We start from the raw sequence: 57,151 nt of genomic DNA on the forward strand, positions 1-57,151 counted from the left end.
ACTCCTCACGTTGCTATAATCATCCAGGACAGTTGAGCCTGTGGGACCTGGACACATGCAGCGTCCTGTCTGTGCTTTCCCTGGATGCGCACGTCCACTGTATGAAGCTGCTTCACGGGCCTGAGGTCTCCGTCCTGCTCGGCCTCAGCCACAGCCCCAACCTCGTCGCCGTCCGGTCAACGTCTAGGACCGCTGGCTTAGCAGGACAAGCGTCGAAAGATGGAGACCTCTTTGGAGAGTCCAGCAGCAGCGAGGAAGAGGAGGAGGACTCTGAGGGGAGTATTCTGCAGCCAGTCAGACATCAGAGAATCAAATTCTGTAACTAGTAACTAAAAGGTGGAGACAAAACTCTTAAAGTCGGCAAACTAACTTAGCATTAGCAGCAAAGCAGGGAGACTGGTCAGGGTTGATTGAAAGCTAAGTGGAGCAAAGTACAGACTTGATTCCAGAGTGCTCAAGGCCTCAGACTGGGACCAAAGGTTCACCTTGTAGAAGGACAATGACCTTAAGCACACAGTCAAACCAACTCAGGAGTGGGTCAGGGACAACTCTGTGGGTGTCCCTGAGTGGCCGTTCTGTTGAGGGAAAACAGAATCTTATGATTTTAGCAGAAGGCTACAGCAACACTGTTTGCCCAAAGTGTTGGACTGATGACTAACGTTGCTAGCTCAGAGGGATGCTGCTAAGGCGGCTTTAAAAAAAAAAAAACCCCAAAACAAAACAGTATATTAATATTTTGTAAAAAATAAAGTTGGCTAATAGCACGGCAGAGGTATAATTCAACCTGTAGAGAAACCAACTCCACACCGAAGAAACCAGAACTGGTAACTGAATGACAATACTTTGTTTTAATGAATATAAAAAGAAATGTACACAATAGTGATAGTGAACTAATCGAAACGTAAAGTCCACAAACATGACGTTCTATTCCAGTGTCCCAGCAACAATCATCTCCTCAATTAAATATCAGTCTCTAGACGCCATATATTGTATAAAGACAGATGCAGATTTCAAAGAATCGAGTATAATCAAGAAATTTCAAAGAAAGAAAAAACAGCTTGATTGGTCAAAACTGAAGAAATTAATGATCATTCTCAGGAATACCTCTTTTTTTTTTTTCTTTTTTTTATTAGGACCTTGACCAGAATGTAAAAGGGACAGTAAACCAAATGATGCTTTCTTTTTTTTCTTTTTTTCTTTTTTTTTTTTTTGTCATAAGTCAACGTAAAAAAAATAAAAATAAAAGTCCCACGAAAAGCAAAACACTTGAGGATGATGGCAGCTTCAAGCTGATGGTTCCTGCAGCAGCTGGACTCCCTACAGACTACAGTGCCAGTTATAGTCAGTGGGAACAATCAGTGATGTAACAGCACAAGTTCAATCACAATTTGTCCTTGATTAATAATAAGCGCTGCTACTAATGGTGTTCGATTGTGCTCTTACAACATCACGAGTACTGTTATCAACTACGACCCACGGTCCTAACCCTCAGGCTGAAGGCATCTTCAAGATGAAGGTCACTACCTGGACCGGCGGTCTTTTCTGTTCTTTTCTAGGCTTTTGTCCATGGTCTTTTCGTTGTCCCCTCTGCATTTGGGGCAGTACCACTTGCCCTTGGGCTTGTAGGTCAGCCCCACACAGGAGAAGTGGAACCACTCGATGGGGCACTGGTCATTGTCGCAGCCGATCATCTCGCCGTAGGACACCTGCTCACAGAGACAGTAGGTGGGTTCGTTAGGGTCGATGGCGAACTCGACCGGCGAGGCGTCTCGTTCCTGTTTGGACTTGCGCTTCTTCTTCTTTGCAGACTTGGACTTCTTCTCTCGGGGTGGAGGGATGGACAGCTCCTCCGAGGGGTCGTCCACCAGAGAGCCGTTGGCCGACGGGTGGCTGGAGTCGCGGCTCTCGCTGTTGCGTTGGCGGCGCGGGCGCCGCGTGGAAGCACGCTCCGGGGCAGGGGGTTCTTGGATACTGGAACGCCGCTCTGTGGTCAGCCGCTCGGCCTCGTTGGGCTCCTGGAGGCACAGGGAGTGGGAGTCCATCTGGCGGGAGCGGTTCTCCACCAGCTCTGTCATCTGGGTCACCACGTGGATCTTCTCATCACCCAGTTCCTGGCTGATGATGAGCGCCCGCTGCAGCTGGATCTGCAGGCGCTTTCTCTGAGCTGCATCCTGCTCACCTTTGTACTTCTCAAACACTTCATCCACCTCCTTCAGGACCTCTGCAAAGTACAGGATGCATAGACAAATTAATGAAACAGAGCATAAAGTGTGTTGACATGGTTTGCACAAGATTTTGGAAACATCCCTTTTGACGTTCTGGTCCACATTGACCTGATCACATCACATCATTTCTGCAGATCTGTTGGCTTCATGCTGCCAGTCTCCTGTTCTACCACATCCTGAAGGTGGCCTACTGGATTCAGATCTGGTGACTGGGGAGGCCACGGTACATTATTGTACTTAAAGTAGCCATTAGAGGATGATAAACTGTGGCCATAAAGGGACGAACATGGTCAGCAACAATACTTCAAACCATGACTGGCTGGTATTAAAGGGCCAAAGGGAGCCAAGAAACCACCTGGCAGGCTGCTGCTGGTGGTGGTGGTGGTGGTGTTCATGCTGTCTGACGTCTGATGTGGTCCTCTGCTGTTGTAGTCCCATCCGTCTCAAGGTTGGACGTGTTCATTCTTAGATGCTTTTCTGCTCAGCACAGTTGTAAAGAGTGGTCATCTGAGTTACTGCCTCTCTAACTGCATGAATAAGCAGGCGTACAGGTGTTCCTAGTAGAGCGCTGGGTGAGTGCATCTCACTGACAAGTTTTCAGCAGACATTTTAAACTTTTGTTTAAGAGACACTGAAGTTTGACATGTTTAAGAGGAAGAGCCCGGAGGAGGGCTGAGCCGCAGTGAATTCCTGCCTACAGGAAGTGACGCTAGTCAGATGTGGAAGGAGGTTGCCTACAAGAGGAGCTCTCCGTCTCTGCAGCTCACACTCGACGGAGCAGAGCGGTGGATAATGTTTAGATGTGTAATCTGTCTGAAAAAAAAAAATAATTCAAAGCCAATGCGTGTTAAGTCAGTCGATGTATGTCATTATCTATCGATGGTGTCGTGGAAGTTATTGGCAACGGAGGCTGGTTTCCGCCGCTGCTCACCCTGCGTCAACATAAAGCAACAATGAGACTGTTTTCCTGTACTGTAGGCTTTTGCTAACAAACGTCTGTAATGCTAATTAGCTTAACTTTTGGCTCCAGGGTCATTAGTAATTGTTATCGGCTAAATGTAGGACCTATCTCCCAAGGCGAAAATTAACTGTTAACGAACGCTCTTTCGTATGCAGAATGTGACACCAGCTTCCATTAAAAAAACTGCAGTCTATTATACACACGGTCATTAGCCAGAGGTCCATACACCAATGAGCACTATTTACGATCTTCAGCGCACCTTTATTTTACGTTGTGTGCTTCGGCATACATTAAATACACCAAGCAGTATTTATTCCAAATAAACGACCAAGTTTAATCATTGTTTTCCCAGATATTCGCACAGTAACCCTCCGCGGAAACACCGTGATGGGCGGTCAGTGTGTGTGTACCTAAAAGTTGCGATTTTATGATAACATAGTGCTAGTTTTTTGGATTATATTATCGCCGAATTTGCTACTGGGCACGAAGCATTGGTAACAGATATGTACCAGGTCATAATACACATGTACGTATGCCGAGAGAAAGAAATATTAAATTACAGAATTTTCTCAATGAGTTCGGTCTCTCACACACACAAAACGGGACGGGAGTGTTGTATCCGGGCTATGCTAACTGCCGGCTGGCTGATTTGTTTATTTAACATTTAGCTTTCCATTTTAATCATCCACATTTTCACCCGGTCATATTCAGTGTTAATCGAAGTACATATGAACGAGGGGCGCTCGGTTTTTGCAAAATGGGAACACAAGCCTCGCGCCTGCTCCACCATTTCAGCCCATCCTCTCACACTGCCGTTAATGTTTGCCAGTTTTAAATACGCTGCCGTAATTAATGGTTAAAAAAGGTTTAAACACAATACCTTGGTACTTTGCATCAATTTCTCGAAGCAGAGAAACATTTCTTTGTATGTCCAAAGGTAGGGACTCCACACATTCCAGATAATCCTCCACATAGTTGACCAGTTGTTGCGACTTGTCGGTATTTGGATAGTGATGGCCTAACATCGTCTCTACGATGCATAGAGGCACTAAAACACTACGGAGGAAATGTGAAAAAAATAAACAGTTAAAAAAATCAAATGCTTGGCGACTTTGCAGCTTGTAGGGCAGTTCCAGGCAGCAGTTCACTTCAAACAAAACTCAAGCCACTGCGCATGCGGGAGTATTTTCCTTTTATGGCATTGCACAGTTTCCTCTCCTTTGTCGTCACCAAAGGCGGGGCCAGGTGGATTTGCGGCGTCGGGATTGGCAGAGAGTGACCTAATTATCATAACGTTTTCCCGGGAAATTAAACCAATGGGGAAACTGAAAACACAGTGCTGCCACAGTTTTGAAGGAGTGTGACCTTGTGCTTTAATGTTCTGGTTTCAGCAGCAACAGGATTAAATGCGAATTAGTAATTTTTTTGCCATATGAATGGAAACTTTATTAACATATGTAAGTCCTGAAGAGTGAAAATAATGATGCATGCAATCCATGTGTTTTGTGGCCAGTCAGAATATAAACCTTGTTTTACTGTAATGATTTTTAGTTCCAATCCTCTCTGAAGAAATCTCCCTCTCTCTCTTTTTTATTTTGTCTGCATTTGGAACAATAATTAGGCCTTTATAAGCTCAGTAAATTCTCCATTATGTCTTGTATTCTGGCAAATTTGTATGGTCAAAATCAGTGTACTGATTGAACATACCCATTATGATGTCATAATGGACTATTCATTTATTTATTTCTAGTAAAAGACTAGTAAATTGATTTCAACAAGTGAACTTGAGTTTGTAGCAGATGCACAGTACGTTCTGGTTCATCATGGCTTCTGAGATGAATCATAGTCATCTAATTTTATTATCATTATTATTGTTCCTGTTGTTATTATTATTATTGTTAATGTTAGTAATAATAATAATAATAATAATAATAATACAGAACAGAAGAGACAGGGCATGTGTTGTTTGGCTATATTTAAAGCACTTCTACAGCACAAGCTGTGCACTGGGTCACAGGACTGACAACAAGGCCTGACTCTGAAAACAAGCAGGTTCCTCCTTTAGGCTGCATGTGTTCAACAAAGTCATTATTTATCACTGTGAACCACCTGCTTGTGTGTGGGTAACAACCCATTTCCTCTTTCTATGTGACACTAAGTCGGGAAATGCCCTCAGTCTTTTGTTACTGTCATTACTGCAACCGTGGGGCCTATACTGACTGAGACTACTGTTACTACTGTGACACTGCTGGGACTACAACTACAGGCACTACTACCACCCCAACAACTTCTACTATACCTAATACTAGTACTACTATGACCACTGCTACTATAACTTGTACTACTACTACTCTACTACCTCTACAATTATCACCATACCACTACAACTACTGTAACTCCTACATTACTACTATAATTCCCAAATTCCATAGTATTACTACTACTACCTACAGCAGCTACTACTATAACTGAAAAGATTGCTACTACTATTGCAACTCTATTGTTACAACTAGAAATCTAGTTGCCCCAGGACAATGATTTGCTTCTTGGCCCCTACTGACACCAACTATACATGGCAGTTTCATTATTTCCCCAGTCACTCAAAAGCTGACCAGTCCTCAAGACCTGAAACGATAAGAAAATTAATTTAATTTAATTCACAACCTTGATAACTCATTCATTGTTAAAGGCACATTTAACAGTTTTTTCCAACATTTTTAACCGGGACTACAAGCAGATGGAGAATGGAGGACCCTGAGATGTTGTACTTTAAATTTGTGGTTAGGGAAGCTGCGCTAATGCAAATTGCGTGAAGTGAGACTGGGGTTTCTGGGGGCCGCCGAAGGTCTTTTTGCTGTGTGGTCATCATGATAAATGTGGAACTGCATCAAACAGAAAACACGTGAGCAAACAAAGTTTCATTCTAAGGGAAACTAACGTGACATTTTCTTTGTACTTTAGGCCATGCGTCCCCCCCCCCCCGATCTCACTTGGGTTTCGTTTCCTGACTGTTGATGACAGTTGGCAAGTTTTTAAAAAAAGAATTACTAGCACTTAAGAATCGGCGCCGGCGCTTCCGGTTAGCACTTTCAAAATACAAGATCAAAACATGACCCAAGACGCTTTATTCCAGATTATCCTCATACTCTAACTGGTTAGTATTCCCACCTGATCCGGGAGATGTCTTGAACACTAAAAGTCAGATGTAACTTAGAAAAACACCATGCTATATAATATACTACAGTTTGACTTGTAATGTTATTTCGGTCATTTTAAAGTTTTAGCCCTCACAGCCCTTTTACCCATGCAGAACATTCATTACAAACCCTTTAAAATATTAGTCTATGAACGTACCCATATATTCACCACAGATGAATATTTAATAAGAATCCCTTGAAATACTGTATTTAATTTGTATATGAAGCAATTAAAAAAAAAATGACCCAAATGATCATGTTGAGTTCTCAAAATAAAACAAATTTGATTCACTAATATGATGTTAAGTTACATTTATAGAAAGATAGCTTTTTTAATTTAATAATGCATATAGATATAGATATATAGATATATAGATTTTTTTTTTTTTATTAAGAAAATGAAAACTTAATAGGGCAATTTCGGACTCGTTCTACGCTTTCGCTAATAAAGCATCCTTTTATTTTTAAACTGAGCTTTTCCGGTCGCGCTCTGTGTACCTCCGTGAACTTGACGGCGGCTGTTTATTTAGGAATGGAGGCGGCGAGCTCTGCCACATTCACTAAGCGAGTGTCAGAAGCACGGCAGGAAACGGTACCTTCAGTCAGTCAGCACCTGTCATCATGAAGAGGGCTGTTGTGTTCATTTTCGTAGCCTGCTGTGCTGTCTCAGGTAAGACATAAAACCCGAAAACATTGTTTTCACTTGTTTTTCCACCGTTTTTTTTATCACCGGAAGTAGTTTGGAGAAGATCAGATTTGCTCCAGTACGTTGATATAGAATTCTATTGCCTCGCGCAGCGACTTCTGTCAGAACAGGGATCTTTTAAATTCATTTTATGCAGCTCTCGTGTTGTGAGTATGTTATCTTAGGCTATCAGAAAGTCTCAGTATGTTTTCTGGTTTCGGTGTAGAAATTAGAAATGAGACATATGATGATGTCTTTCTTTTTTTTTTTTTTTTTTTTGTAAGACCTCCGTGTGACTTCCTGGATTGTTTAGGGAAGAGAAATTTCCGCAGTCTTTCGAAAGTGGTGCAGGTCAGAGTCACATGCCTGCTGTTTTTTTTTTTTTTTTTTTTTTTTTGTCTGTTGTTTCAGAGAACAGGATGAACTATAGTTGAAAACAACAGCTGATATTAGCATTTAGGTGTTCGCTATTTATTTAGGTATTTGTGTTCACTTTGGTGGTTGTTTACTTAATGTTGGCCAATGGTTTTTTTTTTTTGTTTTTTTTTTAATGTTTCCCTATCTTTTAGATTAACAATGGCTCACCGTACTTTGTGTAATATGAAAGGGTTTACTTGTACTTGTGACCAATCTCTAGTTAATTGTATTTAATTATATTGAGGCGTGGTATATGTATACATATTGAAATGGATTTGTTTCTCGCTCTCTGTCTGTTTGACCGAAGCACTGTCATTGGCGGAAGACGCGAAGGATTCCAAACCCCCTGCCACCGTGTCCCCCGCAGGGCAGTTTAGCCCCTCGACAGCCATCAGCCAGGACACTACAACTGTCACCTCCAATTCTACAACCCAAACAGCCAATGCCACAACCCACGCCCCCAGTACTACAGCCCACGCCCACAATGCTACAACCCATGCCCCCAGTACTACAGCCCACGCCCACAATGCTACAACCCATGCCCCCAACGGTACAACCGCGACCACCAAGATGACAACCACCACAACTACAGCCAAGACTACAGTCCAACCTTCTCCTCAACCAACTCCACCCACCAACTTGACTGTAGGAAACTACAAACTAATGATGAAGGATAAAGTTTGCCTGATGGCTCAGATGGCGCTGCAGATCCGATTGGTTTCACCAAAGGTACATTTCATTAGTCACAAAAGACACAACAAGAGCCCTAGCAGAGGGAGACTAAAGGTCTAGCTCATTTTCTGAGCAAATCCTAATCTTATCTAATTGCATTTAAGGTTTTATTAAGCCATTTAAGGAATCCGTCAGTGTGGGCAGAACTTTCTGCATGAGTCTCTGACTCAGCTTTTAAGAATCCAATTGTCAGCATCCAAGTTTTGGGAATAGAGGAAATATTTTCATGCAAGGTTTAATTTCCTCATTGTGGTGGGCTTGATGACTGCAGGAGGTTAATATCTGGGTCATCACTGAGTCACAAGACAACTGCTAATTCTGCATGACAATACTGCTTCTCTAAAGAAACATGCCATGGTACCTTCTGGATACAAGGTGGCCATCCAAAACTGCCTGATTTCTGTTTGGTTATCTTTCAGGTCAATGGAACCTTCATTGTTCAGCCAAACCTGACCAAAGCAGAGGGAGGTTGTGAGGAAACCAAAGCCAACCTTACCCTTACCTTCAAAGAGGGCTACATCACCTTCCTGTTCAACAAGGTTCTTTGGATTGTCTTAGATTTGTCACAAATACAACATTGTAATGCCAAACACTCGTGATGAGGCCGGGCCCTTGTTTTTGCAATATCTTTGACCTACTCACGCTGATTTTGCGTTGTGATGAATAGCTAATTGTTTGACCCGCAACTTTATGTAGGAACTGGAATCAGAAAGAATTGTTTCAAAAAAGGGAACTGTAGCTGACAGGCCGGTTTTAAGAGCATGTGACATGGGACGAGGAAACTGAATCACACTGCCTCATTCTGCAACGCCTGTTTGACTCATCAAGTGGTTCTCTAAGTGACACTCCAGACGAACAGGTTGGAAATGTTAAAGGTGTCAGTGTATCATTGTTAGACTAAATACACAGCCCAGGTCCAGTTGCATAAACAAATACAGCGTGGTAACTTTTATTTCACACTGATTGTGTTTGCAGATGTTCAGTAACCACAGCCGGTGCGGGAACCGAGTTCCACAAAAGAAAGATTTGTGAATTAAGTTTAGTGATGTATCATGTTTTTCCTGGATGTGAATCCATTCTTAAATCTGCTCTTGGGCTCTAAAAAAAAAAAAAAAAACATAGTTATTGTACAAAATGTCAAAAAATGAAAAGATTAATGGCTTATCAAAACAGTCGGTGGCTGATTTCCTCTAAGCTTGGTGCCAGTAAGAAGTTGGGAACAGTTAGTAGTCCAGACAGACTGACTGGGCGCCCTGATATTACATCCAGTCTTGCCACAGTTCCCCTCGTCATTGTTACTCAGCACGGCCTTTGAGGGTTGCTTTCATTTTCGTTTCTGAAAAAGTGAGGAGTGGTCTGAGTGCTCCACATTAGTATGATGAATTAGTATCAGTAACACAGCATTTGCGGTTGGAATTCAAACCCGTTAACAGCATTAAAGAAGTTTTGATTTGTAACTTTGTAACTAATATCTCGCATTTAATTAGAGTAAGGGTTTTAAAAAGCTGCACCTTGGCTACCGAGTGCATTAACAACCTTTGTGAAAAGCTGTTGTGTTGTCCTTCTGTTTCCTCAGAGCGCCGCTGAAAATACCGTCTACGTTGATGCTCTGTCTTTTAAAATCTCCTACGCCTTCACCAAAGGACGTAAGCTGACAACACCCGTGTTTTTACTCCACTCTCTACCTCTGATTTACTGCAGTTTTATTGATTCAACTTTAGACTCTTCTAATTGGGTCACTGCATGTACACCGATTGTGCAGTTGGTGTTGCGCAAGGTTGGCAAATATTAGGGCTGGACGAGAAGCATTAAAGAGCCAGCTACTTCCCTGTCATGAGTTTATGTTTGTATTGTGCAGATGATCTGTAGAATTACTGTTAAGCATGTGATGCTGGTAACAGCCAACCTTCTTTCAGTGCAATGCAGTCTAACACGTTTGGTTCCATATCAGATCATCAGCATCTGTGGTGGTTGTCATTATGTCCTGAAAGCACCTGAGCCTCGCTTTGTTTGACTGTTGCAGCTACAGAGTCATACACTGCCAGCAACAACACCCTGCATCTGTTCCCTGCAAAGATCGGACACTCCTACTCCTGCAAGAGTGAACCTATCTACACGGGCCATGGACTGTTCCTGGATGTCAATCAAGACAGGATGCAGGCCTTCAATCTGACAAAGGACATAGAATTTGGCTTTCGTAAGTGTCCAGGAGAGCCTGTCATCCATATATGTATCAGTCCATTACACACACAAGTGAGAAGTACACCTGACAGGTGTCATAATATTACATGTATTATGTTTTATAAAGTAATTGTACTTTGATACAAAATAATATTTTACAGGAAAAAAAAGTATGATTATCTTGAGATCTTATTAGTCTCCACAAAACCGGTCACATTAAAGCAATAATATGTTGTTTCATGCTGTATGTGTTGTGTTGTGTTTTCCAGCTGACCACTGTCCCGCTGACCAGCCCAGTTACCGCGTCGCCATTGCGGTGGGAGTGGTGTTGCTGGTGCTCATCGTCATCGTGGTGGTGGCCTACCTGCTGAGCCGCAGGAAGAGGACGGACGGCTACCAGACTCTGTGAGGCGGGCCCCGTCAGAGGTCGGAAAAGAGGTCGACCAGAGGTCACGCCCATCACAAACCACCTCACGGTTTCATTCGTTTTCCGTCCTGCAATTGATTTAACATTTAAAAGACGTCTAAGCATGCGTGTCGCCTAAAAGTTAAACCACAGAGCAGCGAACAGAGAGCTCCGATTGTGCTGCCCACACGTGACCTGGTCTCGGACTTGGAGATTTAACTTTCAGCTGACATGCTGCTTAAACAGTTTTAGGCTGAATTCAAGCACTAAAACACAAAACAAATTGGCGGATACGACAGGCAGAAGTAATTAAATGGAATAACAGAAAGTTTTTTTGTTTTTTTTTTAAATCAAATAATTTTTGTTTTAAAAAAATCAGTTCAATATTTAAAGAGACAACAAGGAAACAGTTATCAGTTATAAAAATTTAAAGACGTTCTTTGACTTTTAGTATGATGTGATTAATCTTTAGCTTTTGTATTGTTCTAATACTTTGCTGCAGTAATATGTTTTTTCTTTTTTTCTTTTTTTTTTTAAACATGCCAGTAGCCAATTTTAAAATTGCCAAGTCGCAAAAGAGCCTGACCCCAGAATATTCTCGTCATCATGGTGGACGAGTCTCTGACACAGAATTGTTTTATTGGCGCACTAAAAATGATGAGACTGATAGTGTGAAACTGATAGTAACACATTTATACAAACTGACATCAAGAATACGGAAGTAAAAACTGACTCATCAATAGTTTTTTTTTTTTTTTTAAATAACAGACATCCAGTGAATTAGTGCTTATTTCTGTGATTTTATATTCAATATCTGATAAAAGACTGATGTTGGCTCCTTTTTATCAGTCTAACCTCACATTCATGATGTGATCTGACTGTACATACATTTGACATGTATAATGTCCTTGTGCGCGTTAGCATTACGTTTAGCTTTTTAGCTAATCAGATCTTGTGTATTCGGTCATCCAGGGATTTTATTTTTAAAAAGAAGGGAAGTTATCCAATCACAAACGTTACAGGTGATTATACTTTTGCATTATTGATCTTTATGAGGGATTGTTTATGCCTTATCAATTGCACTGAACGCTTTTCCAACCGATTACCTTTACCTTTTTAATACTGTAATGTAGATGATGCTGTGTTTTCATAGAAATGCAAGGAAGGTGCATCCACGTGGGACAGTCTGATCCTGATTAGGGATTTTAGTACGTTCATCACATCACAGGAGTCCACCCCCACCCCACCCCACCAAATCTACTCTGATACGCTTCACTACACCAAAAGGGATACTCTGACATTTTGATAAGCTTCGCAGCGTGTTCGCAGCTACTGAACGAACCCTGTGCTGAGGCTGTGTTTGCAGCTGCTGTTTGCGAGGCTAAGAATGAACCTTGAACCTCAGATACTGTGTTGCGTTCAGGTACTAGACCAACAAAGTGGTGCAACAAAGGAAATGAATATGGAACCAAAGGTTCAGTTCAACCAAATTACAGAGACCTGCTGTAATTTGTTAGCTCTGCTGGTATCTATAACATGCATAAAAGCAAAACTATCTGCATGATACCAAAAGAGGGAAAAGAAAGTGTGTGTGAACTGGTTCGTGGTGGCGTAGTGGGGGGAGTGGACTGCCTGGACCGTGTGTGACTGTTTACAGTTATTTCCACAGTCGGTGATTGTTATAGATCACTAACAATCACAGACTGTGCAGATGTTCCTCAGTGACTGTCAGCTTCTGAAAGCCGTTGTAATCTAGTCCCGTTGGAGTCTCATTGAACCTGAAGAAGGATCAGACCTGCTGCTCAAAGCCGCAGTTCCGGATTTTGTCCACCGAGTGGTGCTGTGAAGCAAAGAAGGGAACTGAAATGAGGGACCATGATGCATGTAGACTTATCCATCCACAGTGTATGTGAGCACTTTTACCTGTTGTTAACTTCATGTGCCAATAAAAATAGATATATTCCTAAGTGTGTGTGTGTGTTTTTTTTTTATGTTTTAATGCTTAAATGACGCCCGCACTTTTCCTTTTAATTCTTATGTAACTAAAGTAAATTGTGTTATTCTTCATGTTTTTTTTTAAATAGGTACAGATTCTATCCCCTTCCCACACCCCTGCACCCCAGATTCTTCCCTTATATTATTATAGATTCAGGTTGTGTACTATCACTCTATGTCTTATATGCTGATAGATAAATGGTGATGTGTGAGGGAGAGCTGGATCACAGCGCTGCACAGTGCACACCGTGTCACCCAGTTTCAGCAGCGTGACCCACTAAATGAAGTGTGTGTGACCCATCACTATCCAGCAAGTTATGGCCTCAGATTGTTTCATTTGTAGAATTAAATCATATTCCGATCTCTTGTTATTGATCTTCGGGGAGGACTTGGGGTGTATCCACTCCAAGACAGGGAGCCACTGCTAATTAATATTAATAATAATTATTATTATTGATGATTTTTTCAAGTTTATGTCACCAAGAAGTGGAAATCGTGTAGATTTAATAGAAAACTAACGGTTTTCCTACAGCAACGAAAGTAAACTGAAAGTTAATGCAAACAGTTCCTCCTGGACGCAGAAGTGAAGCTATTGCGCCAGCACTCAGCCAATCACAGTCCCCGTTTCAAGCAGCTGATCCCGTGGACTGGGAGGAAAAGTGCAGCTGGAGTCGTGTTGCAGTGACAGGCTTCTCGGGGGCGGAACTCGATCGCCCAGATCCACCGAGTTTGTTGCAAAACTTCCGATGTGCAGCCTGGGATCGGTCCGCGAAGACGGTTGAAAAAAAGACATCTGTGCGCGAGCGTGCGTTGGATACTGTGCGATCATGGCAGGTAACGAGATGCTTCGTTTGTCGCGCGTGGTTTGTAGTTAACGGCGAGGAAAGTGCGCGTGAAGATCCGTGTTGTTTGTCCAGAGTGATGAAATCCAGATGTTGACTTCTGCCTTAACTGTAACTTCCCCTGCCAAAAAAAAAAAAGTTTTGCAAAGTGTCTGCAGCTTCTTTTCTCTCTTTTTCCACCGCACCGTTTCTAAAATGTAACACATGAAATCAGGATTATTCTTTTTTTTTTGGCTGTTTCAGATGAAGACGCGGTGGTGGAGGAGGGTATCAGCCCAGCTCAGAGCCCGCTGGTCGCAGTCACTTTCCAGAGAAACATCCACAGAAAAGAGAAGTATCTGGAGGCTGAGCCTAAAGCTCTGGGGGTACAGTGTGTGTTGCAAATATATATATTATAAATATCTCTATAAAACTCTGCTTACCTCTTATTTGGTGACTGCAGCCTAAAGTATTCTGTGTGTGTGTGTTGGTTTCAGATCACTCAGATTGGTCTCAGTGCCTTCCAGATCATCGGCGTGAGTGTGCTTCTGGCCAATGGCCCGAGTCATACAGAAACTGACATACCCTTCTTCATTTCATCTCTGCTGGTAAGCTCATGGATTTACTCCTGTATTATACATTATGTCAAATGTATTCAGACCCCAGACTGTGCTCAGGTGCCTCCTGTTTGCTTTTATTACCCTGATAACTTGAATGGAGTCCACCTGTGGCGAATGGAGCTGATTAGACATAGTTTAAGAAACAGACACCTGTGTATATAAGGTCCCACAGTCCACACTGAGTGAACCAGAAATGAGGGAAGGATGAACAGGCCCTTGAAGGAAATTTGTTGAAGAGTGCAGGTGACCTGACACTGCTGCGACCTTTCAGCACGACGCTGACCCGAAGCATACAGCCAGGCCAACGCTGGAGTGGCTCCCTGTCCCTGAGCAACCCGGCCTAATCCCAGACTTAAACCCCATAGAACAGGGCAGAACTATGGGTGGATATAATCATGGCTGACACCAGCGGATGCCAGCCATTACAAACAGCCTTTCATTCACCGTGCATGTCCATATCCAAAACAGGGAAGCTCCCCCAGCGCTTCCTCTTAAAAACTGATGACAGTGCTTTGCATGTAGTAATAGCAGCTCTGTGCTGTTCTCAGTGGACAACACTGAAACACAGTCCACCTCCTTCACAATTTCCTGCCGTCTTGATAATGTGATTTCGTTCTCTTCACAGGTCATAATAGCTGGGAGTGTGGCCGTAGCAGCACAGAACCTCCATCTGCCGACGGTGAGTTAACCGATTGGACAGGAGACGGACAACATGGTAGTATATACAGGAAAGAGACAAAGCTTCACATGTCATTTTAAAGTGTCCTTGTGCTTCTTTCTGTGTCTCAGCTGAGAGCCTGTTTGGGGATGCAGATTGTGGCGTGCGCGGCCTCCCTCTACAACATGATCTGCACTCTGATTAAAATGGATCCTATGATGCCTTACTGCTGGCATTATTACTATGACAACAGCTCTATGGGATATGGTGAAGTCTGCCGTCAGATCGAGGTGATTTATATCTGCATCTTCTTTATAAGAGCAATGTGATCGGAAGCAAAAGTTGATGCACTCTTACCATTTTTTTGCCCATTAGATTTTAGAATTTGAAATGTTGTACTGATAGAAAAAAAAAACAGAAATTACAATAAAAACATATTTAAGGGATTTAATGTTTTATTATATTTATTGACAGTTAATACATTTTGAAATATCAGATAAGGGAAAAGAACTGAAAGCAGTTGAGATGTCAGTTTTCTTTCCTTCTTTGACCCGCCAACAGAACACCCACTCCCACTTTTATGCTGAGGGTGTGCTCATCGAGGCTGTTCTGCTGGCCATCTCAGTCACTCTGGCCGCCTACTGCTGCAAGGTGATCAACTGCTGCGCGCCAGCTCCCAAAATGGTGAGTGTATGCTGACGGTTGCTACGGTCACTGGCTCAGTACAGTAACTTGATTATTTTATTGTAACCTGTCACCAGCACTCCATGGCTTAAATGTCCCTTCCTTTCCTTGTCCCTTTCAGCCGGTGATCACTGTACAAGCTCCCCCTGTCCAACAGTGAGGAGACAGAGCGGGGTAAGAGACGAAGAGTGAAACACTGTCACAAACAAATGCTACAATGTTATAGCTGCACCAATCAATAACTCAATAACTGTGTTAACAATGAATGAAATGAATGTGTGTAATGTGAACCCACAGAGAACTGTCCCCACCTCTGAAGTTACCCTCTGCTCTGTGGAGCCTTTTAACCTTTTTTAAAAACTCTTTACTAACACAAACACTTTTCTAAAGTGATAATATATCAGCGTTGTTTACAGCTTGTTCTGCTGCCCCCAGGTGGTTAAAAAAAAAACTTTTAAGAGACAACTTCAGTATTTTTGTGTATTATCTTGCATCTTGTTCATTAGGTAGGTTTTTGAATGTACTCATTCTCTAATGTGAAGTTTACACAAGAGACAATTACATGGTAATGTTAAATGTGAAAATATAGGTCAGTAACATCAGTTATTCAGTCATAAGGTTGCTAATGTTAGCTACCATAAGCTATTGCACACAGCAGACCTACTAATGCTTGTGGATTCAGCTTTCCAATGTGTTATTTCTTCCTTTAAAACTACACAGCCTCACTTAAATGTTACAGAGGGTAAATAATACAACTTTATAGAGATGACTAATAAATTTCATTTTAATGCTTATGACAGATAAAATAAATAACGCACATGAATGGGTTTTTTTTTTTAATTCTTTTGTTCAGATTGTCATGTTATAATGATTACTACCTACATACTGCTTTACTGTTGTGTCCTTTATCACTGCAACTAACAACTATGGATAATAAAAAGTTAACAGATATATAAAGAGTTGAGCAGTTGTTGGTATTTTTTGTGTTTTTACCTTATAAATGGAAAAAGTGAAAGACATGTCGTATGCTGTGCAAAACAAACTTGCTTTATTTGTCACACAATGCATTCAAAAGCCCCCCCCCCCCACACACACACACAAATATTTAATACATAAAACACATAGCATAAAAAATTGCTTCATGATCAGATTTATATCAAGCATAGCCAGTGGACAGAAGCTTAAATGGCTTCTTAGGAAATGACTAGGTTTGCTGTGTTAGCTAGTCCAGACATACACAAAAAGACAACAGATGATATAACTGTAAAATACCCGCCAACTGATTTGTGGCAATACCGCCATTCTTGCCACAAAACGGACTATGCTAAAGACAGAAGCTTTAGCGTTAAATATTTTCGCGAAGAGGCTGCCATAGCTGACTTTCGATCAGCAAACAAACGTACGTTCAGACCTGCATGTAAACAGTGTCTGCCGTAGTAGCCCACTAAGCTGCCTGAGTAAATATGTTTTTTAAAAATGACTGCGTCAGGCGGAGGAGCTAATGAACAGGTCCGCATAATATATATAACAACTAATTAATATTACTACATTTTAATTTGAGTGAATGAGGGACAGATATTTTCGTTTACATTAATCGCCATCAACATTTTGTTTGTCTTTCTGTAAGGACCCCTAATATTATGATTCGCTACTGATTGGCTACAGTTGTCACTGCCGCCATGCAATTGGACCTTTCTTAACTTGTGAGGTCAGTGACTCCCACCCCCTCACGCACTGTGAATGAAATTAGCGAGAACACCGTAAAATATACAACACTGGTAATAATCAGTTAAGACTTCAGTTCACTACTGACTGTGGTGTAGCAGTGGGTTTTTTTTTAGGAATAGAGACATTTTAAACCCGAAGAAGACTATAGCACTTCCGGTGTTAGCCTGCTTGGCTAAACTCTATAAGTCATTGAATTAGCCTGCTGTTTGTGTTTCGCTGTGGCAGCTGATTTACAGACATTTGTTCAGGTAGACATGGCTATAACAGCAGATCACATCCGGGATAAACTCATCAAGGAGCTCGCGGCAGTGCACGTGGTAGGTTTCTCGCTATTATTTGTATAGCATATTCATCAAGATTTAATAGAAAACTAACGGTTTTCCTACAGCAACGAAAGTAAACAAAGTTAATGCAAACAGTTCCTCCTGGACGCAGAAGTGAAGCTATTGCGCCAGCACTCAGCCAATCACAGTCCCCGTTTCAAGCAGCTGATCCCGTGGACTGGGAGGAAAAGTGCAGCTGGAGTCGTGTTGCAGTGACAGGCTTCTCGGGGGCGGGACTCGATCGCCCAGATCCACCGAGTTTGTTGCAAAACTTCCGATGTGCAGCCTGGGATCGGTCCGCGAAGACGGTTGAAAAAAGACAAGACATCTGTGCGCGAGCGTGCGTTGGATACTGTGTGATCATGGCAGGTAACGAGACGCTTCGTTTGTCGCGCGTGGTTTGTAGTTAACGGCGAGGAAAGTGCGCGTGAACATCCGTGTTGTTTGTCCAGAGTGATGAAATCCAGATGTTGACTTCTGCCGTAACTGTGACTTCCCGTGCAAAAAAAAAAAAAGAAAAAAAGTGTCTGCAGCTTTTTTCTCTTTTTCCACCGCACTGTTTCTAAAATGTAACACATGAAATCAGGATTATTCTTTTTTTTTTGGCTGTTTCAGATGAAGACGCGGTGGTGGAGGAGGGTATCAGCCCAGCTCAGAGCCCGCTGGTCGCAGTCACTTTCCAGAGAAACATCCACAGGAAAGAGAAGTATCTGGAGGCTGAGCCCAAAGCTCTGGGGGTACAGTGTGTGTTGCATATATAAATATCTCTATAAAACTCTGCTTACCTCTTATTTGGTGACTGCAGCCTAAAGTATTCTGTGTGTGTGTGTTGGTTTCAGATCACTCAGATTGGTCTCAGTGCCTTCCAGATCATCGGCGTGAGCGTGTTTCCCGCCACTAGCCCAAGTCATACAGAAATTGACATACCCTTCTTCATTTCATCTCTGCTGGTAAGCTCATGGATTTACTCCTGTATTATACATTATATCAAATGTATTCAGACCCCAGACTGTGCTCAGGTGCCTCCTGTTTGCTTTTATTACCCTGATAACTTGATTGGAGTCCACCTGTGGCGAATGGAGCTGATTTGACAGAAATAGATGCCTGTGTATATAAGGTCCCAGAGTCCACACTGAGTGTCAGGACAAAATCCAAGCCATGCAGGGCTTCTCAGCAGTAGGGACGAGGAGACTGGTCAGAAGTGAGGGAAGGATGAACAGGCCCTTGAAGGTAAAATGTTGAAGAGTGCAGGTGACCTGAAACTGCACGACACTGACCCGAAGCATACAGCCAAGACAACGCTGGAGTGGCTCCACGTCCTTGAGCGACACCAGCGGATGCCAGCCATTACAAACAGCCTTTCATTGACCGTGCATGTCCATATCCAAAACAGGGAAGCTCCCCCAGCACTTCTCTTAAAAACTGATGAGAGAGCTTTGCATGTAGTAATAGCAGCTCTGTGCTGTTCTCAGTGGACGACACTGAAACACAGTCCACCTCCTTCACGATTTCCTGCCGTCTTGATAATGTGATTTCGTTCTCTTCACAGGTCATAATAGCTGGGAGTGTGGCCGTAGCAGCACAGAACCTCCATCTGCCGACGGTGAGTTAACCGATTGGACAGGAGACGGACAACATGGTAGTATATACAGGAAAGAGACAAAGCTTCACATGTCATTTTAAAGTGTCCTTGTGTTTCTTTCTGTGTCTCAGCTGAGAGCCTGTTTGGGGATGCAGATTGTGGCGTGCGCGGCCTCCCTCTACAACATGATCTGCACTCTGATTAAAATAGACACTATGATCCCTTACTGCTGGCGTTATTACTACGACAACAGCTCAATGGAATATGGCGAAATCTGCCGTCAGATCGAGGTGATTTATATCTGCATCTTCTTTATAAGAGCAATATGATCGGAAGCAAAAGTTGATGCACTCTTACCATTTTTTTGCCCATTAGATTTTAGAATTTGAAATGTTGTACTGATAGAAAAAAAAACAGAAATTATAATAAAAACATATTTAAGGGAAAAGAACTGAAAGCAGTTGAGATGTCAGTTTTCTTTCCTTCTTTGACCCACCAACAGAACACCCAGTCCCACTTATATGCTGAGGGTATGCTCATCGAGGCTGCTCTGCTGGCCATCTCAGTCACTCTGGCCGCCTACTGCTGCAAGGTGATCAACTGCTGCACGCCAGCTCCTAAAATGGTGAGTGTATGCTGACGGTTGCTACGGTCACTGGCTCCATCATGACAGTTTCCCTAATGATCCCAAAGAATACAGTGCAGTAAAGATTGTACAGTAACTTGATTATTGTAGTAGTCACCAGCACTCCATGGCTTAAATGTCCCTTCCTTTCCTTGTCCCTTTCAGCCGGTGATCACTGTACAAGCTCCCCCTGTCCAACAGTGAGGAGACAGAGTGGGGTAAGAGACGAAGAGTGAAGCACCATCACAAACAAATGCTACAATGTTATAGCTGCACCAATCAATAACTCAATAACTGTATTAACAATGAATGTGTGTAATGTGAACCCACAGAGAACTGTCCCCACCTCTGAAGTTACCCTCTGCTCTGTGGAGCCTTTTAACCTTTTTAAAAACTCTTTACTAACACAAACACTTTTCTAAAGTGATAATATATCAGCGTTGTTTACAGCTTGTTCTACTGCCCCCAGGTGGTTAAAAAAAAAACTTTAAGAAACTTAAAGAAAGAACTACAGTATTTTTGTATATTATCTTACATCTTATTCATTAGGTAGGTTTTTGAATGTACTCATTCTCTAATGTGAAGTTTACACAAGAGACAATTACATGGTAATGTTAAATGTGACTAACAACTATGGATAATAAAAAGTTAACAGATAGAAAAAGAGTTGAGCAGTTGTTGGTATTTTTTGTGTTTTTACCTAATAAATGGAAAAAGTTAAAGACATGTCGTACGCTGTACAAAACAAAATTGCTTTATTTGTCACACAATGCATTGAAAAGCCCCCCCCCCCACACACACACAAATATTTAATACATTAAACACATAGTATAAAAAAATGCTTCATGATCAGATTTATAACAAGCATAGCCAGTGGACAGATTTTTTTTTGAAGTTACTGTAGATTCCTGTCCAGTTTGAAAAAGGCGTATTTCATTTCATATCATTTACATAACTCTGTGGCAGCACCACAGTTCATCAAAGTTCAGTTTTGCAGACTCCACTCTTTCATATCTGTAGTTCATCTGCCCAGTGGCTCTGTGGAGGATCAGAGGACAAGTTAGAAAAGCAAAAACTACATTCACTTCGCAATAGCAGAGGATATGATAAACCTGATGACCAAAATCCAACATATTATGAAGCAGTAAAAATCCCCTACTTGGGATGCAGATGGCGTGATCTCCTCCAGGTCTCCGAAGCAGCCGTGTTTATGACGGATGAGGCTCCCCCACAGCACGGAGCGACGGCAGGCCGGACATTCTCCCTCCACGGGCAGCAGGTGGGACGGCTCGGACCTCAGGAAGTGTTTGGCCAGGCAGATCACATGACTGCTCATTCCACAGGACAGGTGGAAACAGCTCAGCTTTTCTGACATCTGAGAAAAACAAGACACAAACAATCTAACAACCAACCAACCAAACAAACAAACCAGCCTGGACAATTTATCAGTCTAACTCTGAGCCACCACAAGGTTACACAAGGGTCTCTACCTTGACCAAGTCTCTGCAGAGAAAACACCTGGATGCATCCTCCTCCTCCTCCTCTCCTGCAGACTGCAACTGCTGCGTTTTCTTGGCTCTAACGCTGCCGAAGGCGACGGGGATGTGCAGGGGAGGCTGCAGACTGGGCTCAAAGTCCATCATGTACTCCTGTTTGAGCCAGCGGGCCGTCAGCGGCAGTCTGTTCCACGGAGCCACCCGTAGCATGTTGCAGAGGACGCGCCAGTGGAACTGCAGACTGGACTCTTTTCTGGAGCGCCGGGAAACATGGGAGAGTCGCCTGGAGGAGTGAGGGTGTTGCCACGCCCACTCAAACTGACAGAAATGAAAAGATGGGTCAAATCTTGTCTCGCTATTTTGCATCAGTCACAGTCACAGTGTAAAAATAATAAACTTGTCTGTACTACTATGTGCTGTTTCAGGGGCTTTTACACCATGACAAGAACAGAAATGTCAGATAAATATACTGGTGATCATTTCAGTTGGGAACCGAAAACCATCTCACAGATTCTTACCCTCAGGGCAGCAATATCAGAGGGAAAGCCATGTATAATGAGGACCATCTCCCTAGGTAAAACAAAGGGATATACTCAGAACAGAGGTGATTTTATAAATCCACAGAGTGTCCATCACGTAGTATAGTAGAGCAGGTTAGCAGGTCATACCACGGTCCCCTGCCGCTGGTCCTCTTGGCTCCTCCTCTGTGCCTTCCAGCGTTGTGCTGCCCGATGCGCCGCTCGGGGTTCACAGTGAAGCCGATGTATATCCGGCCTTTGAATTTAGGATTAGTGCAGTAAAGCATGTACACACCAAAGAAGCTTTCTACCTCGACTACCATTGCAGAAGGAAATAACCAGCGTGTTATTATTAAACGGTTTCTACACAGCTTAAATAGCTTCTTAGGAAATGACTAGGTTTGCTGTGCTAGCTAGTCCAGACATACACAAAAAGACGACAGGCGATATAATTGTAAAATACCCGCCAACTGATTTGTGGCAATACCGCCATTCTTGCCACAAAACTGACTATGCTAAAGACAGAAGCTTTAGCGTTAAATATTTTCGCGAAGAGGCTGCCATAGCTGCCTTTCGATCAGCAAACAAACGTACGTTCAGACCTGCATGTAAACAGTGTCTGCCGTAGTAGCCCACTAAGCTGCCTGAATAAATATGTTTTTTAAAAACGACTGTGTCAGGCTGAGGAGCTAATGAACAGGTCACATCATATATATAACAACTAATTAATATTACTACACTTTAATTTGAGTGAACGAGGGACAGATATTTTCGTTTACATTAATCGCCATCAACATTTTGTTTGTCTTTCTGTAAGGACCCCTAATATTATGATTCGCTACTTTAAAAAACAGTGCCGCACCTGATTGGCCACAGTTGTCACTGCCGCCATGCAATTGGTCCTTTCTTTACTTGTGAGATCAGTGGCTCCCACCTCCTCACGCACTGTGAATGAAATTAGCGAGAACACCGTAAAATATACAACACTGGTAATAATCAGTTAAGACTTCAGTTCACTACTGACTGTGGTGTAGCAGTGTTTTTTTTAGGAATATAGATATTTTAGACCCGAAGAAGACTATAGCACTTCCGGTGTCAGCCTGCTTGGCTAAACTCTATAATAAGTCATTGAATTAGCCTGCTGTTTGTGTTTCGCTGTGGCAGCTGATTTACAGACATTTGTTCAGGCAGACATGGCTATAACAGCAGATCACATCCGGGATAAACTCATCAAGGAGCTCGCGGCAGTGCACGTGGTAGGTTTCTCGCTATTATTTGTATAGCATATTCATCAAGATTAATAATCTGAGAAGAAACACACGCCAAAATCTATTCAAACAGTTTCCTCATGCTTGTTTGTAAAAGTACAAACCTGGTAGTGCGTAACTTAGACTTTTTTTTTCGTAAATATTTCATACTTAAAGCAATTCGGCACCCATTCAACAATTTGCCTCCTGTGTAGCAAAACTCGGCTCAAATTGCAGTGTAGCTTTTGCACTTCCGGTGGCACTTATATACATGTACAGCAGCAAGAGATTCGGCAAACTGTTGGTTCTTAACATTTATGTTGTTGTCTTCTCCAGGATGTGGAGGATACGTCACTTAACAGATGTGCTGCCAGCTTCAAAGTCCTGGTGGTGTCTTCCCAGTTTGAGGGCAAACCGCTATTACAGAGACACAGGTACTAAGAGACAGATGTTCCAAAGACACAGCAAGAAGGGCCATGCGTGGGTTATGGGGTCTTATTTATTGTGCCACTGTAGTTTATTATATTCCACATTATTCCACATATTATTATGATAATTGATTATATAACAGCTGTGCTACATGACATTACACAATATCTGTGTAGGTACATACAGAGCGAGATGACAGCATTGTTCCTTACATGTAAAACACACATCGTTTATACACACGTATAAATCCCAACCCTGTGTTTGTTATGTGTTGTCAGGCTGGTGAATACGTGCCTGGCTGAGGAGCTGAGAGAGATCCACGCTTTCGAACAGAAGACCCTCACACCAGAACAGTGGGAGAAGCAGAAGTCCCAATGACACACACACACACAGAGTTACACACACCGTATCTCCCTCTCATCAGTTTTGTCATTTCTGCTATAAAACAGGCCTTATATCTCTCTTATATGAAGAATGCAAACAAGCACTCTGTCATTTTCTGTGAATCCAAAATGTGGATTTAGATCCTGTGAAATGTTCTGCTGGCAATAAAAACACGTTGATGCTACATTTTGCAGGTTGTTTTTTTTTTTGGGAATGTTAAAATGTCATTTGGGACACGTGGAACCCATCACCACGGCAACGCCAGCTGGACACACCACGTAGGACTAGTTCTGCATGTGTTAAATAACTCATCTCCTTCCACCTTAGGCCACGGACCCATCACTGAAAAGATCGCACACCATCACAAAAATATGAACCTTAAGTCAAATCCTGGATTTCAAAGAAAAAGAAGTAGTGATGCGCCCTCTGCTGGTCAACAACAGTCATGTCATAAAATTTGTCCTTTGTTTCTTTGTGCCCATTCATTAACATTAGCAGACTGTGTGTATACACCTGTATCTGTATTTATTCCGTTTATATATTGACAGCGTTTCTTGGCAATGAATACAAATGAGATGAAAACATTTCTGATGCAAATCATCCCTGCAGAACAAATAAGCTGCACGTGTACCACCATATGTATATAGTGTGTGTATGTGTGTGCGCATTTATAAGGCATTAACAGGTCTGTTTTTTTTTTTTTTTATCACTTCTCCAACGTCAAATCCAGTTTTTAAAGTCTGGATAAATAAGGATAGATAGACCACAACTCCCTCACACACACACACACACACACACACACACACACACACTTCCTTACTCTCTATCTCTCTCTTTCTCTCCCTACCTCTGTCTCTTTCTGTGTCTCTCTACCCTTCTCTTGTCCAACCCACATTCACTGACATCACAGCTTAATGATCCAATCAGAGACAGGCCATTTCGTCACTGTCAAAGCCCTGGCCAATCAGCCCCTGTATGATAATTCACTTTAACAGTTTAGAAGTAAAAAGTGTGTTCAGCTTAGTACACTGGTTTTAAAACTGAAACACTTTCAATGTAAACTTGTCAACATGTTTTTCTCATTCAGAGATATTATGTGATATGTTCAACTTTGATATTTTCATGTTTACAACTTCATAAATATCAAATAAAGAGTTTCTGTGTTTCAAAATTTTAAGGTGGATTTTTTTGTGGCTGTTTTGTTGGGCGGGGTTTTTTTTTTCCCAGGTAAAACAATACATTTATAAAATATATTAAAAATTTAATTAAAATTAAAAAAATTTATTAAAGAAAAATATTGAAATAAGCACATTTTTAAACTGTAAACTCTATGCTTGATTCAGTATTTTACCAGTTTGAACATTTAGAACACATTGTTTTACCAATAAAAATAACATGTTTCCATGTAAATTTTCAGGTAAAACTATGTTTTTTTTTTATCTAAGAACATTTTTTTTATAATAAAATATTGAAATAACCACATGTATTAACTGTAAAATCAACAGTATCAATACAATTTATTACTGTAAATGGAGGAAATGTTTTACCATAATTTAACGGTGCTATTTCGGCAACCACAGGTGCCGGTACATTACTGTAAAAACAACTTTTTTTTTTTTTACAATGTAGGATGCAGTGTAACTATTAACGTTATTAACAGGTCTGTTTTTTTTTATCACTTCTCCAACGTCAAATCCTTGCTGAAATTCAAAGGATTTTCTGGGAGTGAGAGAGAGAGAGAGAGAGAGAGAGAGAGAGAGAGAGAGATGTGTGTGAGAGTGACAAGCTCTGTGTGTGTGAGCGAGTTGTGGTCTCTCTCTCTCTCTCTCTCTCTCTCTCTCGCTCTCTCTTTTTCACTCACACTCTCTCTCCCAGAAAATCCTTTGAATTTCAGAAAGTTTTCTCTCTCTCTAACACACACTCTATGTCTCTCTACCATTCACAGAAACATACTCTCTACCACTCTCTCTCTCTTTCTCTCTCTCCCTACCTCAGTCTCTTTCTATGTCTCTCTACCCTTCTCTTGTCCAACCCACATTCACTGACATCACAGCTTAATGATCCAATCAGAGGCAGGCCATTTTGTCATGTGCTTATTTCAATATTTTTCTGTGATAAACTTTTTTTTGACATTTTATAAATGTATTGTTTTACCTGGAAAAAAACCCCGCCCAACAAAACAGCCACAAAAAAATCCACCTTAAAATTTTGAAACACAGAAACTCTTTATTTGATATTTATGAAGTTGTAAACATGAAAATATCAAAGTTGAACATATCACATAATATCTCTGAATGAGGAAAACATGTTGACAAGTTTACATTGAAAGTGTTTCAGTTTTAAAACCAGTGTACTAAGCTGAACACACTTTTTACTTCTAAACTGTTAAAGTGAATTATCATACAGGGGCTGATTGGCCAGGGCTTTGACAGTGACAAAATGGCCTGTCTCTGATTGGATCATTAAGCTGTGATGTCAGTGAATGTGGGTTGGACAAGAGAAGGGTAGAGAGACATAGAAAGAGACAGAGGTAGGGAGAGAGAGAAAGAGAGAGAGAGTGGTAGAGAGTATGTTTCTGTGAATGGTAGAGAGACATAGAGTGTGTGTAAGAGAGAGAGAAAACTTTCTGAAATTCAAAGGATTTTCTGGGAGAGAGAGTGTGAGTGAAAAAGAGAGAGCGAGAGAGAGAGAGAGACCACAACTCGCTCACACACACAGAGCTTGTCACTCTCACACACATCTCTCTCTCTCTCTCTCTCTCTCTCTCTCTCTCTCTCTCTCTCTTTCTCTCCCAGAAAATCCTTTGAATTTCAGCAAGGATTTGACGTTGGAGAAGTGATAAAAAAAAACCAGACCTGTTAATAACGTTAATAGTTACACTGCATCCTACATTGTAAAAAAAAAAAAATGTTTTTACAGTAATGTACCGGCAGCTGTGGTTGCCGAAATAGCACCGTTAAATTATGGTAAAACATTTCCTCCATTTACAGTAATAAATTGTATTGATACTGTTGATTTTACAGTTAATACATGTGGTTATTTCAATATTTTATTATAAAAAAAATGTTCTTAGATTTAAAAAAACATAGTTTTACCTGAAAATTCACATGGAAACATGTTATTGTGGGCAGCACGGTGGTGCAGTGGTTAGCACTGTCGCCTCACAGCAAGAGGGTTCCAGGTTCGAAACCTGGTCTGGACCCTTCTGTGTGGAGTAAAAAATATAGAAAAATATTGAAATAAGCACATTTTTAAACTGTAAACTCTATGCTTGATTCAGTATTTTACCAGTTTGAACATTTAAAACACATTGTTTTACCAATAAAAATAACATGTTTCCATGTAAATTTTCAGGTAAAACTATGTTTTTTTTTAATCTAAGAACATTTTTTTATAATAAAATATTGAAATAACCACATGTATTAACTGTAAAATCAACAGTATCAATACAATTTATTACTGTAAATGGAGGAAATGTTTTACCATAATTTAACGGTGCTATTTCGGCAACCACAGCTGCCGGTACATTACTGTAAAAACATTTTTTTTACAATGTAGGATGCAGTGTAACTATTAACGTTATTAACAGGTCTGTTTTTTTTTATCACTTCTCCAACGTCAAATCCTTGCTGAAATTCAAAGGATTTTCTGGGAGTGAGAGAGAGAGAGAGAGAGAGAGAGAGAGGAGAGAGAGAGAGAGAGAGAGAGAGAGAGAGAGAGAGAGAGAGAGAGATGTGTGTGAGAGTGACAAGCTCTGTGTGTGTGAGCGAGTTGTGGTCTCTCTCTCTCTCTCGCTCTCTCTTTTTCACTCACACTCTCTCTCCCAGAAAATCCTTTGAATTTCAGAAAGTTTTCTCTCTCTCTTACACACACTCTATGTCTCTCTACCATTCACAGAAACATACTCTCTACCACTCTCTCTCTCTTTCTCTCTCTCCCTACCTCAGTCTCTTTCTATGTCTCTCTACCCTTCTCTTGTCCAACCCACATTCACTGACATCACAGCTTAATGATCCAATCAGAGGCAGGCCATTTTGTCATGTGCTTATTTCAATATTTTTCTGTGATAAACTTTTTTTTGACATTTTATAAATGTATTGTTTTACCTGGAAAAAAACCCCGCCCAACAAAACAGCCACAAAAAAATCCACCTTAAAATTTTGAAACACAGAAACTCTTTATTTGATATTTATGAAGTTGTAAACATGAAAATATCAAAGTTGAACATATCACATAATATCTCTGAATGAGAAAAACATGTTGACAAGTTTACATTGAAAGTGTTTCAGTTTTAAAACCAGTGTACTAAGCTGAACACACTTTTTACTTCTAAACTGTTAAAGTGAATTATCATACAGGGGCTGATTGGCCAGGGCTTTGACAGTGACGAAATGGCCTGTCTCTGATTGGATCATTAAGCTGTGATGTCAGTGAATGTGGGTTGGACAAGAGAAGGGTAGAGAGACATAGAAAGAGACTGAGGTAGGGAGAGAGAGAAAGAGAGAGAGAGTGGTAGAGAGTATGTTTCTGTGAATGGTAGAGAGACATAGAGTGTGTGTAAGAGAGAGAGAAAACTTTCTGAAATTCAAAGGATTTTCTGGGAGAGAGAGTGTGAGTGAAAAAGAGAGAGCGAGAGAGAGAGAGAGCGAGAGAGAGAGAGAGCACAACTCGCTCACACACACAGAGCTTGTCACTCTCACACACATCTCTCTCTCTCTCTCTCTCTCTCTCTCTCTCTCTCTCTCTCCCAGAAAATCCTTTGAATTTCAGCAAGGATTTGTCGTTGGAGAAGTGATAAAAAAAAAAACAGACCTGTTAATAACGTTAATAGTTACACTGCATCCTACATTGTAAAAAAAAAAATTTTGTTTTTACAGTAATGTACCGGCAGCTGTGGTTGCCGAAATAGCACCGTTAAATTATGGTAAAACATTTCCTCCATTTACAGTAATAAATTGTATTGATACTGTTGATTTTACAGTTAATACATGTGGTTATTTCAATATTTTATTGTAAAAAAAATGTTCTTAGATTAAAAAAAACATAGTTTTACCTGAAAATTCACATGGAAACATGTTATTGTGGGCAGCACGGTGGTGCAGTGGTTAACACTGTTGCCTCACAGCAAGAGGGGTCCAGGTTCGAACCCTGGTCTGGACCCTTCTGTGTGGAGTAAAAAAATATAGAAAAATATTGAAATAAGCACATTTTTAAACTGTAAACTCTATGCTTGATTCAGTATTTTACCAGTTTGAACATTTAGAACACATTGTTTTACCAATAAAAATAACATGTTTCCATGTAAATTTTCAGGTAAAACTATGTTTTTTTTTAATCTAAGAACATTTTTTTAATAACAAAATATTGAAATAACCACATGTATTAACTGTAAAATCAACAGTATCAATACAATTTATTACTGTAAATGGAGGAAATGTTCCATAATTTAACGGTGCTATTTCGGCAACCACAGCTGCCGGTACATTACTGTAAAAACATTTTTTTTTACAATGTAGGATGCAGTGTAACTATTAACGTTATTAACAGGTCTGTTTTTTTTATCACTTCTCCAACGACAAATCCTTGCTGAAATTCAAAGGATTTTCTGGGAGTGAGAGAGAGAGAGAGAGAGAGAGAGAGAGAGAGAGAGAGAGAGAGAGAGAGAGAGAGAGAGAGAGAGAGAGATGTGTGTGAGAGTGACAAGCTCTGTGTGTGTGAGCGAGTTGTGCTCTCTCTCTCTCTCGCTCTCTCTTTTTCACACACACTCTCTCTCCCAGAAAATCCTTTGAATTTCAGAAAGTTTTCTCTCTCTCTAACACACACTCTATGTCTCTCTACCATTCACAGAAACATACTCTCTACCACTCTCTCTCTCTTTCTCTCTCTCTCCCTACCTCAGTCTCTTTCTATGTCTCTCTACCCTTCTCTTGTCCAACCCACATTCACTGACATCACAGCTTAATGATCCAATCAGAGGCAGGCCATTTTGTCATGTGCTTATTTCAATATTTTTCTGTGATCACATTTTTTTTGACATTTTATAAATGTATTGTTTTACCTGGAAAAAAAAAACCCCACCCAACAAAACAGCCACAAAAAAATCCACCTTAAAATTTTGAAACACAGAAACTCTTTATTTGATATTTATGAAGTTGTAAACATGAAAATATCAAAGTTGAACATATCACATAATATCTCTGAATGAGGAAAACATGTTGACAAGTTTACATTGAAAGTGTTTCAGTTTTAAAACCAGTGTACTAAGCTGAACACACTTTTTACTTCGAAACTGTTAAAGTGAATTATCATACAGGGGCTGATTGGCCAGGGCTTTGACAGTGACAAAATGGCCTGTCTCTGATTGGATCATTAAGCTGTGATGTCAGCGAATGTGGGTTGGACAAGAGAAGGGTAGAGAGACATAGAAAGAGACAGAGGTAGGGAGAGAGAGAAAGAGAGAGAGAGTGGTAGAGAGTATGTTTCTGTGAATGGTAGAGAGACATAGAGTGTGTGTAAGAGAGAGAGAAAACTTTCTGAAATTCAAAGGATTTTCTGGGAGAGAGAGTGTGAGTGAAAAAGAGAGAGCGAGAGAGAGAGAGAGACCACAACTCGCTCACACACGCACGCACAGAGCTTGTCACTCTCACACACATCTCTCTCTCTCTCTCTCTCTCTCTCTCTCTCTCTCTCTCTCTCTCTCTCTCTCTCTCTCTCTCTCTCCCAGAAAATCCTTTGAATTTCAGCAAGGATTTGTCGTTGGAGAAGTGATAAAAAAAACAGACCTGTTAATAACGTTAATAGTTACACTGCATCCTACATTGTAAAAAAAAAAAATGTTGTTTTTACAGTAATGTACCGGCAGCTGTGGTTGCCGAAATAGCACCGTTAAATTATGGTAAAACATTTCCTCCATTTACAGTAATAAATTGTCAAAGTCAAAGTCAACTTTATTGTCAAAACCATATGTACAGGTCATACACAGGTTTTGAAATTGCAGTGCTCCTTAGGCCCACAGTGTTACGGTAAAAGCTAAATAATTAAAGACAGTATAAACATAAATAAACATAACGAGGACGCAGACGAACAAAAACACGATGTTCGACACGACAAAAAACATGAAAACACTGTCTCGTTGGGACGGAGAGCAGCCGCTGCGTGTGTCCGCGCCGCCATCTGTTGATTTTACAGTTAATACATGTGGTTATTTCAATATTTTATTGTAAAAAATGTTCTTAGATTAAAAAAAAAAAAAGTTTTACCTGAAAATTTACATGGAAACATGTTATTTTTATTGGTAAAACAATTTGTTTTAAATGTTCAAACTGGTAAAATACTGAATCAAGCATAGAGTTTACAGTTTAAAAATGTGCTTATTTCAATATTTTTCTGTGATCACATTTTTTTTTTTACATTTTATAAATGTATTGTTTTACCTGGAAAAAAACCCCGCCCAACAAAACAGCCACAAAAAAATCCACCTTAAAATTTTGAAACACAGAAACTCTTTATTTGATATTTCTGAAGTTGTAAACATGAAAATATCAAAGTTGAACATATCACATAATATCTCTGAATGAGAAAAACATGTTCACAAGTTTACATTGAAAGTGTTTCAGTTTTAAAACCAGTGTACTAAGCTGAACACACTTTTTACTTCTAAACTGTTAAAGTGAATTATCATACAGGGGCTGATTGGCCAGGGCTTTGACAGTGACAAAATGGCCTGCCTCTGATTGGATCATTAGAAGTTTCTTTAGTTGACTAAACTATATATAATATATATTTATAATATTCATTAAGGTTGTGGATTTAGAGATAATACCTTTGACATTGTAACTCTGACAAACATGCAAACATAAAACCAAGAAGATGAGAAAGACTGTATGAAACAAGGACAAATATACACTTTTATTATCAGCCTCACAAATGGTGGACAAAGTTAGAAATCAGAATAACTTTATTCATCCCCGTAGGGAAATTCTTGCTGTTACTTTAACTCCCAGTTGAAAAAGGAGAAAAGAGGAAAATTACACAGTGTGTGGTAAGAGAAAAAAAAAAAATCTAGAATAAATAAGTGAAAATGAAAAACAAAATCAGAGTATAGCATAATGAAAATCAAGTAAAAAATATTGCAATAACTCCAATAACAAACAGAACAATATATACAACCAATATAAAAATAGAAAAGATAAGACATCTTAATATTTTAATATCTGAAATATGTACATGAGGTTTGTGGTTGATTTGAGTTTAAAAATAACGTATACACAGTATACATGAGTCCGTGATTCTTACAGTCCAGAGTTATAAAGTTTGATTGCGACAGGCAGGAATGATTCTGGCCTTCCTGATGATCTTATTGAGTGTGTTAGTGTCCTTCACCCTCAGGCTGCTGCCCCCAGCAGACAACAGCGTACAGGATGGCACTGGCCACCACAGACTCATAGAACATCCGCAGCATCGTCCGGCAGATGTTAAAGGACCTTAGCCGTCTCAGAAAATAGAGACAGCTCTGGCCCTTTCTGTAAACAGTGTCCACATTTTTGGACCGTTTTTGTGATCTAGGTACACCCCCAAGTACCTGTACTCCTCCACCATGTCCACATTGACCCCTTGAATGTTGACAGGGGTCACTGTAGCCTTTGGTCCTCCTCAAGTTCACCACCAGTTTTTTTTGTCTTCATCACAGGTGGTTTCTCTTGCTCCATGTGACAAAGTTGTCCACAACCGTCCTGTACTCACTCTCATCACCACCTGAAATACATCCTACGACCGCAGAGTCGTCAGAAAACTTCTGAAGGTGGCAGGTCTCTGTGCAGTAGCTGAAGTCTGTGGTGTAGAGAGTGAAGAGGAAGGGAGAGAGGACGGTCCCCTGCGGAGCCCGGGGTGTTGCTGACCACTCTGTCTGACGTACAGCACTGCAAGCGCACGTACTGTGGTCTGCCAGTCAGGTAGTCCTTCATCGCTGTCAGCTTCTCACCCAGCAGAGTCGGCCTGATGGTGTCAAATGCACTGGAGAAATCAAAAAACATGATTCTCACAGTGCTCGCTGGCTTGTCCAGGTGGTTGCAGACTCTGTTGAGCAGGTAGATGTTGGCGTCGTCCACTCCGAGACGGGGCTGGTAGGCGAATTGAAGGGGATCCAACAGTGGTTGGACCATAGGCCGGAGCTGCTCCAGGATGAGTCTCTCCAGAGTCTTCATGATGTGTGACGTCAGTGCAACAGGCCTCTCCAGCTTCTTCCTGTACATCTCCTTGGCCTCTCTGGTCTTGGATTTCAGGGTTACCTGTATTTTCCTCACCTCCTCCCTGTTGACAGCTCTGAACGCCCTCTTCTTATCATTTAGAATGGCTTTGATGTCCCTTGTTACCCATGGTTTGTTGTTGGGGTAACAGCTGACTGTCCTGGCTGGGACAATGGTGTCCACACAGAAGTTCATGTATCCAGTGATGCACTCAGCGAGCCCATCAATGTCGTTGCCATGGGGCTCACAGAGTGCCTGCCAGTCTGTCACCTCAAAACAGCCCTGAAGTGTCTCCTTAGCATCGTCTGTCCATCTCCTCACTGCCTTTGAAGTTGCAGGCGCTCCTTCACGGTGATGTGAGCAGGGTTACACCACCGATTATTATTACCAGAACGGCGAGCCCTCCTCCTTTGCGCTTACCGCTCCTGACGCAGTCTCTGTCGGCACGGACCGTGTGGAAGCCCCTGTCATCGGGAACATCCTGGTGCAGCCATGTTCCCCCATGATGATCGAAGGGAGACACGGCTTAAAACTTCTCCTTTGATGTTTCAGAGCCTCCCTCTTCCTCCGTAACTTTTTGTTTCCTCTGCATCCCCGGTGTGTCTTTCGCCAAATTTCAGCAGGGATATCCTCTCGCCTAGTCAATGAAAAAGCCGGCTTGAGGTCTAACAGCTGATCCCTGGTGTAAACAATGCGGGCCGTGTGGAGTTGTTGAGTCGCTACGCCAAAAAAAAAAAAAAAAAAAAAAAAGTTGCGCTAGGACAAACAAACAAAAGCCCCCAAAATCTCACCACCCACATGATTTTCTGTAGAAAAAAAAAAAAAAAAAAAAAAAAAAAGAGTAATCTAACGTGTTAAAGAAAAAAATATCGGAAAGAACCGAAAAGATAAGAAAAATGTCGAAAGAAGTGAAAGAAATCGGGAGCTACCGTAACAGGCGGCACACGTAGTGACGCATGCGCACGCATGATGGATTGTTTACAATACAATCCAATGTAAACAAAATAATGAGTTTGTCTTTGGCCTTTTTCTTTTCTTTCAACTAAAATATTTAATATCTTATTAACACCTTTTATTATTTTTTAACTTTTATTAACACCAATTAAATGTATAGATGGTAATTTGCCTTCATGGTTTTAAGGGAGTTTTAATAAAAGGCCTAACAGTGCAACAGTAACATCCTGCCTCTTACTGCTAATATTCATTTAGTGTCATAAAGTATCATTTACATTCATTTACAGTCTTTAAATAAGCGGTACAAAACACATTAATGTCATTTAAAGGAGCCCACTCACAGTCAGAACAACACACTTTGTTAAACTGAGCAGTTCAGCGCACAAATGATACCAGACTGTGTGTGAATTTAACACCAACCTTATGTGTTGATTCTTATTTTCGACAATATCCTTATTGATTTTAGTGTTTAGATAAAATATTGACTCACAAATTGTAACAATTTGTGAGTCAAGTAAATAATAAAGTAAATAGTAAATAATAAATTCATTACCTGTCACACACAATGTAACACAATGCCCTTGCACAGAGAAACAAAACCCTATTGGTTAATCGCTATATAAAGCAGCCTAGAATCCAACAGGCTTGTGCCATTTAGTCTGTTACTTAAAAAAATAACTTTGGGGTTAGAAATATTCTCTAGAAGCTTTCTTGAGAATCCTAAATTTGTCTGGTCCTTGTCATTTCAGTATGGACCATTTGATCTGCTCCTTGGCCGACTGCAGAACCTGGAAACACAAAGAAAAACAAAAATATAAATGTGTATGTCATATGATTTAGCACCTGAGTAAAATACAAAACATTAAAAATACATAAACCCCCACTGAATTAAATATAATACTGTAAAATAAAAGCATTTCCTGAAGAAAATATGTGTGATTGCTCTGTGTCTTGATGCTGATTGTCAAGATCTTGCAGTGGGACTGAATGGAGCTTTAGGCTTTGATACATTGTGGAATGTAGTGTATAAACTGTACATGGAAATGTCTGAAATAATGAGATTATTAGAAAAATAACATAATTACATTTCCACCACCAGATTAAAGGTGACGGTTTGCAGGCAGAACATTTGGCTGTGCAGAGACAGAAAGCTGAAACGTCACCTGAACAGTTAGTCAGAGAGAGGCTGAGTGGAAAGTTCAGATGTTACCTCAGTGTAGGATGCAGTGTAACTATTAACGTTATTAAGACCGGGGAGACACCCCCCCCCCCACCTACCCCTGCCTGGGTGGGTTTCAGGGCGACACACATTACAGCTGTGTGCTTGATCAATCTGTGGTCCTTTTTAAGGCTCTACTGATCTGGCAGTCTTAAATCAGCCACCTGAGACCTGCCTCCGCTTCTTACTTTCCCCACTGAGCCTCAGCTGTCCGGGGTTATTCTGTGTACACATTAAATAAACATTTTCAATCCAGAGGATTTCAACTTGTGACCTGATGAGTTACCACTTCAGTGTTTCTAAAATCCTGGCTACAGCCCTGATTTTAGTACATTTGACAAATTAGTTGGGACCACTAGAAAAGACTGAAAATAATGTGACCATGGTGACATGTTAAACTACAGTGTGTCCTGTAATTAGCATCACAGGTGTCTTCAATCTTCTAATCAGCTCGTCAGCCTGTTTAAATGGTGCGAAGTGGCCACTCTGCCGTTTAGTATCATGGTGTGTACCAAGCTCAGCAGCTTTATATTACTATGAATACAACTGCAAATACACACATGTATGTGTGTGCATATGTATGTGTACACACAAAATATGAATTAGTAATATTAGTATGTGTACACATATATACATACACACAGATATCTATATCAATCTATAATATTTTATATATTACTGATATTACTAAATCTTATTGTGTGTACGCATACATGTACACACACATATATTCACATATACATGTATGTGTTCTATAAATTCGGTGTGTGTACATGTGACAGAGAGAGAACAACAGTCAATAATTCCTCCTCGTGTTTTCATGCCATCCACATTTCACAGAGCATTAGCTGTGCTGCTGAGCGTGAGTGTGTCCACTGTGTGTAGAGCGTCTTCACCGTCTGATTTGTATTTCTGTGGCCGTAAGCCATTAATAAACATTTATTCCAACTAAAATGGACTTCTGATTGTTAACAGTCCATCGACGAGAAAGTCTTAACTCAGGGTCCACTGGCTTTGGCTGCTGTTGTTCAGGAAACCGCATCTCACAGGCAGCTGATGGAGGTTTTTAAGGAACTAATATGAATCTTGACTCATGTGGTTGTAGATGACATCTGGAGAATGAGACTTCATAAACTTAGAATAAAACTCTGGGCCTTTCAGTGAATTGTGTTTTTGATAGGAAAATGGCTGAACGCTGATGTTGTTTCATCCGTCAGTGAACAGGTGCTGAGAGCACCGAGGTGCGTGAGGATTACTTCCACCACTTATACACCCAAGGCCTTGCTAATGGAAGAGCCGACATGGTGTCTCTTTGTGTGTGTTGGGAATGAGTCTTACACACTCAGTCAGGACAGAGCTGGTCTGTTTCCAGGGCTGGAGAATGTGACATTAACCTTGTAATTTATACCACAGCAGTTTCCCCCTCAGGAGCTGTGAGTAACAAACGAAGAAACAGAACTGAGTCATGGACAGAAACTGTATCTGAGCTTCTCTGTTCTGTTTCTGGCTTCAGCTTTCAACATGTATACAGACATTTAATGTAAGTTGAAATACAACATATGGTGGGACTGGAAGGAGCTGTTCTCAAATCCACAGGAGCAGAAATGAATCCCCCGGCTGGATGTGGAATTAGAAGGTGATGAATCAATAAACAAGCCTTGTGTGGTATCAGAGATGTTAAATTGGACCCGCTTGGTTACTCTGCAGGAGCCGGCTATTCCAGTCACCCACACACCTACTTCACACATGCAGTGAAGTGAAAGGCAGAAGGAGTTGAGCTGTGCAAGCGTGAATACATCAATTAGGTTCCATTAGTCCGATCACCAGCTGATCTCAGTTTAAAACACCCCCTGGCTGGGGGGTGGTTGGCTCTCTCAGGCTGGATCTCTGAGTTCACCATCTCTTACCAGATGATTCATTTAATGTGGTGAGTTTCTCACTGGAAGGAATTATTTGGACTCTGTCAGTACAAAGTCAGTGTGTCACATATTCACTAGGGACATTTGGCCCCTTTCAGATGCCCTAAAAGAGAATAGATCATTACTCAACATTCATATTTTACCATCAACTGTAGGGATTCAAACCAGCAACTTTCACAGGTCAGAGTGCCAATGCTGGCTTTGAACTATACATCTGTGTCTGCATGATTGCATCGGTTGTATTAGGACAGTGTGAGAAGAGGGACAGAGGTAAGCCACTGGGGTGCCCCAGTTTCCCACTAATTAAATAGAAGGTTTTTTTAATTGAATCTGGTGCTAAATAGTAAAAATGAACATCCTCTATTCGTGTATGCACAGGTAAAGAGCAGCTTTAATTATGTGGCTAAGCTACTTCTGCCCTCAGAAGCTACTGAAACACGTTCATGCATACAGGTATGGAAAGCCAGGAGGGCCAAAAAACACATGAAACCAGTCCAACCGATCACTCATGATGCACCCATGTGGTGCGAGCCCTAACTTAGGTCGGCCCTTCTTACCCATTTATATTAAAATAAATGACATCAATGACTTTGCTGTGAGTTTTATTGTTTGACAATGACAACAAGATATATACTACATGTCATGTCTTACTGCTCAGAACTGATATTAGCAGACAAACTCAGTGTCGTCCCACACATGGACACGCTGTGTGTCCCAACATGGACTGCTCTCATAAAAAACACGTGATAAAAGTTGTAAATGGAATTGTTTTTAAAAAAGTGTCTCTTTGCTTCATCTTCTCAGTGTTTGTTGAGTCATCAGCGATTCTTGCTACTGATGTCCAACATAGCATGCAGCTCTCCAGGCTCGTATCCCAGCAGGCCTTGCAGGTTGCAGACAAAGCGGTAGACGTAGCGTTTGCCGGCCGTCTTGCGTATGATGTTTTTGTCGTAGTAGTAGCGAAGGCCGCGACTCAGCTTCTCGTAGTTCATCTTGGGTTTGTTCTTCCTCCGACCCCACAGCAGTGCCACCTGGAGACAAAGTCACATCTTAACACAAGAAGACAATAACGCATCTGTATGATAGATTTATCTGAACCTCGTCTGACTATGAGTGCGACAGAAAGCAAAATGTATTCCCTCAAGTGTTGGAGTGTTGTACATCCAATACTGTTCAAACCCCCGGGCATCCTGTACCTCGTCAGGGTCCGTCAGCTTGAACTCCCACCCATCTCCCGTCCAGCTTATACAGGACTGACAGCTCCGGTCTGTCAGAAGCTCCAGGAGAAACTGCCACAGCTGAATGGGACCACTTCCTGTTGAAACATGACAGGAAGCGTCAGCATCAGCACCTGCTGGATGGAGCCACAGACACTAAAACTTTATTATCTTCAACTACTGCTCACCAGTGTAACCAGCTAGGATGGCTGCTGGTATCACGGCTCTGCCCAGATCTATTTTGTTGCCTATGTATTCTTTGAAGCTCCTGTGTGGCTGTGGCAAAGTAAAGACATCTTCCGACAGGGTCACCTCCATGACTGGGTCTATGTCCTGGAGTGGAGCAGTCCATGACAGAGAGCCATCAATGTCGGAATCGTCACCATGAGCAATCTGTACTTCCGAGTCCGTCTCTACAAGTACAGAAAAGCATAAAGCAGGACTGTATGAACAGAAGGCAACCATACTGGATCACAAACCATGGTGGTTTGGTACAGTTTAGTCCTAAATCCCAAATCAGTTTGAGGGAGTTGAAGAAGGAAAACAACTGCGTCAGTTTTTGAACTTGTTTTTTGTAACTTTACGGACACTGGAACAGTAAATGACAGCAGTTTTTTCAACGTTAGCGTTGTGACGCCTATTTACCAAACCAGCCAACTCGTTAGCATGTATCTCTAGAGATGTTTTTGTTCACCTGGTTATTTTAAGTCTAATATTCACTCTTCTTTTAGCCTTATCTCAGTCTCCACCAACTCCTGTTGTCTAGTCACTAGACCTGCTACTTATGCCTTCAAGTTGCTGTTGTGTTTTGTCCCTGTAAAGCTAAGATGTGGGCTAACTTTACTCTTGTAACATCAACATAACCTAGTTGAAATAGACTGGTAAAACTGTTGTGACTCACAGAAACACCTCCACCAGCACCTGAAAAAAAAAAAAAAAACATATCTGGCTTTTCAGCTGCTGAATGCTACGCTATGTTCACCAGCTAGCCTCATAAAATCCGAACGATTAGCTAAAATAGGCTACAAAGCTCCGTCGAGCTAACGAAAACTGCAGAAGTTTTTTTTTTTATGTATAGATGGTAGAGGTACATTTATGAGACTTTGTTGTAATTCCTTCCATTTTGGTATCACACTCACGTGATAATAATAATAATAATAATAATAATAATAATAATAATAATAATAATAAATAGTCCTCTTACCTCTGTTTCCTCCTGTTTCCTGACGCAGAGCAGAAGGGGCCACGTTCCTGCTGGGCTCTTGTTCTGTTTTGATCAGATAGAAGTCTTGATGGTGGACACTCACAGGGTCCAGAGTGTGGAGGTCTTTCCTTTCAGTGGGATAATACTGAAGATGGTAACTGTGTTTGTCTGGATGCTCCTGAACATAGTCTGGGTAGTTTTCTGAGGGAACTTATTCACAATAATATCATTAATAAGTCACAGTGTGGTAGTTGATAGTGGTATTTATAATGACTACAATTGCCAAATGTTGTAGAAGACACATTATTGCCTACCTTTGTTGAAGTGAAGCTGGCAGTAAGATGAAGGACTACAGGCGAATTCATTCTCTGCAGAAGTCAATTCAAATGACAACTTTTTTTGTGTGGCTGTATTGTGTTATGGGATTGTAGCTGTGACTGCACTGCAAAAATGTGTTTCTGGTTGAAAATGATCTTTACCTCTCCTCATGGTCTCCAGATGTTCCCAGAGGATCTCCCCCGCCGTGCAGTCAGACATCAGGCTGAGGAAAGCATCCCGGTCCAGACTGCACAGCTCGCTCCCCTGCAGGCCTCTCAGGTCTGAGCCCAGCCAGTGGAGGCCAAACTCAGCCTGGCACCAGTCCAGCCAGTGGTTCACCTCCCACTCAGACCACAAGGTGGGATCTAGGCACATACATACATGTAAATCAACAACTCTGAGTGGACAAAGCAAAGCTACCGTGTTAAATGATTAAAAGACTCAGCAGGTGGTCCAGGCTGTACCCTGTGGAAAGTGGTGGTCGATTCTCTCCTGGGTGAAGCCAGCGAAGGTGGCCTTCACCGCCTGGCTCAGGACCTCCTTACTGGTCGGGGTAAGAGGAGGGACGTCCAGGGTGTCCAGCTCTGGGGACACAAAAAAAACACAAAGACCTGCTCCTTACCCACTAAACATTTTCACACCATAACCACTGGCAGAATAAGACACTTGTTATTAGATGAAATGTGTTTTTGCATTTTTCATTGCTAAACTGATGATGGAAAAAAAAAAAAAAAAAAAAAAGCCTGGGCGTCTCTCTGACAGCCACGCTGGTCTGAGGAGCTGCTGTCAAACTTAGGAACTTTGTCTCTACAATAATAAATTCTTGTCATTACTTTATATTAAATTAGACATCAATTTTAATTAGTTTTATATGTTTATATGTTACAGTTTTATTCATTTTATTTGTGAGTTGGAAACCAAAAAATTTAGCCGGTCTCATTTTAAAACTTTTAATTTGCAAATTCTGTCTCTTAGTTTGCATTTCTTCTTGAATCCCTGTAATATTGAATTATGGTTTATAATATCCAATCATTTCTGAATCTATTCATTTAATTGTGAATTTGTATTGGGCGTTCTGAATAGTTACAGATGGGTTTGGGGATTTCTCTGTCTCAGTAATTATTTCAATGTACTATTAATTACTAAAATTTGCTGTTAGGTTAGAATTCTTTAGTAATAGCTAATGGTCTGAAATATATTTAAAAATTCTGGTAACCACGTCATCTTGAAATGGTTTATTCTACCAATTAAAAGAATTTTCAGAAAGTCCATACTTTAGAGTTTCCAAATTACTGTCTGCTTTTGTCCATTACCATTAATTCTGTTTTATCTACATTCATTTTATAGCCTGTATTCTGTCTAACTTCTCCCATTAAAAACATGTTTCACGTCATTACATATTGTTATTGATTGACAGAGTCCCATTAATTATCTGTTTATACAGCAGCGTCCACTCAGTGGTCTCCACAGGAATTCTAGCTGCTGACAAATACACTGATACACACTTGCAGCTACATTACAAACTGTTAGAAACCAGTTATGACATATTTATAAAACTGTTGGAAAGTGTTGTCATACACAGTTGATGAGCTTTACAATGTACAGTAAATAATTAAAGCTTAATTCAGAAGTGTTTTCAAACTCCAGTCACTCTCATTATGTTTAAAACTCACTTAGAATTAATAAATACATTAATAAACACTTTAATACGTCAGTGCAACTACATGATAGTGTGTTATAAACAATTCTAAAGGGCTTGTATCCTGCTGGGAGATGCTAAATAGTTGAGTTTTACAATAATATCTAATAAACTTGTAGCATTAGTTGTGATTTTGATTCATATCTGAGGTGAAGCACTGATCAGATGAAGGAGGAAGAGTCTTACCGTTAGTGCTGCAGTCCATCCCAGTGTGTGAGGAACCGAGGGGTCAGGTTGGAGGAAACAGAGACCACAGACGGAGGAACGGGGTCTGGAACATGATTGATAGGAGGGGACAGGTTATGACAGGCAAATGTCAATCATGAGGATGTGGGCGGGACATTAGGAACACGTTTGACGCCAAGTGCAGGACCTCAAATGAGACTGATTTTGGACACAATACATGGATTTAAGAATATATTATAGGGTATTTAAACACAGAGTAACAAATGAGGCACAGTGGGCCACCCACCCAAAAACAAAACCCCCTGTGGTTCCTGAATGCTTCAGGTTTGTGGCGACTTATTTATTTTCCTTGGGAACATGTTCCATCAAAGCACATCACCAACTGAGATGGTGTCATATATTTACACTGTGTCTTTAAAAGTATGACACCATGTGGACAAACATGGGATGGCACGTTTCTTGACTTCTTCTAGTAAATAATAACAAATAAAAGCCTCTTACATGGTCTTATACAATAAATAATGATCACAGTCATTTCATATGAAACATTTCCAAATCAGCACTTCAGGAGCTTTGGCACCTTCTAGAGGCAGTTAGTGGAAAGAAGCTCAGGTGAAGAGCAGATTTCATTGTTGAGTCTCTTTAATATCACAGTTTGTGTATTTGCTCCTCCTCTGCTCTCAGCTTTCTTACCCTGGACTTCATCTGTCAGGGATATGGGGGGGGGGGGGGGGGGGGGGTATCTCTGATAAAATCTTTGTGTCCCAGTGTTGAGAATTAGCACAATTTCACATGAGGTGAAACATCACATGCTCTTAACCAAGACTGTTGAGGAAGTTTCTGAAAAGTTGTTTACCCAACAACAGTAGGATTTGATCACTGTATCTCAGGTTTTTGTCTAATGTGGACTGAAAAATAAGAATCTGTGATGGAGCCAGTAACTCCATCCATCAGAAACAGTAACTGTGGTGGAGCAAAGTTCAAGATTTTTTTCTGGAATAAAGTTCAGAAAAGTAGAAAGTCTCACAGAATGGAAATGTGGAAGGAATGAGAAACTCAACATTTACTGGAGTACAGTCAGTGAATGTTATTTCATTACGTTTACTTTTGGTTTGACTTGCTTTGATGAAAATTCTCTCATTTGCATATGGAATTCTAGAAGGAGACATCATACTGATATTCTAGAACTCAGGTCACATATAAGAAGCGTTGATATTTGCCACTTTGTCAGTTGACTTTGCACAAGTGGACGGAGAGGAAGACAAAGACGACGAAGAAGAAGAAGACGAAGAAGAAGAAGAAGAAGAAGAAGAAGAAGAAGACGAAGAAGACGAAGACGAAGACGAAGAAGAAGAAGACGAAGAAGAAGGCGAAGAAGAAGAAGAAGAAGAAGAAGAACTGAATCTCAATCCGATTGACAAATTGGACAAACTCAAGATACTGAAAGTCTCAAGTGACACAGGTAAGCGACTGTTTGTCCTTGATGCAGAAAAATGTGAGACAGCTTCCAATCAGGTGAGGAAAGATGAGTCAACATGAAGATGTGTTTCCATGAGCAGGAAACATCTGCTACTGTCTCAGTACAAAGTGGAAGTTAATGCTCAGTTTTACTGCTGTCTCATCATGTGTGTAATGTAGATTTTCACAGACTCTATATGTGTAAGTCAAATGAAAATGTAGCTTCAGTTTATGAACTTGATTTCCAGGATGGTTGGTAGCGATGCATTCAGTGTGGATCAGAGCTCAGATGATCAGATGACCTGATCTTCTCTTTCAACCACATTTCCCTTTGTTTTTATCTCTTGAAGAAAACCAGGTCACGATGTCAAGGAGAGGTCTGCCATTCATGTCATCTCTCAACATGAAAGACCAGATACTTCACAGTAATTACAAAGTGAAGAATTATCTGGGAGAGGGAGCTTATGGAAAGGTGTTCAAATGTCTAAAAATGGACACCAAAGAGACTGTTGCAGTAAAGGTCCTTCGACACAACCACCTGACCTATGACGAAGTAGGTTCCTTTATTGTTTATTAGCATCTTTATATTTTGCTTTGATCCACAAATTTAGTGCTTGTCAACATGTGAATTATGTGTCAACAACTAAGCATCAAACTTGTCATGTCCTGTCTTATCTCCAGGTAAATCTCCTAAAATGCTTCAAGCAGAAGAAGCTGGACCGGTTTAACATTGTCCGATTCATTGAGTCATTCAGAACAATGGACAACAAAACTGCTCTGGCCTTCGAGATGCTGGACCTGACTCTGGGGAGCTACTTTTCCTACCACAGCCACTTCCCCTTAGATAAAGTCAGGAATATAGTCCAACAGGTATGAATGCAGTAGCATCAGATACAACACTAATATCAAAAAAAAGCTGTCAGTGTTGCTTGATTCTCTGAACATCGCTGATGTTTGGACTTGCAGATGGCCACGGCATTAGAAGCCCTGAAGGACAACGAAGTGATCCATTCAGACATAAAATTAGACAACATCATGCTGGTGGATCGCAGCGAGCAGCCCCTCAGGGTGAAACTAATCGACTTTGGGTTGGCTTTTGAAACCTGGGAAGCGGATCAAGGAGACAAACACCAAATAACACACTACAGGTGAGCTACACAGACACATGAATCATGATTCTACTTCTTTGTAGGATATTTCTGAGCCGTCTGCTCAAATATGACAGCGTTCCTCATCCTGTGTTTTACATTTGTTTCATATTCAGGGCTCCAGAAATTTTTCTAGGACTTCCTTTTTCAGAGGCCATCGACATGTGGTCTCTAGGTATCGTGATGGCCCACATGGTGCTTGGTCACACACTCTTCCCAGGGAAAAATGAATATGATACAGTAAGTGATTTACCGCCTCCTTTTTTCTCTACCCTATTAAGATCTAGTACAGCTACAACTACAAATGTGACCACACATCTGATGTCAGATTTTAGTGCTCCACAGTGTTTGATTCTCTGTGCTACAAACACATTTCAGTTGGTAGGAGTAGATGTGGACGTAACCTTTCACAAACTTTTCTGTAATCCCATATTTGGCAGCTGTACAGTGATTTAGACTTTGAAAGATGATCTACAAATGAAGTAAATTCTAAATATCATGTGCAACAGTTACCAGCCACGAAGAGAAAAGAAGCATCTTGCTGCAGATGCTGATGTAATTCTTTGTTTTGTTTCCAGTTGCGATCCATAGTCGAACTACTAGGTGTACCGCCCGACTGTCTTCTGACTGCTGGGATGTACACTGACAAATATTTTGTTAAAAGACCTTCTGGTCACTGGAGACTGAAGGTATGACAAGACCAAAAGTCATCTCATCCTTAATGTTCTGTTCTTGAATTAAAATTCCATCATTTTCCACCAAAATCCACTGAAATACATTGAACTTTCTATTAGACACCTCAGGAGTACTGTGGAGCTCTCGGTTATTTCAGTGACAAGAGGAGCTACCATTTCCGCAACCTGGATGACATCAAAATAGTAAGTGTTTAAGTAGGTTGAGCTGTAGCTGCTGACGAGAGACTATGATTGCTTTTCTTTTTCTGAATGAGAAAGTTGACTTTACTGCTGTTGAATTTAGTTGCCGCTGCCGAACTTGATGGAGGTGGAGTCTGATGAAAAGGAGGAGTGCATTGACCTGTTGAAGGCGATGCTCAAGTTGGACCCTGATCAGAGGATAACCCCATGTGAAGTCCTCACACATCCATTCATCACAAGGGGCACCCCCTTCTACTACAGCCTTAAGTAAGTGCCTGTGCTTAGGAGTGTATTACTGCTTTGTATAAAGATTATCAGACAGCAGAGGCAGATGGCAAACCATTTATCATCTATTAGACTGACAGGATCACATCATCTGCCACTTTTTTTCTTCGTACCACTTGGTGAAAACAGCTACAGACATGTCAACACAAACAAATACCTGCATACTTGTGTTTTCTAGTCATGAATATAACAGTGTGACTTATACCTTTGGCTCCAGCCACCAAAGTGAACCAGGACCCAGCAAGACAGTAGAAGCAGGGACCACACAGGCAGCAGAAAGAAAAACCGTCCAGGCAGCGGAAAGAAAAAACATCCAGGCAGCGGAACCAAGAACACGCCAGGCTAATAAGACAAAGAAGAAGACCAAAACTGATAAATGGTTGGTTTTTACACAATAAGAAATGATTTTGTAGCTTTGATGTCCGATGGATGGGTTCTCAGACAGCTTTCTGTTGGACCTCTGATTAACTGAATGTGTTCTAATTCCACAGCACCAATGGAAATTGTGGAACAAGTTCATCACCATCATTTCCACTTGTTATATTGGTGCGGCCTGCACCACCTGAACGCTGCCTGGTGTTTGATGAGGACAGCTGGAAGCAGAGTGAAGCTTGGTGAGATGATTTCCTGTGGACATGTCAGTCATCAGGGAGCATGTGTACATCATGACGCATCAGGACTCTGATATTAACTGTGTGTATGTGTGTTTATATCTGTGTTTAGCCCATCAGATAGGCCCAAGCACATGTCTAATAACTGTCCAGTGGACTGCAGCAAGGGGGTTAAGGAGCCCCTTTCCCCTATACCTGAGACCTGTAAGACAGAGCAGGAAGACCAGGATATCACTGGCAGAACACCTGGTAGGAAATGCTCACCTCCACTCGTGTCCTCTTGACTTGTTAAAGTCTTTCACATTGCTGTTAATGTTACTGAGGACAGATGGAGTCTTTAATGTCCTTTGGATCTTCAGGTGACACAGAGCCCAAGGACAAGAAGGAGAAGGGGAAGAAAAAGGGCAGGAAGAATGGCTTCAAACGCTTCTGCTCCTGGATGAAGAGGAGGTTCTGCTGCTGCATCAGTGTCAGTGAAGATGAGAACTGACTGAGGAATCCCTCTTCCATCCTGCCTTTTCTTTCTTTCTTTTTGGACTCTGTGAATAAACAGTTTAAAGTGATTGCTGCTTCACCTGTCTGCTTTTGGGTCCAGGCCTGGTTTATAGACTCCCCATAGCATTAGCACTGTGGCCTCGCAGAGAGTGGGCTGATGTTGACTCTGAGCTGGGCTCCTCTCTGTGTGGAGTACCAGGTACTCTGGTTTCCTCCCACAGACCTTAAATTGGCGCATCTATAATAATAAAATAAACACAAAAATTAGTTTTCTCATTTTTTCAATGAGGTAATCCAATAATATAAATAGATAGATAGATAGATATTTGTTTGTATACTGTGTCACAACTAAATGAAAAAATGTTTATTAAAAACATACATTTTCAAAAACTGAATGAATTTTTTTTCATGGAATGTTCCTAAATAAATGACAACATAAAACAAAGCTGTATTACATTTCAGTGTTGTCCAGCAGAAGGAGCATGGACCTGCTGATACTGCACAGGAAGTACTGTCATTAGTTTTTATTTACTGTTTATTCACATAAACAGTTGAAGTACGTCCATTGACTGTATATACATAAGATATTAATGCTTCAAAGCAGAAGTTACAGTTGATAATCAATTAAACTACATTACAGTGAGTCGGGGTGAATTAGAAACCTCTAATTAATTATTTCTATACAGTTTGTAAATGTTATGGAATGGGATTAAAAGTTCGACAGCGAGACGTTATTTCACAATGGAGGCTGTAAACATTGTGAGACTATTGACTGCCCTCGAAGAGAAAAGAAAATGGCTGACATTCTTTATGCTTTAAGCTAGTCTCTGGGTTAAAATGAATTTTGAGAAGGTTTTCAGGGAAAATTGTGTATTTTATTTTCATAACATTCCCTCAGTGAGTGTATGTATAATAATTCATACTTTTCTTAGTTATTACAAAGATTTTTTTTCAGGTCTGGACACAAAATGGCAAAATTGTCTATCGTTGCTATGGTGGTTGCTGTGGACATCGCCATCGCCTGAAACTGCTCAGCTGTGTGTTGTATGAATCACTGTCTTTGCGTGGTGTAGTTACCTGAACTGTTGTATTATTTCTGCTACTTGATGTAACTGTTTGACGAAGGAATACACATCTAATTCGTGATATCTAACCAAATACAATGTCCGTCACACAACGCGCGAGCAGAGTCGGCCATCTTGGACAGGTATGTACGGCAACACCACTTAGACAAATCATAATAGAGTTGACAAAAAGGCTTTGTTTTAATCACTGTACGTACACCAGAATATTTTCAGCATTAAATAAAAAGCCAATCAAAAGGTAAAAAAGATATAATTTACTTATTTACTATTATTTCCTTTGTACAGATAATAATAATAATAATAATAATAATAATGATTCTGGTCTTTTTTTCTACTCAAGAACCATAAGAGGTTTTAAGAGTAAGAAAGCAATTAAAGGTAACTGTGTTTTTGATCAATTCATTGGCTCATGATACATCATTGTGAAAATTACTTTTATTTTTTTTTTAATTCTTTTCTTTTTTTGTGTATTTTTCCTCTAACATTATATATGTACCCCTGGTATAGACATATATTTTGTACATTTTGTTAATGTTCCTGTGTTCCTGTGTTAAAATGAAATAACCTCTTGTGTACGGTGACGTCTCAGTTGACATGCACAATGACTTTCCAACTCTCACACTGCTCAAATTAAGCCTGTTTGTAAAAAAGACTGTTTCAGCACTGACGATCACTTCCACGTTCAAAAAGCTGCAGTTCCTCGGCTGCCGCTGGGGGCTCGCTCCAGAAGTGAACAATTCTCCATTGACCCCCATGTTAAAATAGCCAAATTTAATAGTGGCTACATCCAGAGGCCTCCGGCTTCCTCCAACGGTTGACAGGGACCGGAGTGTCCGTGTTTGTTTGCCAGTTTTCGGATCGGTTTTTGTAACAGTATGGCTTGTTGTAGTATAGACTGTACTAACCGACCGTCGAAGGAGTCTGTGTTGCATTTTTTTCGGTAAGTAAATTTCTCAGTATTTTACCTGGATGTTTGCACTAATTAGCATGTATTAGCATATTTAGAGACTGGCTTATGACTTAATTGCAAATTTATGGTCGCAGTTGTCACAGATAGAGGACCGGAGCAGCTAATGTTAGGAACGCTGTTGCGGTGTGTTCCGTGCCCTCAGAGTCCGTTTATTGCGGGAATACTAGGCTACAATTTTATTTCGTCTCATTTTTCTGTTTAAAAAGTACGACATTGCATGGACAGAACAGCTCCGTCAGCAAGCGGCTGCTGTTGTTCGTGTGCTGCTGTAACTGTAAGTGGATAGTGGATGGAAGCAGCGGTGAAAGCCGCTAAATATGAAATATTGGTCCGAGCTAAGTGGCCGGGTTCTCAGCCGGCTGAACCGTAGAGTAACGGCCTCTCCGCTAAATATGGAAAGTACACTCCCACTAAAACCCAAAATGGCGCAGCTCCAATGCCCACGGACTCCCCAAAACCAATGGGTGACGTCACGGGTGCTACGTCCATGTCTTATACAGTCTGAGTAGTATTGGTCTTGATGATTGAACTGATCTTTATGTGTCAAATAGTTTGAAAACAGATCAGCTTGGTCCACATCTTGTTGAATCCTGGTCTTCTCATTTGTGTTCAATACAAAAGTAAACACAGAGGTATGGGCCGGTTGATGTGTCTTTTATTGACTAAATTTAAAAAAAACGCTTCAGAAGACATGCACAGCTTCCAGAGATAAATTCAGTCACTTAGGTTTTAGGCAGAGAAGGTTTAGGTATGTTCTAACACAGGGCACTTTTAGGAACAGCAGAATGAGACAGACACAAACATGCTGAGGAGGTCACAGGTCAATACATCTGACCATCATGGATAACACACACATATGTAAACGGATACTTTCAGCAAACACCATAAAACACGGATCAGAGCAGTTGGAATCTTTTAATATAATATTAATATGAATGTTAATTTGCTGTGAATGTGGAGAGGTGACATCCTTTCTGACACCACACTGTTACAGTGCTGCTTTGAGGCTGTGGTCCAACAAGACCTGGGTTGAGGAACTACTTTTGCTACCACAGAAACTTCCCCTTAGATAAAGTCAGGAATATAGTCCAACAGGTATGAATGCAGTAGCATCAGATACAACACTAATATCAAAAAACACTGTCAGTGTTGCTTCATTCTCTGAACATCGCTGATGTTTGGACTTGCAGATGGCCACGGCATTAGAAGCCCTGAAGGACAACGAAGTGATCCATTCAGACATAAAGTTAGACAACATCATGCTGGTGGATCGCAGAGAGCAGCCCCTCAGGGTGAAACTCATAGACTTTGGATTGGTTTTTGAAACCTGGGAAACGAATCAAGGAAGCAAACACCAAATGACACACTACAGGTGAGCTACACAGACACATGAATCATGATTCTACTTCTTTGTAGGATATTTCTGAGCCGTCTGCTCAAATATGGCAGCGTTCCTCATCCTGTGTTTTACATTTGTTTCATATTCAGGGCTCCAGAAATTATTTTGGGACTTTTTCAGAGGCCATCGACATGTGGTCCCTAGGCGGCATGATGGGCGACATGGTGCTTGGTCACGCACTCTTCCCAGGGAAAAGTGAATATGATACAGCAAGTTATTTACTGCCTCCTTTTTTCTCTACCCCATGAAGAGCTAGTACAGCTGCATCCATGGACTCTCCCCTCGCTTGGCTCACTGCAAAACTGTAAATGTGACCACACATCTGATGTCAGATTTTAGTTCTCCACAGTTTTTGATTCTCTGTACTACAAACACATTTCAGTTGGTACGAGTAGGTGTGGACGTAACCTTTTCTGTAATCCCATATTTGGCAGCTGTACAGTGATGTCCAGCAGAGGGAGCATGGACCAAAGGTGGCCTTCACCGCCTGGCTCAGGACCTCCTTACTGGTCGGGGTAAGAGGAGGGACGTCCGGGGTGTCCCGCTCTGGGGACACAAATAAAACACAAAGATCTGCTCCTTACCCACTAAACATTTTCACACCATAACCACTGGCAGAATAAGACACTTATTATATGAAACGTGTTTTTGCATTTTTCATTGCTATACTGATGATGAAAATAAAAAAAATAGCCATCCAGTTCTCATCCATCTTATTTTTTTTTTATTCAACTTTCAGAATCCTCAGTTCTTCAGATCCACCTTCCGTCTCTCTGAGAGGCACACTGGTCTGAGGAGCTGCTGTCAAACTTAGGAACTTTGTCTCTCTCTGTTTATATGTTACAGTTTTATTCATTTTATTTGTGAGTTGGAAACCAAAAAAATTAACCGTTCTCATTTTAAAACTTTTAATTTGCAAATACTGTGAAAAATTCTGTCTCTTAGTTTGCATTTCTTCTTTAATCCCTGTAATATTGAATTATGGTTTATAATATCCAATTATTTCTGAATCTATTCATTTAATTGTGAATTTGTATTGGGCGTTCTGAATAGTTACAGATGGGTTTGGGGATTTCTCTGTCTCACTATTTTTTTCAATGTACTATTAATTACTAAAATTTGCTGTTAGGTTAGAATTCTTTAATAATAGCTAATGGTCTGAAATATATTTAAAAATTCTGGTAACCACGTCATCTTGAAATAAATGAATGAATTAATTTTCAGAATTTCCATACTTTAGAGTTTCCAAATGACTGTCTGCTTTTGACGCCAAGTGCAGGACCTCAAATGAGACTTATTTTGGACACAATACATGGATATAAGAACATAATATAGGGTATTTAACCCTTGTATGGTGTTCGGGTCTGTGGGACCCGTTTTCATTTTTTATCAAAAGAAAAGTGATACCATTAATTCTTTTTTCAAACTCAGACTCATTGGCCGTGGTTCATTTTCTGTGAAGAACGTATATCAGAACACATTTGTGTTGAAAGTGTGGAAATTGTAGGTGCTCTGTGCCCTGTGCTCCTCCTGTCTGGGCCTGCTGTTAGTGTGTGTGTGAGTTTTGTGTGTCTGCCCAGGCTAGCTGCCATCAGGACAGTGTGGGACAAGTGGGTGCACCCTTGGCCTAATGTCACCATTGATGAGCAGCTATACTGCCCCTTTAGGCTGTATATACCATCTAAACCTGCACAACATTTTATGAGGGACTGAGTCTCGTGCTCTACCAACTGAGCTAACCGGGCGGCTGAACTTACAAGTCTACACAGGGAAACCTGATGGAGGGGCCCCTGAGAAAAATCAAGAGTTGTCCTGGACATGACTCAGGGACTCAGTGGACACATCACATGCAACAATTGTTTTTACCTCGCTCAAGCTGGGATCAGAGCTCCTAAAGAGGAAGCTGGCCATGGTGGGAACGATACGGAAAGACAAGTGTGAGCTCCCACCCCAACTGCTGACTACAAAGAACAGGCCTGTCAATTCTTCCAAGTTTGTGTACACGGCTGACACGTCCCTGGTATCCTATGTGCCAAAGAAAGGCAAGAATGTGGTACTCATGAGTACACACTGCACAGGGACGGGAGAATCTGTGGCCAGGAGCAGCAAAAACAGGAGAAATTTTCATTATTCTAGGTTGCAGCCAGCAGCAACAAAAAGAAGCGCTGCGAGTGTGTGGACCCAAAATGACAGGAAAACACAATGTACATGCATCAAGTGCAAGATTTAAATATGCAACACACACAGTAAAGCTCTGCCTTCGTCTGTTGTATAGGCTGGTATGAAAAGACAGTGTGTTCAGTGGGGCTGACATGGTCCAGACTGACATGGTTAGTGTATGTGTTCAGCTTGTGTAAACCCACCTGAATGGGCTGAATTTCCTGTGAAGTTCAAATAAATACAAATCAGTAGTAATGAAAAACCTTGTTTTGAAATTTGTTGATTTTTTTTTCATTCATATCTTGACTGTAATTGTTTTTTTAAAAATTGCATATTATTAAAAAACAAACAAAAAACTACTAGCACTTTAAGTCATAAATGTGATCTAACAAAGGTAAAGTGCAAATATTACCCGTATATGCTGTTTATATTGCTTGTTATTGAAGTAAACATCTGTTGAGTATTTTTTTATCACTTTTGTTTTTATTGAAAGTTTTTCCTTTATATAAATGTAATAGACAAACAGTTTCAAACACAAATACAAACATGCAGGAGTTACTTTGTAGTTATCTGTCCATGTTCTTATTTTCATCTATTCGATCAACTGTCTTTCCTGTGGTCTTTGTCGCTGTTGTGTGTCTTAAATTTTGTCCATTTTATCCATTTTTCTTGGAACTGACCTTCCTGTAGTCTTAGGTATATTTCCTCTATGATCTGTGTCCATTGATCCTGGGTCAGGGGTGTCCTCCTTTCCCCATTTCCTTGTAATAGCTTTTTTAGCAGCTATTAGTAGTATTTTAAGCAAGTATCTATCCTTTGATTGTACATTTTCTTCACATAGGTTACACAGATACAGCACTACCAGACATAGAAATCTTATAACCTAGTATTTTCAATAACAAATCATGCATTGGTGAAATAAAGAAACGTATCAGATTTTTCCAAGTGAACTCCTTCCAGATCTGCGAATTAGTGGATGTGTGATGCATTCTCCACATGTTGAACCAATCCTCATCAGTAATTTTTATGTTAAATTCTGATCTTTTATGTATTTAGATGAATGTCTATTTGTTGTCAATCTTTTATAAAGGCCAGATATAATTGTAACTTTGGTTTCTTTGTATACATTGACTATCATTAGGATCACACCATTCACAACTCTGGAGGGGTCATCTGTTGAGTATTTTGACAAAATCATTTGATTGCATTGAATTAAAAACCCAGGAACACCGACTGAGTAACAAAAATATGAACACCACACAAGGGTTTAATATAGAGTAACAAATGAGGCACAGTGAGCCGCCCCCCCCCCCCCCCCCCCCAAACATCAAAACCCCCTGTCGCCACAAACCTGAAGCATTGAGGGTTCCTCAATGCAGGTTTGTGGCGACTTATTTATTTTCCTTGGGAACATGTTCCATCAAAGCACATCACCAACTGAGATGGTGTCATATACTATGTGTTAAAAAGTATGACACCATCTGGACAAACGTGGGATGGCACATTTCTTGACTTCTTCTAGTAAATAATAACAAATAAAAGCCTCTTACATGGACTTATACAATAAATAATCATTGCAGTAACTCCAGCCATCAGAAACAGTAACTGGTGGAGCAAAGTACAAGATTTTGTCTCACAAAATGGAAATGTGGAAGGAATGAGAAACTCAACATTTACTGGAGTACAGTCAGTGAATGTTATTTCATTACGTTTACTTTTGGTTTGACTTGCTTTGATGAAAATTCTCTCATTTGCATATGGAATTCTAGAAGGAGACATCATACTGATATTCTAGAACTCAGGTCACATATAAGAAGCGTTGATATTTGCCACTTTGTCAGTTGACTTTGCACAAGTGGACGGAGAGGAAGACAAAGACGACGACGAAGAAGAAGAAGAAGAAGAAGAAGAAGGCGACGAAGAAGACGAAGAAGAAGAAGAAGACGAAGAAGAAGGCGAAGAAGAAGAAGCACCGAATCTCAATCCGATTGACAAATTGGACAAATTCAAGATACTGAAAGACTCAAGTGACACAGGTAAGCGACTGCTTGTTTGTCCTTGATGTAGAAAAATGTGAGACAGCTTCCAATCAGGAGAGGAAAGATGAGTCAACATGAAGATGTGTTTCCATGAGCAGGAAACATCTGCTACTGTCTCAGTACAAAGTGGAAGTTAATGCTCAGTTTTACTGCTGTCTCATCATGTGTGTAATGTAGATTTTCACAGAATCTATATGTGTAAGTCAAATGAAAATGTAACTTCAGTTTATGAACTTGATTTCCAAGATGGTTGGTGGCGATGCATTCAGTGTGGATCAGAGCTCAGATGATCAGATGACCTGATCTTCTCTTTCACCCACATTTCCCTTTGTTTTTATCTCTTGAAGAAAACCAGGTCACGATGTCAAGGAGAGGTCTGCCATTCATGTCATCTCTCAACATGAAAGACCAGATACTTCACAGTAATTACAAAGTGAAGAATTATCTGGGAGAGGGAGCTTATGGAAAGGTGTTCAAATGTCTAAAAATGGACACCAAAGAGACTGTTGCAGTAAAGGTCCTTCGACACAACCACCTGACCTATGACGAAGTAGGTTCCTTTATTGTTTATTAGCATCTTTATATTTTGCTTTGATCCACAAATTTAGTGCTTGTCAACATGTGAATTATGTGTCAACAACTAAGCATCAAACTTGTCATGTCCTGTCTTATCTCCAGGTGAATCTCCTAAAATGCTTCAAGCAGAAGAAGCTGGACCGGTTTAACATTGTCCGATTCATTGAGTCATTCAGAACAATGGACAACAAAACTGCTCTGGCCTTCGAGATGCTGGACCTGACTCTGGGGAGCTACTTTTCCTACCACAGCCACTTCCCCTTAGATAAAGTCAGGAATATAGTCCAACAGGTATGAATGCAGTAGCATCAGATACAACACGAATATCAAAAAAAGCTGTCAGTGTTGCTTGATTCTCTGAACATCGCTGATGTTTGGACTTGCAGATGGCCACGGCATTAGAAGCCCTGAAGGACAACGAAGTGATCCATTCAGACATAAAGTTAGACAACATCATGCTGGTGGATCGCAGCGAGCAGCCCCTCAGGGTGAAACTAATCGACTTTGGGTTGGCTTTTGAAACCTGGGAAGCGGATCAAGGAGACAAACACCAAATAACACACTACAGGTGAGCTACACAGACACATGAATCATGATTCTACTTCTTTGTAGGATATTTCTGAGCCGTCTGCTCAAATATGACAGCGTTCCTCATCCTGTGTTTTACATTTGTTTCATATTCAGGGCTCCAGAAATTTTTCTAGGACTTCCTTTTTCAGAGGCCATCGACATGTGGTCTCTAGGTATCGTGATGGCCCACATGGTGCTTGGTCACACACTCTTCCCAGGGAAAAATGAATATGATACAGTAAGTGATTTACCGCCTCCTTTTTTCTCTACCCTATTAAGATCTAGTACAGCTACAACTACAAATGTGACCACACATCTGATGTCAGATTTTAGTGCTCCACAGTGTTTGATTCTCTGTGCTACAAACACATTTCAGTTGGTAGGAGTAGATGTGGACGTAACCTTTCACAAACTTTTCTGTAATCCCATATTTGGCAGCTGTACAGTGATTTAGACTTTGAAAGATGATCTACAAATGAAGTAAATTCTAAATATCATGTGCAACAGTTACCAGCCACGAAGAGAAAAGAAGCATCTTGCTGCAGATGCTGATGTAATTCTTTGTTTTGTTTCCAGTTGCGATCCATAGTCGAACTACTAGGTGTACCGCCCGACTGTCTTCTGACTGCTGGGATGTACACTGACAAATATTTTGTTAAAAGACCTTCTGGTCACTGGAGACTGAAGGTATGACAAGACCAAAAGTCATCTCATCCTTAATGTTCTGTTCTTGAATTAAAGTTCCATCATTTTCCACCAAAATCCACTGAAATACATTGAACTTTCTATTAGACACCTCAGGAGTACTGTGGAGCTCTCGGTTATTTCAGTGACAAGAGGAGCTACCATTTCCGCAACCTGGATGACATCAAAATAGTAAGTGTTTAAGTAGGTTGAGCTGTAGCTGCTGACGAGAGACTATGATTGCTTTTCTTTTTCTGAATGAGAAAGTTGACTTTACTGCTGTTGAATTTAGTTGCCGCTGCCGAACCTGATGGAGGTGGAGTCTGATGAAAAGGAGGAGTGCATTGACCTGTTGAAGGCGATGCTCAAGTTGGACCCTGATCAGAGGATAACCCCATGTGAAGTCCTCACACATCCATTCATCACAAGGGGCACCCCCTTCTACTACAGCCTTAAGTAAGTGCCTGTGCTTAGGAGTGTATTACTGCTTTGTATAAAGATTATCAGACAGCAGAGGCAGATGGCAAACCATTTATCATCTATTAGACTGACAGGATCACATCATCTGCCATTTTTTTTCTTCGTACCACTTGGTGAAAACAGCTACAGACATGTCAACACAAACAAATACCTGCATACTTGTGTTTTCTAGTCACGAATATAACAGTGTGACTTATACCTTTGGCTCCAGCCACCAAAGTGAACCAGGACCCAGCAAGACAGTAGAAGCAGGGACCACACAGGCAGCGGAAAGAAAAACCGTCCAGGCAGCGGAAAGAAAAAACATCCAGGCAGCGGAACCAAGAACACGCCAGGCTAAGAAGACAAAGAAGAAGACCAAAACTGATAAATGGTTGGTTTTTACACAATAAGAAATGATTTTGTAGCTTTGATGTCAGATGGATGGGTTCTCAGACAGCT

The 57,151-nt window shown here is 40.9% G+C and overlaps 7 protein-coding genes across 8 annotated transcripts; 4 read left to right on the plus strand and 3 right to left on the minus strand.

Annotated features, from left to right (window-relative positions):
- Positions 1-829: 829 nt before the first annotated feature.
- On the minus strand, positions 830-4,339 carry ing2 (inhibitor of growth family, member 2). Of its 2 annotated transcripts, XM_041031896.1 has the most exons (3): positions 4,067-4,194; positions 2,581-3,038; positions 830-2,221 (listed from the first exon to the last, which is right to left on the minus strand). In XM_041031896.1, the coding sequence occupies exons 2-3, from the start codon at positions 2,618-2,620 to the stop codon at positions 1,521-1,523; spliced, it is 741 nt and encodes a 246-aa protein (XP_040887830.1). In that variant the 5' UTR covers positions 2,621-3,038; positions 4,067-4,194; the 3' UTR covers positions 830-1,520. The 2 variants fall into 2 exon arrangements, with proteins under 2 accessions (XP_040887830.1, XP_040887829.1); XM_041031895.1 differs by lacking the exon at positions 2,581-3,038 and having other exon boundaries at positions 4,067-4,339.
- Positions 4,340-6,916: 2,577 nt separating this feature from the next.
- On the plus strand, positions 6,917-12,771 carry si:ch211-212k18.7 (macrosialin). The gene is made up of 6 exons (XM_041031132.1): positions 6,917-7,053; positions 7,793-8,214; positions 8,637-8,756; positions 9,794-9,863; positions 10,241-10,414; positions 10,668-12,771. The coding sequence occupies exons 1-6, from the start codon at positions 7,005-7,007 to the stop codon at positions 10,805-10,807; spliced, it is 975 nt and encodes a 324-aa protein (XP_040887066.1). The 5' UTR covers positions 6,917-7,004; the 3' UTR covers positions 10,808-12,771.
- A 702-nt stretch (positions 12,772-13,473) lies between these two features.
- On the plus strand, positions 13,474-16,544 carry LOC121177055. The gene is made up of 7 exons (XM_041031250.1): positions 13,474-13,633; positions 13,885-14,006; positions 14,118-14,228; positions 14,866-14,919; positions 15,030-15,188; positions 15,460-15,582; positions 15,704-16,544. Exons 1-7 carry the CDS (start codon positions 13,627-13,629, stop codon positions 15,740-15,742), a joined length of 615 nt encoding a protein of 204 aa, XP_040887184.1. The 5' UTR covers positions 13,474-13,626; the 3' UTR covers positions 15,743-16,544.
- A 1,292-nt stretch (positions 16,545-17,836) lies between these two features.
- LOC121177053 lies at positions 17,837-20,569 on the plus strand. The gene is made up of 7 exons (XM_041031248.1): positions 17,837-18,002; positions 18,249-18,370; positions 18,473-18,583; positions 19,183-19,236; positions 19,347-19,505; positions 19,718-19,840; positions 20,006-20,569. The coding sequence occupies exons 1-7, from the start codon at positions 17,996-17,998 to the stop codon at positions 20,042-20,044; spliced, it is 615 nt and encodes a 204-aa protein (XP_040887182.1). The 5' UTR covers positions 17,837-17,995; the 3' UTR covers positions 20,045-20,569.
- A 30-nt stretch (positions 20,570-20,599) lies between these two features.
- On the minus strand, positions 20,600-22,377 carry slx1b (SLX1 homolog B, structure-specific endonuclease subunit). Its single transcript, XM_041031249.1, has 5 exons — positions 22,005-22,377; positions 21,855-21,906; positions 21,331-21,654; positions 21,000-21,215; positions 20,600-20,878 (listed from the first exon to the last, which is right to left on the minus strand). The coding sequence occupies exons 1-5, from the start codon at positions 22,175-22,177 to the stop codon at positions 20,849-20,851; spliced, it is 795 nt and encodes a 264-aa protein (XP_040887183.1). The 5' UTR covers positions 22,178-22,377; the 3' UTR covers positions 20,600-20,848.
- A 410-nt stretch (positions 22,378-22,787) lies between these two features.
- zgc:112271 (uncharacterized protein LOC553698 homolog) lies at positions 22,788-24,098 on the plus strand. Its single transcript, XM_041031251.1, has 3 exons — positions 22,788-23,110; positions 23,438-23,535; positions 23,809-24,098. Exons 1-3 carry the CDS (start codon positions 23,048-23,050, stop codon positions 23,906-23,908), a joined length of 261 nt encoding a protein of 86 aa, XP_040887185.1. The 5' UTR covers positions 22,788-23,047; the 3' UTR covers positions 23,909-24,098.
- Positions 24,099-38,069: 13,971 nt separating this feature from the next.
- LOC121177512 (protein c-ets-1-B-like) lies at positions 38,070-41,894 on the minus strand. Its single transcript, XM_041031835.1, has 7 exons — positions 41,876-41,894; positions 40,455-40,574; positions 40,152-40,355; positions 39,673-39,873; positions 38,657-38,881; positions 38,448-38,566; positions 38,070-38,282 (listed from the first exon to the last, which is right to left on the minus strand). Exons 1-7 carry the CDS (start codon positions 41,892-41,894, stop codon positions 38,070-38,072), a joined length of 1,101 nt encoding a protein of 366 aa, XP_040887769.1.
- Positions 41,895-57,151: the final 15,257 nt, after the last annotated feature.

Source organism: Toxotes jaculatrix, chromosome 23 (assembly GCF_017976425.1).
Source record: "Toxotes jaculatrix isolate fToxJac2 chromosome 23, fToxJac2.pri, whole genome shotgun sequence".
NCBI lineage: Eukaryota > Metazoa > Chordata > Actinopteri > Toxotidae > Toxotes > Toxotes jaculatrix.

Excerpts from the sequence above, each read along its gene's own strand:
- zgc:112271 (XM_041031251.1), top strand. The coding sequence starts at position 23,048 with ATGGCTATAACAGCAGATCACATCCGGGATAAACTCATCAAGGAGCTC. Across the intron at positions 23,111-23,437 it reads AGCTCGCGGCAGTGCACGTG|GATGTGGAGGATACGTCACT; the intron begins GTAGGTTTCTCG and ends TGTCTTCTCCAG. Across the intron at positions 23,536-23,808 it reads CCGCTATTACAGAGACACAG|GCTGGTGAATACGTGCCTGG; the intron begins GTACTAAGAGAC and ends ATGTGTTGTCAG.
- ing2 (XM_041031895.1), bottom strand. The coding sequence starts at position 4,211 with ATGTTAGGCCATCACTATCCAAATACCGACAAGTCGCAACAACTGGTC. Across the intron at positions 2,222-4,066 it reads AATTGATGCAAAGTACCAAG|AGGTCCTGAAGGAGGTGGAT; the intron begins GTATTGTGTTTA and ends TGTACTTTGCAG.
- slx1b (XM_041031249.1), bottom strand. The coding sequence starts at position 22,177 with ATGGTAGTCGAGGTAGAAAGCTTCTTTGGTGTGTACATGCTTTACTGC. Across the intron at positions 21,655-21,854 it reads CTGATATTGCTGCCCTGAGG|TTTGAGTGGGCGTGGCAACA; the intron begins GTAAGAATCTGT and ends CATTTCTGTCAG. Across the intron at positions 21,216-21,330 it reads TCTGCAGAGACTTGGTCAAG|ATGTCAGAAAAGCTGAGCTG; the intron begins GTAGAGACCCTT and ends TGTTTTTCTCAG.
- LOC121177053 (XM_041031248.1), top strand. Across the intron at positions 18,371-18,472 it reads CTGAGCCCAAAGCTCTGGGG|ATCACTCAGATTGGTCTCAG; the intron begins GTACAGTGTGTG and ends TGTTGGTTTCAG. Across the intron at positions 19,506-19,717 it reads AAATCTGCCGTCAGATCGAG|AACACCCAGTCCCACTTATA; the intron begins GTGATTTATATC and ends ACCCACCAACAG.
- si:ch211-212k18.7 (XM_041031132.1), top strand. The coding sequence starts at position 7,005 with ATGAAGAGGGCTGTTGTGTTCATTTTCGTAGCCTGCTGTGCTGTCTCA. Across the intron at positions 8,757-9,793 it reads TCACCTTCCTGTTCAACAAG|AGCGCCGCTGAAAATACCGT; the intron begins GTTCTTTGGATT and ends CTGTTTCCTCAG. Across the intron at positions 10,415-10,667 it reads GGACATAGAATTTGGCTTTC|CTGACCACTGTCCCGCTGAC; the intron begins GTAAGTGTCCAG and ends TGTGTTTTCCAG.
- LOC121177055 (XM_041031250.1), top strand. Across the intron at positions 14,007-14,117 it reads CTGAGCCTAAAGCTCTGGGG|ATCACTCAGATTGGTCTCAG; the intron begins GTACAGTGTGTG and ends TGTTGGTTTCAG. Across the intron at positions 15,583-15,703 it reads GCGCGCCAGCTCCCAAAATG|CCGGTGATCACTGTACAAGC; the intron begins GTGAGTGTATGC and ends TGTCCCTTTCAG.
- LOC121177512 (XM_041031835.1), bottom strand. Across the intron at positions 38,567-38,656 it reads CATCCTAGCTGGTTACACTG|GAAGTGGTCCCATTCAGCTG; the intron begins GTGAGCAGTAGT and ends ATGTTTCAACAG. Across the intron at positions 38,283-38,447 it reads AGCTGACGGACCCTGACGAG|GTGGCACTGCTGTGGGGTCG; the intron begins GTACAGGATGCC and ends CTTTGTCTCCAG.